This window comes from Rattus norvegicus, chromosome 1 (assembly GCF_036323735.1).
Source record: "Rattus norvegicus strain BN/NHsdMcwi chromosome 1, GRCr8, whole genome shotgun sequence".
Lineage (NCBI taxonomy): Eukaryota > Metazoa > Chordata > Mammalia > Rodentia > Muridae > Rattus > Rattus norvegicus.
The window spans coordinates 265,226,575-265,298,663 of NC_086019.1; the positions used below are offsets into that span (position 1 = coordinate 265,226,575).

The window sequence follows — 72,089 nt, forward strand, 5'->3', positions numbered from 1 at the left end:
AAGGAATGAGTTCCCTTCCAGTGTGGCGCAGCTCACGCTCAGTGGAAATCCACCAGGGGCTGGCAGCTCCAAGTGAGCCTGGCTCACACACCACACACGCTTGAAGCTCCAAGCTTCTGCTCACCCATTTTCAAACCTAACCCCTTTCCTGCTATAAGAGTGTCAAATATGGAGCCAGACAGCTCAGCCCTGAGGAGTTTAACTATGGCTGCCAGGACGTCAGGAAGCAGGAATCTGGTTCTTCCCTTATAGGGTCTTCTGCGCTGCTTCCCTGATACCTTGGTTCCCCTGTCCAGTCCCACCCTTTCATACCAACCTGAGAATGCTGATCCTTTTATCTGATGTCTAGCTTAGCTGGCTCCTGGAGGTAGAGCTGGAGGCTGCAGCTCTCCTCTATGTTCTCCCCAAATGGGATAAAGACCGAAGTGTGATGGTGACAGCCAAACCCGATAAAGAGACAAGAGACACACTGTGTGTAATCTGATAAAGAGGTGTGAGACACACTGTGTGTGCCTGATAGAGACATGTGAGACACCGTGTGTATAGAGGAGGGTGTTGTGAGACACAGTGTCTGTGTGTGTCTGTGCATGTGGGGGGGGTGGTCCTGTGTGCGAACATATGCATGTGTACAAGTGTGCAGGTGTGCATATTGGGTATGGTTCTCTGCCACACTCTGCCTTTCTTGACCTAGGGTTGCTCACTGAACCTGAAGTTCACTCATTTAGCCAGACCAGCTGACCAGTGGGTGAGCTTCAGGAACTTGCCTGTCTTCCCACCCAACCCTCAGCAATACGGTTAGGAGAGCGCCCGCCGTGCCTGGGTTTTCACACAGGTGCTACGGGTCTGAGCCGAGTTCTCCCAAGCTTTCTCAACAAGCACTCTACTGGCTGAACCATCTCTCTAACACCGAAGAGGCAGCTCTTGCAGATGTCTCCAGTTCTGGAAGCCTCCTGAGCTCCCAGGCACTGTCCTGACTATTCCTCAGTGGGATCCTGGGGACTGCGGTCTTCACCCCTGTGTCCAGAGCCTGTGCTAAGGCAGACAGGCTGGAGCCATTCTGTTCAAAACAAGCTGGGCCTTGTGGCCCCCTTTGCATTCAAACACAGCATCTTTACAAAGTAATGGGTCAGGTTGCAAATTGGGTGCTTTTTCCCTACCTCTCTCCTCTCCCATTCTCCTCCTTGCTAATTGGCAGAAAACTAATGAACAGGGCGCTGTCTGAGCAGATGTTCCTAGTGGAAAAAAAAAGGCAGAATTGGAGTTTTTCTTGCTTTTAAAAAAAATCCATTTTGAACACATCAAGAAGACAGTAGCATGTGGGAAGTCAGGAATGGAGAGTCAGTCGCAATCGAGATCGCAAAGCACACAGAGGAGTCGGGGCGCAGGCTTGTGTGCAAAACGCACGTGTGTTTTCTTTTGTCTTCATTTACTTGCATCTCTCTTCCCCTCTTCTTCCCCTCATATTTGGCTGTAGCTCATAATTAGCAGCTAGGCCTCTGGGACCTAATTAACCAATTCAATTAACAAGAAAAGCACACAAGTCACCCTGACATTTGTCAGCCATTAGTAGGGATGTCAGACTGGCAGTTTTCAGCCACCACATTAATGGTGATTAGCTCATTTGTGGTTTGCTCGCTCTTTCTCTCTCTCCTCTCTCTCTCTGCTGTCCTCCTGGAAGGAAGCCTCTAAGCCATACTGCCCAGAGACGAGGGGTCAGCAAGTGACCCTTCATGGGTCACTAGGAAACTCTGACCAGATATCCCAGTGGGCTGCAGGCTCTATTCCAACTTTGGCTGAAACGTGCCTCTGCTTCTCCTAAGGTCCCGTGAGAAGTCACGTTGGGTGGTGGGAAAAGCTGGTCTGTGCGTCCAGGGGTGGACATCCGTGAAGGTTTCTGCCTTAGGGAAGGGATCTTTTAAATGTCATTGCTGTTAGGATTAGGGCCTGCTGGTTCCCAGATTCACTTCCTTCAGAGTTGCCCCAGACTGGGTAGCAGCAGGCAGCATCTTGGAGGAGATTCACTCTAGCACCTTCTATGGTACAGAGAGCTGTTTATAAAGTGCCACACATATCATTGCCTCTGACCTGCCTTAATTGAACTCCACCTCTTCAGAAGCCTTGATTTACTAAGCAAGCGTTCCAAAATGGATGATGATGATGGTGATGATGATGGTGATGGTGTGTGTATGGGTTTGCGGGTAATGGTGGTGGTGGTGATCCTGGTGGTGGTGGTTGTGACTAGGGGTGGTGGTGGTGATTCTCAGCTGCCTGTGTTAACAGATGCTGTCGAGATGACCAAGCCATGAAGCATTAGATTCCTGGTGATATGCCTCCCAGCACAGTTCCTTCTCTTTCTCTGAGTTCTAACAACAGTGCCATCTATGCAGAGGGGAATATCCTTCTCATGGGAGGTCCTACGGGGGCAGAGACAGCTGAGGCCTGCTCCCAACACCTCCAACTCCCTCTGATCCTTCTCTATCATTCACTTAGACACTTATGGAGTTAGCCTTCTTGTCTGCAAGATGGTGGCCCCATGATTCCAGCCATCACGACTGCATTCCAATAAGGAAAAGGTGGGGAGGAGTAAGAAAATGTCAAGTGCTTGTCTTCCTTTTTACTTAGGTCAAAGAGCCAATGGTGTTCCAGAAACTCTGCCCAACAGACAACCACTGCTGATTGACCAGAACTATACTGCAGGGGATGCTGGGAAACTGACTCTTCCTGATTGTGTCCAAGCCCCGGGAATAGCGTCAGTGCAGCAGATACTCAGACAGGTGCTATCTTTCCCAAATCACACTGCTGGGCAGGGACCGCACAAGGACCGGCCTCGGGTGTGCTACACTCAAAGAATGTTTTTGTCTTGTTTTCTTCCCTTCCAGCCCCACCGTGCACTAGCTGTGAGTTCTGCAGTGCTTACTCTGAAGCCTGCGGCAGGCATCCCATTCACCAACATCCCCTCACCCCCCCCTCCAAAACAATCCAGCTGAAAACCCCAAAAGACACTCTTGGCTTCCAGCTTGCTTGGTTCCCAGCTGTATCCTAAGGGGACGGAGGTGAGTCTCACTTCCCCACTTCCCTGAGTCACCCAAATAGGCTTCCAGAAAACCCTTGCTTGCCACCCTCTCTGCCCCTTCCTGCAGCACCCTACCCAGGCTTACACACAAAGTTGACCCATTCCCGCTGGAGACACCCTGGGCTGTGCAATTAGACTAGAGGAGGAAGCAGACCCCCTTTCCAAAGGTGACTCCTACCATTTGGATATCAGACTCCATTAATTGCAGGCCCCTATTAATTCATCACCACAAAACAGCCCAGATCACTCGCCTGGGGCATAACCTTTCTCCACGGAGGGAGGCGGACATTCTTTACAGGTAATCTGCAGGGCCAACAGCAAATACCTCGAATGGAGACTATTCATGGATGAACGCTATAGCAGGCCCTTATTGTTACGCCCATTGTTCCCTCACAAAGAGCAACGGGCAGGTGAAATCTATTTTAGCTGAGAAGGCTCGACAGAAATCCTTGCTACCGAGCGTTTGATACTGATTATAGAGTCGCATCAGGGATCAGCGCTGAAAGGAGAAAGACATTTTTATTTCTGAACTTTAGAGGAGACAGTGCGTCCTGTGCTCCGACTCCCCAGGACTTGGGCCTCTAAGTGGGGAGTGAGAATTTTTGTTGTGTTGTGTTGTGTTGTATTTTGTTTTGCTTTTAATGATGTTCAATGGAAATGGGTTTTAGGGGTGGCTGAGGGGTAGAAAGCCAGGGAGAAACATAAAAAGATATTACAATGTCACATGCCGGCAACATATGTTACTCTGAGATCATTCCATTTGCAAACACGTTTCCAGGATACAGAGGCTGTGGGCTGTGAATGGTAATGAGGGTGTTGGCAACTCAAGAGTTAGTGGTGCTAAGTGACACCATTTGGTGCCCTGGAAGAGGATCTTGGCTCTGCTTTGGGTCAGCCTCTGTGCCATGAGCTCCCTCCTCTAACAGGTGCCCCTCCGGGTGGTTTCTTCAGACACTTCTGCCACGCCTAACTGCATGAGGGATACAGAGAGTCAGACTGGTGACTCAGCAGTTAGGCAGAAAACACACCAATGGTATGATTCTTGTATAGTTCAGTGACAGAGGCAGAAGCGGCGAGGGAATGTGGCCGGCCCTGCTGATGAGTGCGGAGACTGGAAGACAACACATAGCTCTTCCTCCGCTGAGGTATTTCTAGTAGGAAGCAGTGACGTTTTAGCTTAGGTTAGGGTGGCCTGTAAGTATGGTGGGAATCACTGATTCTGCCAGATTAAAGATCATTATCTACATTCTTTGCTCAAATTAAGCAAGCTTTACTTTCTGTCAGACAGGGCTATCTCTCTATAGCTGGATTTGAAGAAGAAAAAAAAAACATTGAACACAGAAAAGAGTAGGGTTTACACTGTCCATGAAACTACAAAACCGTTTTTTTTGGGGGGGACAGGGGAAACAAGACTGTTTGAGGGGGGGTTGTTGGGTTTCCAGAAGAATTTTGATTATGTAGGATCTTGGCTGAACATTTCAAAATTACTTGACAGAGCATCTTATCGTGGTGCATTCAAGCTGTGAGTCAAAGTCCATAGATAGGGTGGAGAGCATCTCAAATCCCAGAAACAAGGTCACAGCACGGCCAACTTGAATTTCGCAGCCAGCGGAAGTGAACTTGTTCGGATTTTAAAACAAAATGACTCCCATTCTTAAGATGGAGTCAGGTTGGTCCATCACAGGATACAAAATACTTAGCAACCAGTCTGCATGGGTACCAGGCAGGCAAAGGCACGGAGCAGAGGGAACGGGCAGCAGCCATGAGTTCTGCCAGAGGGGCTGAGATGACTCAATGGGAATGTTTTAGACTTGAGTGAAAGCATCCATGCATGTGCCGGACCAGGACAAAGAGCCACCAATAGTCACCCATCCACTGACCTGTATGGCAAGAAACCGATTTGGGAAAGCGGGAGATTCCGTTGGTCGTTTGAAAGAATTCACTCCGTAAGCATCTACAAAGGTGCATGGACATAAAACCCAAGCAGAGAAGAAAAGCAGAGGCCATTCATTCTGGGCTTGCTGAAGCAGGACATCGGTCACCAACCTTTCTACTGGGCAAAGACTCAAAGGCAGGCAAGAGAATGTGGAGGAATTCCTGTAGAGGAAGTGAATTTGGGGTGTCTCCTGACTAGAAACTATGAACTTTTACAGTCATTTGTCCTTTCATGACCCATCACCATGCTGCTAAAACCTCAAGGACAGAGGTATTCCTACAGGAAAGTTTTGCTGGCCACGTCACCAGGAAGGCATCTTTGAGAGCTACCAGCTCCCTAGCTCCCAGTGGCTCCCCAGAAGGACCCATAGGAGCCCAGAGAGCACCTTCCAGGCACCAAGCAGCCCTGTTTCATGTCAGCCCTAAGAAAGTAAGCAAACAAACAAACAAACAAGTTATGGGCAGGTTAGCTGGAAGGGGTGGTCAGCGGATTAAACTCCCATCGTCAGTTTTCTCTGATTGTCTTAATCTGTAAGTAGTGAGATTATAAAAAGCAGTTACTAATTTAGTTCTGGTCTCCTGGACCGTCATTTTAGAAGCTACTGTTCCGTTTCCTGGATGTTGTCACCAGAGATGGCAGTTGGGGCTGAGTTACTGTGACTTAGAGCAGACATAGAAACCCAAGGACAGAGCCGAGTAATTTCCTGAATATTAGAAATCATTATTTTTGCAGGACTCCAGCCTCCTGGATTAGTCATTTGTAGATAGGAATCTGTGCAGCTCACAGGTCCAAGTCCTATGTTACATGTGTGTTGTGTCCGTTGGTAGATTCAGCCTCCAGGGTGAGAAGCTTTAAGTTGGGGCTTGACACACTCAGCCCCGGGCTTGTCTCCGGTTGGATCCTGCCCCTCCTCCTTTGTTATTCTTCACCTGGGAGAAAGCGGAGATGATTCTGTAGATTGTTCTGATGTGCTTTCTTCAGAAGCCCTCCCTCTCATTGGGAATCTATGTCAGCCAGTCTCATCTGCAGTGTCACTTCCTACACAAACGAAGGGAGCAGAGGAATGAATGAACACACAGAGAAGCCGGGGCCAGGTGGACTAGGCTGTCTGATTGAGAGGCCACAGCAACCCTGAAGTTCAAACGCATCTGTGTTTATTGAACACCGGTGAACAGGGAGGTGACACATACAGCAAACTCAAGGAAGGAGGCAGGGTTTATGACATACAGCTGACTTGGGGGAGGGGGCTTAGCTATGCTTGCTAGGAGTGGTAGGGGAGAAGTCTTCAGATCATAAATATCCAGGGGACAAAGCTACAGTGAACATTTTCTGGACACACTATCGACACCCTCACATGGACCAGCGGAAGAAGGCCTTGCCATCCCTCTGAGCCTTAACCGGCAAAGGTTTTGCCATTCCACTTGGGTCTAAGGCACTGACGACCTTAAATGACCATGCCCCTGTTGAGAGCACACATGCACTAAGGAGTTTCATTTACTTGAGGCTTTTCCTGCCTCAAGTAAATAATAGAGATAGGCAAAGATAATAGAGACCACACCAAAGGTCTCTGAAACATAAAGTTGATACAGGCTACTTCATACAGGAAACATCATGCCACCTAATTTGTCACCTACGAAAACATGAAGGGTCCCCATGGGTACCACTCTCTTCTTGTGTTCTGACTTTCCATATAGTCAAATAGGCACTTGGAGTGGGCAGATTTCATTTTTTTCTTGGTTTCTGCACCTCTTGGCTCTACTCTCAGGGCTAATATTCCCACCTTGTGGTGAAGGGTGTGTGCTCAGTTCTATGCATGCTGTCACATAGCTAGATTCAAGTTACCAACCCCACAGTCAAGACACAGAGCACTCTATTGCCACAGGGACCTTACCTACTGTCTTTACTCTCCATCTCAATGACTGGTAATGACTAATGTGTTTTGCTTCCCATAGAAGATAGATAGATAGATAGATAGATAGATAGATAGATAGATAGATAGACAGATGATAGATAATTGATAGACGTTAGATAGAGATGATAGGTAAATAGGTAATTGATAATGAATAGATGAAAGATAGATAGATAGATAGATAGATAGATAGATAGATAGATAGATAGATGATAGACAGAGACTGATGGATAGAAGACATAGATAGATAGATAGATAGATAGATAGATAGATAGATAGATATGATAGGAAAATAGATACTTAATAGATGAATAGATAATAGGTAGATAGATAATTGGTAAATGGATAGATGATAGATAGACAGACAGATGATAGATAATTGATAGATGGTAGAGATGGTAGGTAAATAGATAATTGATAGATGAATAGATGATAGATAGATAGATAGATAGATAGATAGATAGATAGATAGATAGATAATTGGTAGATGGATAGATGATTGATAGATGATAGACAGACAGGTAGATGACAGACAGAGGATAGGTAGATGATAGATGATTGATAGATGTTAGATGATAGAGACTTATGATAGAAGATAGATAGATGATTGATAGATGGATAGAAGGTAGGGGTTTTTTTTTCATGTCTAGAATGCAATTTAAAAGGAACCATATCATAGGTAACTCTCTGAGACTGGCTGTGGCACCTACCAGTTGTCCCAAGCAACTCATCTGCATTGCTTTGCCTGTCCGTAGGTCACCCCTCTGCTGAGTAAAATTCCATAACATAAATGAACCGCAATTGCTTTCTTAACATGTTGAAGAACACTTGGAGTGTCTGTAAGTTTGGGGTGCTGGGGTACTGTGGATGTTTGTGTGTGGTTTTCTGTGTGCAGCTGTGTTTTCTGTGAAGGATGCAGTCACAGGGCAGAATGGGGGTTACATATTTAGTCTTAGGGAAACTGCTCAGCTAATTTCTAGACTGGTGGTACTACTCCTGCCAGCAGAGAGGGAATGATGCAGTTTTTCCTGCTCTTCTCCAGCCTGTAGAGATGAACATGACACGTGTTACTCATGTCTTCTCATGTGCCTGTTAGCTGTCTGCTGTGCTTTTCTGTGTGAAACATCTGCTCATAGATTTTACCCATTCTTTCCTCTACTGGGATCACATGGGATTTTTGGTGATGGTGGGACTGAAAGATGCTTATAAAATACATTCTACAGATCATCATCCTTCATCAGATATGTATCTGGGGCATATTCTCTCTCTCTCTCTCTCTCTCTCTCTCTCTCTCTCTCTCTCTCACACACACACACACACACACACACACACACACACACACACACACGAGCTCTGTGTAACTGCTTCAAACCCTACTCCCCATTTGTTATTTTTCTGTTGCTGTGATAAAACACCATAGTCAGAGGCATCAAGAGGCGGAGAGAGTTTATTTTGGCTTGCATTTACATCGGAGCATCGTGGAACCCATAGCAGCAAGTGGCATGTATGGTGGCAGGAACAGGAAGATGGGAGATCACGTTTGTGACAAGCAGGAAGCAGAGGGTAAACAGGGTAAAGGTTTAAACTCTCAAATCCCTACATGCCCTCAAGACACCAATGCCCCCAACAGACAAGGCCTCCCGACAACCTCTCAAGCAGCACTGCCCACTGGAGACTAAGAGTTCCGATACCTAAAGCACCACTCTGCTTAAATTCCTCCACCTTAAACGTCCCAATCTGGGGAGCAGGGGATGACAATCTTTTGTTTGGAGAAAAAACACCAACGACCTATTTACGAATTTAACCAGGACATGAATGATTCGACATGGTCAAATATGGAGGCCAGCTTGTCTTCTCCAGCAGCAGCAGCAGCAACTTAGACAAGCTCTTTGGAAACAGCTTTCTAAACTTTCATTCCCTTTCCCTGGATCTGCTTCCCGCACCATACATGGATGAGCTGCTCAGTTCCTTCATCCACTTAAATGGCCAGGTGAACCCGCACCATGCAGGAGAAACCGTCTGAATTCCAGATCGCCAAGATCTAGAATGCAAACTGAGTTCTGCTTGCTACCACCGAGGGTGAAATTAGGAGGCAGACCTCATTAACCTGACTGTCAGGAAGGAGACACCAAAAGAAAGACATTCACAGACACACCCTAAAGTACTAGATACAGTCTTAGTATCCAGCCTTGTGCATGTTTATAGAATGAATCTAGTGTGTCAGGGGCTGTAGCTGCTACTCGAATAGAAAGACGGACAAAGCAAGCCTGTCCCACACCCATGGGAGTGAGCTCCTCAGTAGCCGCTATCCACTTTCCCAGCTGTAACCACCACGTCCCCTTTCTCCTTGTCTCTGGCTCCCATTTTCCACAGCTGGAGGATGCTCTTGACAAAACCTTGCAGTTGTCACTCCAGCACAGAGAAGCTGACTTTGGATACGACACAATTCTCAATCGTTGGATGCCTGAATCTGTGTCCTCTGATAAGCAACAGAACCACTCCTCTCCATCAGGTGCGGAACTCAGCTTCCTGGGCTCAGGGAGAACCCTGCTTGTGCCTAGTGCCTCTGCCCGCTCATCCATGATCTTCCTGGGGATCTGGAAGGGGGTGGGGGTGTAGACAGAAACAAGAGTCTGGGTCAACTTCAGGAATGAACGGTTTTCCCACTGCTGTTTATTATATGTTTATCCGGCTGCTAAAGAGGGCACTCGGGCAGAACTTCAACAAACAGCCTCTTGGACCTCCTTGCCTGACTTCTTCTTCTTCTTCTTCTTCTTCTTCTTCTTCTTCTTCTTCTTCTTCTTCTTCTTCTTCTTCTTCTTCTTCTTCTTCTTCTTCTTCTTCTTCTTCTTCTCCTTCTCCTTCTCCTTCTCCTTCTCCTTCTCCTTCTCCTTCTCCTTCTCCTTCTCCTTCTCCTTCTCCTTCTCCTTCTCCTTCTCCTCCTCCTTCTCCTCATCCTCCTCCTTCTTCTTTCTTCATCTTTATTAACTTGAGTATTTCTTATTTACATTTCGATTGTTATTCCCCTTCCCGGTTTCCGGGCCAACATCCCCCTAACCCCTCCCCCTCCCCTTCCTTATGGGTGTTCCCCTCCCCATCCTCCCCCCATTACCGCCCTCCCCCCAACAATCCTGTTCACTGGGGGTTCAGTCTTGGCAGGACCAGACCCCACTGCCTACCTGCAGAGCCTCCTGGAGCGCTTCCCCATGCTAATGACATCTCAGTACCTTAACCTTCATCATCCAATGACCACTGCCCATCCTGGAGACCCTCACCTGCTTCCCCCAAACTATATAACCCTTGGTTCACCCTAAATAAAGAATAGAGTGTGTGTGTACAAGCCCACCCCGACTAAAGAAATAAGCACACACTAAGATCATCTTGAAAAGCTGTTTCATTGAAGGTCCTGGGAGAAGGCCTTCTCCTCCCCCACCCTCTCAACCCAGGCATTCACTTCCAGCCAGACTGGGATCCTGCAGAACTCCATCGGTTCTGGGCTCGATTCATCCTTCCAGCCTGGTACACAGCAGCAGCTAGACACCCTGAGAGGGAGGAAACAGAACCATAGGTGGACCTCAAAACACACAGCACAGCACACCGTGTTCCCAGCCTGAACCCGGATCTTGGGAAAATAGTCTCAGACAGACCCGAAAGCCTCAGCAGAACACAAGCTGGCACTGAAGGCAAAGGAGACACTTCCTCTCCCCCTCCCCCTCCCCTCCTCCAACCCTCCCTCTCCCAACCCTCCCCCAAACCTCCCCCTCCCTTCCCCCTCCCTACCCCTCCCAGTCCTCCCAGTAGCGGCCACTGCCAATGACATCATGCCGAGGTCCTGAGGAAGAAGTTAAAGAGTTAGGTCACTCCAGGGCAGGGACTCCACCCTCTATTTATTTATCCTCGTTTTCAGTTACACTTTTCACTGTCTAGCACAGATTGAGCGTGCAATAAACAGCCTGTGAGTGGATGAACAGATCAACTGTTTTGTTTGTTTGACGGTGTCTTCACGTATTTTCTTCTGCTGACTGAGTTCTGCCAACAGGCGTTCTGACTGGGTACCTGAGACTGAGTCACTTGTCAGTCATGAAAAGGGTTATTAAGCTCACAGTCCTGGGGGCTGGAAACACAGGACCACGTGGAACAATGGCTTTCTTTTTAACAGCACAAGGTGTGTTTGTTTTATTATATGTGGGTGCATGATTTGCCTGTGTGTATGTATGGGTACCACATGCATGCTAGTGCCCTGCAAGGTGAGAAGAGGGTGTTGGATCCCCTGGAAATGAAGTCAAAGGTGGTTGCGAGACACTATTTGAGGCACAAACTTCTTACCTTACGGTGTAGGTCTAGTGACAGAGAAACTGAAGGGGAGGTGGGCAAGAGAGTGGAAGATGAAGACGGGGACTAAGAGGAAGCTGTTGTGTAGTAACTAACCTTCCCTTGTAATAATTGCACTAATCTCCTCACTGGGGCAGAATTCCCATGATCCACCGCCCCTCAGTGACCCTACCACCTCTCACCTTCATTAGAGTGGCGATTAAACCCCAACATGAGTTTTGGCAGAGATGCCCCCTCCCCAAACCACAGCACCTGGAACAAGTCTACCACAGTTCAGACAAACTCACAGAGCCCAAATGGCCGAACACGATGCCCTTCGTCACTTGGAGTTTTCCTCCAAGGTCTCATTAAGTTACTGTTTAAGATTATCAGCTTATCCATTTAAAACGTTGAGTGTCCGTTAGGGCATCTGGGACTTTGGGGGCATGCACACCGTGGAATAAATAAGCCTGTTGCCAAGGGACACAGAGGCTGTTCCAAGTCTGGCCTCAGGTCCCATCCCTCTCCCACCCTCCCCCCTCCCACCCCAACCCACACTGTCCCAAAGCATTTGTCCTTAATGGTCAATTCGAGAGTATTTCAGGGGAAATTTAACGCATATGGTTTTGATTCGTTTACACTTAACTCATCAAAACACTGGGTTTTTCCTCCCCCTCTGGTAGTTGGTTGACGTTTGGGAAACATTTTCAGATGTGATAAAAGCTTTTTTAAATGATCAGGAAAGAGCCTGTAACGGAGTTAGAGAAACAAGGCAGGCTCTACTTGGAAGGAAGCTGAGGGCCAGGTTAGAGAGGGGAACGGAAACCTCAGTAGGGAAGACCCAGTTGTGGATGCCGCGAACCAGGCCTACTCCTGAGAGGAGATTTCTACTTCTGCTGCCCTGAGTAAAACTCCGCACCAGGTCCAGCTGCCTGACTTGGGTCACCTGGTTCCTCTGAATTCACTACTTGTCTGTGGTTGCAGTAGGGAGACCCTCAAATACAGTGACCGGGCATCTTTGATCTTTGATATATGAAACCGAAGACCAGAGATGAAAAAACCTTGCCTGAACTCCCATGCACTTGACATAGAGCCCAAAGTCAGGTCTCCTGTAGACACACCCGTGTGCTGAGCTGTAACCGACCTCTCTCTGCCTTAACTGCTTCTCAGAGTCACCATGTTCAGGGTCAAATGACAATCAGATGCCTTCCTGTGGAATGTGATGGTTGGCGTGTTCCAAATCTTCTCCGAGTTGGCTGACACTGTGATCTGAGTCACATGGCTAGGTTCAGATCTCAGCCCTGAGTCTGACCAGTGGGTTGGTCTTGGGCAAGTCAGTAACTACCACTGTAGAGGTCACTCGACATGGGCATGGTCTTCCCCCATTCATCAGTCCTCTCTTGAATGGTTTTGGCCAATGTCCCCGTCCAGCATTCCTTCAGTGATCTAGAGCTGGGCGCTGGTCAGATCATGAACACTCAGAGAGGGAAGTGTGGACTCCTAGCCCGTTCAACTACATGGACGAGTCCTTTAGTCAGAAGTGAAAGGAAGGGACTATAGGGTGAAAGTTGGTATTCAGAGCCAAATACACGCTCTGAGACCCTAGTTATGACTTCAAATGCAAGTTTCAATCTACATTTAGCTCTAACGATTAAGGCATCTAAACCTAATAGCAATGACGGGCACCAGGTGTGAAGATCAACATTATTTACATATTTTATTATTTATTTATTCTTTTATTTAATCTTCACAACAACGGTCCCTCAGTAACACCACGGGTAACTGAGATTTAAGCGGTAAAGGTTGCAGGAGTAGATTATGTAAACAGCGCCCTCTGGTGTTGGGAGGCTGCATAGCTGTAATTGAAACTAGACAGCTCTCATCGGACATGTGATAAATTCAAAGAACCTCTTTGCTCTTTAATTGCTACCAGTATCCCACACACCATCTCAGAAGACAGACACGGAGGCTCAGATGATAAATGATGGCGGCTCCCGGAGTCCCTGACGTCACCCTAACAAGACCCTTTGCAACAGAGTTTCGTGAATTTGGGCTTCAGTTGCACATCCTAGATGCAGATTCCATAATGGGAGCGCTTTACACTGTTTCCCCAGGAGACTCTGGCTCGAAAGTTGCCAAAAGAATGTTTATTTACAAGTAAGTGAGTGAGCTATCCAAGGCCCACACCAAGAAGGGTTCTCTTAACAAAACTGCCTGTTAAGCCACAGTGGGCAACTGGTGCCACTGTTTGAAGTTAGAAGCACAGGGCTTCGGGCCTTGATGCCAGGCAGGTGATGGAGCCCTCAGAGCCCAGACTAAGGTGGCCAGTGAGGCTTCCTAAAGCACCCCAGAGTTCTTTAGCCTCATGCAACATCTGGCCAAAAGACATTTTCTTCGAAAACTAAAGTCAATCCAATCCAAGGTCCAAGTGGCCACTGAGCTGATGTTGTTGAGAGAGCTGTCCACAGACCATGGATATCCAGCCCTTCAAGCAGATGTTCTGGTTAGGACTCTTAATGCTTCTTAACGCAGGGAGGACAGGTCAGGCCAAGGCAGCCCTGCGCCCTGCGGGCTGGCCCCCTTTCGCATTGGGAAGATTCAGAAATGCTGCCATCTTGTGGCACCTCCAGGCCACAGCAAGGTGGTCCCAGCTCTATCATTTAGCAAACCAACCCCAGAACCCAGTCTCTCTCTCTCTCTCTCTCTCTCTCTCTCTCTCTCTCTCTCTCTCTCTCTCTCTCTCTCTCATTTTCCTCTCCCATCTTTTCCCAACTGGACGCCAGCAGAGTGGAGGAAAATCTGTGCGGATACAGTTTTGAATCTTTTAAATTTCTTTCCTGAAAAGAACACAAGAGAGCCCTTTTAATTCTTAGGAATCTTCTGACATGCGCTCTGCCGACCTCCGAAAGGAGAGTTCCTTACATCTAGGGCAACATCTTGGACCCAGCTCAGGGAGCAGGCAGTAGGACCCAAACGTGCCCACAGATCAGCTTGTCCTGGTGAGGACTTGATTCTCTTAAGATTTCCAGATTGGGCATGAGAAGTCCTCTCAGCTTCTAAAAGATTTCATCACAAACTGGATAATACCAGACTAAAACATTGATCTGAGCTGGTAAGACCTGTTGGTTAGGGAGCCCAGCATGTGGTCCCCTGGGTTTCTAGATAGAGTTGGCACTTGATATGTTCAAGGAGACTGCATCACGACCACAGAACATCGGGATGCTCATCATTCCTCAGCCTCCAGGGGTGTCTGCAGCATTCTAAATCAACAAAGCCTAGACTCGTGCTTTGTTGGTGTGGTTCAGGGATGCACACTTGCACTGCAATCACAGAGCCATGAGCAGGTCTGCCCACCCATTCCTGCTCTGCCCACGGAGGCTGCCTTGGGTAAAACCATCAAGCTGTGGAAATTGAACTTGTCGACCCCCGCCCCCTGCCCCTCAGTTCTCCTGAAAGTTATAGATCCATGGGGACCAGGTCTCTGAAGGAAGGGGTTGGGAAACAGGATGATAACTTATTACAGAAACGGAAAATTGGAAAGCTGGAGGTCATTGTGTCATCTGTAAGCCCAGCATGAATGTTGCTGGAGCAAGAGGACTGGCACCAGTCTGAAGCCAGCCTGGGTTACAGACCGAGACTGTTTCAAAAAGTGAGTGTGAACTTATGTGAATATTACTTAAGGGAAAGAATAGGAGGGAGAAAGAGGGAGGGAGGGAGGGAAGGAGGGAGAGAGGGAGGGAGGGAAAGAAAAGGAAAAAGAAACCCAGTTTGATCCCTGTGGAGTACTGCTGCACACTGAACTGAATGTGATCATTTGAACTTAGGACAAGGGACAGTTCACCCAAACGCTTGCTAGTCTACCCAGTAAAACAATCCGATTGAATCTGACCACAGTCATGTAACTAACACAAAAGAGACTCTGGGAATAAGGAAGAAGAGGTATCAGACTGCTAGCTCGGTTTCCACCTCGGGGTCAAAGGCAGGGTCCAAGTACCCTCCTGCATTAGGCATACTCCCAGAAGGGTGAAACAGAAGCTAGATACAAAACCAGAAAACTCTTCTAAAACAGCACCAGGACTGCTGGACCCATAGCTCAAAAAGGGAGAAACTAAAATGGCAGCCCCTTCGCAAGTGTCAGCGCAGGGTCCACAGCCCAGCTGGGCTGGAGCTTCATGCAGTTAGTTCTGGAGTTTAGATAGGCTGTCTGTTTCTCCCATCCCCGTATCCCCAGGAAGAACACTGCATATAGAGCTTTCAGGAAAGCAGGCTGCCGGTTACAGATCATCCTTACGGAAGACAGAACGAAGCAGCTAGCACAAGAGGACAGGCTTGGTGAGAACGAGCGCCCTTAGCCAGACATGGCTCCGCCCATCCCAGAATGTTCCGGTTCAGCCTCATGGTTAGATTTGACCAATGGCTTTGCGCAGAAATGACCTGTGTGCCTTTCACACGAGAAGGTAGACTTCTGAATCTCTCTCTCTCTCGGCTGTTTGAAATCCAGACTACTTGATATGATGGTAGCTCCGGGAGCCTCCTTGGCTCCATAACTACCATGATTCCTGCTGGCGATATGGGATGGACTTAGGGTAAGTCCACAAAAAAAAATGAATGAGAGCCTATGTTTATTAGGGTGTGTTCCCGCACCGGGAAGCTGTAGTTAGCACGGCTTAGTCTCTCAGCCGGTACACCGGACTTGGTTCAGATGAGCGACTCTGGTTATCAAAGAAGGTATGACTTTGAAACAGTCTCTTCTGGTCTCTCGACTTCCTTTGACACTGTGCTCCAGGGGGGTGGAGCTTGCTAAGAGTCAGTAATGTGTGAGTGGTGCTCACAGAAACACTCAGAGAAAGGTCCAAAGATGCTTTCCTGCCCCTTCGGTAACTGAAGGAAAGAGGCTGAGGATGCAGGGTCCCTAAACTCCATCTATGGAGAAGCTTGGCCCCTCCCTGTCTCTGAGTGCCTGTCAGTCCACTGAACCCGCCCCGCTCCACACCCAGCTCGTTCATTGGCTCACACAGGTTTGTAGTTTTGTCTCGGGAAGCGAAACAAACTTCATCAAAAAAGCCAAGTTCCATTGCTTTTATTTTACTTTTTTGTGAACCAAAAACTTAGTTACATGTCTTAAAACAAACTCTGGGCTTTCCTACAGCGTTTGGATTCACCCAAGGACTCCAAGTCTACAGTGGCAACCTTGTACAGAGAAAAATGATATTCTCCACGGTGACCCTGATATGCGGTTAAAAAAAAACTTAGATTTTTACAAACACACATATACATACACACATATAGATATACATCTCTGCATACAGAATTTGAATTTGTCAACATTGAGGAAAAATTATCCCTGTTCATAGTACTAAGCCATACTAGTATAGAAACATTTTCCCCATCTGTATGGAGACAACTCTATTAAATATGAGTGGGCTTATCTATGTAGATTGAATTAAAGAAACTGTAAAATATTGTCTGCATAATAGGAATTCAGAAAATGAAGGAAAAATTGGTACACACGAATGTCTATTTATAGCTATAGGTGACATCACCTACTGACAGATGACATCACCTACTGATAGATGACATCACCTGGGTCAACAATTTCAAGTTTCAAATGAGAAAAAAATAGGCTCAATGAATGACTCAAGTCAATGGCACAGCCAGGATAGTCAGAGGAAGAATCCAGACAACCCTCCCCCCATTTCCCAAGTCTCCTGATGTTCTTTGATTTGTTTTTGTTTTTGTACAAGGTCTTACACGCCCCAAGCTGGCCTCCAACTTGCTGTGGAACCAGAGATGACCTTGAACTTCTTGATCCTCCTGCCTCTACCTTCCGAGTGCATGTTAGGCAAACACTCTACTGGAAAAACTACATCTCAGCCCCAATCGATCTTCTCTGGATGAGCTAATAGTTTGTAAGGTCTTAAAATGGCTGAGTAGGGACATCTGGGATAAAGGAAGGGAGTCTGTGAGTTTAAAGTTTTCTAGAAAACCTGGCTTGGAAATTCCCACCTGCACAGGAAGACTGAGGCAGGGGAATCATGAATCTGAGGCCCGTATGGTTTGTATAGTGAGTTGCAAGCTAGCCTGGGGTACACAGTGGGTCCTTATTTCAAATAAATCAACCAATCAAAATACTCAAAGCAGAGAGCCTTGCATGAACTTTCGACTGGGGCTTCTGAGATGGACTAAGAGTTCTTTCAGCTGCCAAGCTTGGGCTCAGTGTGCACAGTTAGCAAGAACAGTGCAGGTTGTTTCATAAGGGGGCCTGGAATAAGGGCCATTGTCCTCTGGGGTATGGGAGAGAAGAGACCTGCACAGGGGCCTACAACATGTTCATTAAACTGACCTTACCAGTCTGGGTGGGCTGGCAGCTAGAACGGTCAAAACTAAATGCAAACCCACTCTACAGATTGACACACTAAGGAGAGACTTATGCAGGTCCAGTATGCCTTGGTACCAAACACTGAAGAGGTGGTGATTTAAACTTCCGGGGTCAAAAAATGGGCCCACCTGACCTCAGGCCAAGATGCTAGTAGGCCTGGGCCTTTCAGAGCGAAGAGTACATTCCCTGGTCTCTTGACTTCTTTTGAGGTCACGTGTGTTCCTGGCTCCTGAATCCATCTTCAAAGCCAAGGCATGGCGTGCCAGTGACAACCCTTCTGAGCCATTTTCGTGGGACCTAAGCACAGTCGCCAGGCCATCACAGCTCATCCCCATCTCTGGGTCCTTAACCTTCTGTCTCAATAGATGGTACGGTTACAAGTTCTGTTGATTCAGCACGGACATCTTGTGGGGCCGCTAGGTTAAAGCTCTGTCCTAGGTGGCAGGCTATAGTGTACGTGCGTCCTGCTTCCCTCTTCTCCTCCCCCAACTCCCTCGAAAGCAGGTGGCGACTTCACCCCGGGCTACATCTGCTTCCAAACCGCTTCCATAGTTCTCACCCAAAGCCACCATTTGATTCAGAAATTACATGCAGGACTAATTGTTGCTGGAGGCTACTTGTGAAATGGGGATCTCTCGTAGCACCAAAAGCCAGCATATGACTTGAGGTAGGAAATGAATTGCTGTAGGAGCAGATAAGAAAATACACAGAACCCAGTGCACTCTTAACCTGGATTCCCCAGCGATAATATCTCATAAGACTGTAATACGGCTTCTTAACTAGGATATCGACATTGATATAATACCTTGATTTTATTCATAATTGCCCAGTTTTACTTGTGTGTATTCCTGTGTGTGTGTGTGTGTGTGTGTGTGTGTGTGTGTGTGTCCCAAGCACATGTGCATGCGAGTGTAGATCAATGCGATTTTATCTTGTGTTTAGGGTTGGGTATTTACCACTGTACTCTAGAGACTGAGAAATTCTGTAGTCATAAAGATCTCTCATGAAAACTTAGGTTTTTTTTTAATGGGGGAGCTATAAATAATACCTTACCTAATGAAAACAGGAGATATTAAAGAATGCAGCAGCCCCCTTTACCCACAGGGAGTGTTTCAACACCCACAATGGATACTTGCAACCACAAGTAGCATAAAATCCCATGCATAAGAACCCCTGAATCTGTGCAGCCATCCCTGGGGTGCAGTAAATGGCTTGTGGCCATTGGTTCTAGGGATCACTTGCTAACCCAAGCTCGGTGTTTTCTGGTGGATCACTTTGTCAGCAGTGTTTCCTGTCTAAGGCTTCCACTCCCGAACATAATGCCTTCTCCACTTTTCTCTAAGCACTATGCACTTGCAATCTGGGGTATGTTGGGTTTCTATGTAGATGGAAGAGTCCTTCTTCCAAACCTCAGCACAAGGTATTTCTATAGTGATACATTTTTATGATCATATCTCTTGATCCCCAAAAGACTGAGATTATGGTAGACCTCACAACCAAGTTAAGAGAATGCTTCAATAGCATTTAGGACTATACACTCAGCTGCTATCCTACAGTGTGCTTGCCCGTTTAACCTGCCTAATTTAAGGGAACAATATAACAAACCTTACTGTGCCTTGGACTTCCTATCCAACCAGCTTTTACAGCCCAAGCTAAATACATAGCTATAATCTTAGGTTATGCACCCGGGGCTATGTACCCGGAGTAATGCATGTGTGGGTTACCACTATCATTTACTGAAAGCAGCGAACAGGTTGGGGTAAACCTGCTTGATAACATCTGTTTGTAGTACTGTGTGTTTCTAGGCCAGCTGGGTCAGTAATGACTTCTTTCTGCCCTTGGGAAACTGTAAAGGCATCCTGCAAAGAAATGCCATGTCCTGTTTTCTGTGCAGTTCAATAAAATCAGAGCAAAGCCCTTTGTTAGGATAGACAGACACACGAAGACAGACAGACAGACAGAAACAGGCACAGGCACATACACATACATATACACATACACATACACACAGAGATGGGGGAGGGGAAAGAGGGAAAAGGAGAGGAAGAGGGAGAGGGGGAGGGGGAGGGGGAGGGAGACAGGGAGGAGAGAGGGAGAGAGAGAGGGGAAGGGGGAGGGGAGAGGGAGGGGTATTCAGGCACACACAGACACAAGTGTAGATTCAATCATCAGACACAGAAACAACTATGAGGCCTCAGGTACAACACACATGACAGATCACAGCTGGACCTCCTGCTGTGGATACACAGACAGAAAGCACAGGGAGAGAAATCAAGAATCTGATACCTTTTGGTGCCCTCTCCGGTGATCTTTAATGTGTTGACCAACACATTTTTTCCTGGTCCTTATTCAGTCAAGAACTTCCCTACATTCCCTTGGAGGAAGCTCTACCACCACTGGGCTTTCACTGTGGGGCTGTTGTTAAATAGACTAAGGGTGACTTAACTCCAGCACTGTGCTAGGGTGACAACTGATTTAATAACAAGGTACCTGTTAAGTGGCCAACAGAGAGGTGGCACAGGCTCAGTGGCTGTGGACATCGAGTGAGTGAGGTAACAGATACAGGGACTGAGCAACCCTCTACCGTAAGCCCTAATGCTGGAACGCCTTAGAAACCAGTTCTATCCCAGGAACAGATAATCACAACCTAAAGCCAATTTCAGAGATCAGAAAGAGGAAAAGCAGCCTAACACATTTTACTGCCAGAATATGAGTCATACGTGTATGAGTACAGAAAGATAAAATGACCTAGAAAGACTTCAGCCAACCGAGTCTAACATGCAAAAACCCAGAATGAGAAGGCCGCCTGTGTTTCACAAAGCAAAGATGGCTTACCCGTGTAGAGCCTAGCAGTATCATAACTCAGCACGCTGAGGGCCTAGAGGAGAAAACCTGTGCGCCTATCAGTGCATTGGTTGCTTTAAATAAAACTCGGTGTTTAATTAATACTTTTAAGTCAGAAGAAAAGATTCTTTTTAAAAGTTCCTTTAGCTTGATACATGCTAAATAGCAAATGCTCATGGAAAAATTAAACTTGAAAACACTCAGATGATTCCACTGACATGGGCCAACTTGACAAAGGTACAAACTGTGCTTTCTAAGATAATCGGATCCCAACTACAACCCAAGGAAAAGAACAGCTCGCCGATACTTAAAGAACAAGAATAAAATGTATCCCTAGTTAGAGAGGCTAATGATCACCTCCACTGGGAAACCAACAAAACCCACTGCACACTTAGATGTTAGCAATGTCACCATATCCCATAGTAATACATGCCTCAGACGAAATTTCATTTCTGACCGCTACTGCGGCCACATTGGTGTTGTTTTGACCAGACTCCATACCTTAAGACAAAAGAATAAAACAAGATACAATATACAAAGAAAATGTTTTTCAATGGGCAGCAGGCAGTGGACCACTATGATCCCGGAAAAAGTAGCGACAAAACGAGCCTGAAGGGACATTCCGAAATACAACATAAAGAGGAGTGGTCAGCTCATGGCTGCACTGCGGGGGCGGGGGGAGGTTAAGGAGACATATGAGAAGAGCTTGTGTATACTTTTGTTGACTACTGAACTGTGCTTATAGAGGACAAAAGTCCAAGAGACCATGCAGACAGCTCTGAAGACCAGTGAAGCCTCTAACTTCCAGGTGGTCTCAGGACTGAGAGAGACACCTGAGTCCTAACCAATAGGCAGACTGTGTGCATCTAGCCCTAAACTACTAAACTAGCCCAGAGGAAAGCTGACACTAAGCCCATCCTAATAAAAGACGAGGCTTAAAAGAATCAACCGACATTCAAGACAAACCCACAGCTGCAAGACCAGCAAAACCCAGAACTCAACATAAAATTCTCAAAGCATAGAATTCAATTAGCAACTTGTATAAATATACAGAGGCAGGAAAACATCATTTGTGGCTGGGGATGGGGTGCAGGAGAAAACACCGAAGAAACAAATAGCAGAAAGGTTTAAGGCCATAAAAGAAAGTATTGATACAAAGATGAGAGATAAGCAGGAGCCAGAAAGACGACTCGGCTTAAGGCATTTGCTGCTCTTGCAGAGGACAAGAGTTTGGTTCCTCATAACTTTGGTTCCAGGGGATCCCGTGACCTCTTCTGGGCTCCACAAGTGCTCACACTCACATGCCCATACCCGTACACACACACACACACACACACACACACACACACACACTCAGTTATAAACAATAAAATGGTGGGCCTGGCTGCATATGTCTTCAATCCCAGAACTCAGGAGGCAGAGGCAGGTAAATCTCTGGGGATTCGAACCCAGCCTGGTCTACATAGTTGAGTCCTGGGCTGTCAAGGGTTATGTATTGAGGCCGTATCTCAACAAGATATAATATTTTTAAAAATATAAGCGAGACGCTAATTCCCTGTAGAATGCAGGGGAAACCAGTGTTTTAAGGAAGGTTTATGGACATCAGAACTCTTTTTTAGAACATCACATTTTAAGAAACTAGAAAGTATGAAAAAATAAGGTTAAAACTTAGCAGAAGGATGAGCCCACTCAAAACAAAAAAAAAAAAAATATGGGAGACTGAAAAAGGAAAAAGAGAAAAATGGATAAAATGAAAGCTGCTTTCTTAAAATATAAATAAAAGCAATATACTTTAAAACAAATTGATCAAGAAGAGAGTTGACATAGAAAAATAGTAATAAAACAATAGGACTCTATTACAGACCCTATGGATGTTAAAGTGCAAATAAGGGAATATATTATATATATATACATATATATGTATATATATATATATATATATATATATATGCTGGTTAATGTAACAACCTATATATAAATTCATTTGACCTTAAAAAAAGAAGTCTAACATATTCTCAGAAAGTCCCAGTTCCAATGGCTTCACTGGCAATCACTAAATATTTAGGGAAGAAAAAGTGTTAGTCTCCAATTCTTTCAGAAAACCTAAGAGACAAGAATTCTCAACTCTCGTGATGGATGGGAAGTACTTAACCATTAAGATGAAACAGAGATATTATAAGAAAAAATGTATATGGACAAAATCCACATTTAAACATGCTGTCATCCTTACAAAAGTATTAGTAAATCTCATCCACAGACACAAGCCACGTGACCAGATGATCTTCTCTCAGGAACGCAAGGATGACTTAGCCTTCAAAATCAGTTACTAGAACTCATCTCATTAAGGAACTAAAAGAAATTTCTTATGATATTTCCATTCAGGAAATTGTCTCAGAGTGATAATGGTCTTCTACAAAATACTCTATGGTTTAAAAAATGGTAATAAAAATTTTACAATTCTTAAAGATTGAAAACAAGTTACGAGCTCTCAATGGATCTGTTCAGTGTTATCCTAGAGGCCCTATGTCAAGCAAAAAGATATAAAACAAAAAATAAATAAAAGGCCTTGGGTAGGTGGGAAATGTAGAAATCAGACAAAGTGGTGAGAAGGAACATTGTAGATAGATGAAAAAGCTACGTTTTAATTGTGTCAGATGTTAAGTAGACATACACAGAGAGAGAAAGCCTAACAATTAAAATGAGTTTTATCTTACTGTTTATAAAATTTTCTTCAATAAAGTTGTCATTTAAAAAATGAAAAGATTCTTGGGAGAAAAGACTTTATAATATCATCAGCGACAACTTACTAGAAAATATACAAGCACTCAGCTATGAAAAGCCTGCCCCGGGGCTGGGGATTTAGCACAGTGGTAGAGCGCTTACCTAGGAAGCGCAAGGCCCTGGGTTCGGTCCCCAGCTCCGGAAAAAAAGAACCAAAAAAAAAAAAAGAAAGAAAGAAAGAAAGAAAAGCCTGCCCCACCTCCATCATGGTGAGTATCTAGGAATTAACTGAGAGATGCACGGGATTCCATCAGAAATAATACATAAATAAAATGAGACCCAAATAAACAGAGTCATAGAACATCTTTAGAAACATATTGACATCCAATCTCTCAGTATTAGTTCTTGAAATTATATTCAAAACCAGTAAAATTTTATTTAAATGGATGCTAATAAAAAATAAGTCTATACAGATAGCGACCGCATTTTTAAAAAAGAAAAAAATAAGAAAGCAAAGAAAGAAAACACTGCCCTGATATTTAGAATTTCTACTGGATGTGGCCGTGTAGATAAGGGGACACCATGTGGAGACAGGTAGAAAACTGGAATGAAAAAGACACTTAGAAGTTTCCTGTCGTGACTGACCCATGATGAGGAGGCCCCGGGATCAGCAAAGGCACTCGAGGGTGGGCTATGAAGAACATGCTGGAAACCGGCCGCTCTGACAACGATGAACGCAGTTGTGGCTCTAATTCAAAACGCACTTTAAAACGGCTCTTAAAAAGTCCTAACTGTGAAAGAAAAACGTTAGGTAGCCAATAGAAGAATATGTAAAAATAGCATAATTTCGACCCTATTCAGGACACCTAAAACATAAACCGTGGGACAAAAACAAATATAGTAAATATGGTAAATTTGATTACACTGAAATTTAAAAAATACCTGTTCAAACATGGCCATGGGAGCCAGAGCAAACGAGCGCTGATTGGGAGCACTGTCCCGCTCTCGATAACAAGATAGTTACGAGCTCTCAACAACGGGGTGAACAAGAGAGAAATCCGATGGGGAGAGAGAACACTCCCAGAAGGTGAACCCCGACGGGCCGTGAGTGTGGGACATGTGAGGACCCATGGTTCATCTAAAAGATGTGAATGAAAACGGCAGTGGAAAGTCTAGAGTCAGAAAGGAACGAGCAGGCGCTGATGAGGAGGCGGGCAGCTGGTTCTCTGGGCCAGAGATGCTGGTGCTGAGCTCCGGGGTGGTAGCTGGGTCCTTGAGACAGAACCTGCAGCCGCCGTTTCCTGTGAGTGGGCTCTCAGAAGGCAGCCCTGCAGGAGAGACCCTGGTGGACCTCGGGGTCCAGACGAGATGAGAGCGTGCAGAACGAATGCATCATGTGTCCTCTTGGTACTGCGCAGATGGGAGATGTACAGGTCGGTCGCAGGACATTAGGGTCCCAAACACCAGTCTTCTGAGGACAGGAAGCAGCCGAGCCTTTAGCATGCTCTGGGTGCATCTGCGGGCCCTCCCTGCCTCGGAATGCCGGTGCGTGTGCTGTGGACTGGCCACGGCTCTTATTCTATCTCGGGGCCAAGTTACATGACCAACCATTCGGAAGCGTCTGCAGGGATCCCTTGAGGTGTGACCTACTTATTTTTTGCCAGGAGTTCTCGACCCTTCATCATCCCTGAGGTCTCTGAAAGACTCTCATTGAACCCCAAAGACAAAGAACAAGGTTCCACATCCAGTCCCAGCCTTCCTCCCAGGCCTCATCTGGTCCCTTTAGGAGCCCAGGGCCTTAAGCAGAGACCTGAGGGCCCAACGTGTAACCTGGGCTTTGTAAGCTCAAAGCCTAGTCATACCTTTCACACCATCACTCCAAAAAGGATCTAGGGGTCTACAGAGCATATTTGTGGCCAAACACATCAGGGGACAAAATAGCTTTGCCTGTGAGAAGAGAAACTGGCATTGCCTAACGTCACCCCATCTGGCTGATCCGTGACTGGGAATGGGTGACTAGAAATGAAAAGGTCTCCGCAGGCGGTCCCATCAGTCATTTATACCTCAGTAAGGACAAGATCCACAGGCTTCCCTGAGGTGGGGTGTGAGAGCTCTTGAGTGTTCTGCCGGGAAAGATTCAGACTTCTGAGGCAGAAGGTGACACAGGAAGAAGCCATGGGGTCGCCAAAGGTCACACTCACTCCTGACAGGCTCTGGCTTGGACTGCCCAAAGCTTGCAGAGCCCCCAGAATCCAGGGCCACCCCTGCTCGGCTGGTGTCTCCCCTGCCCATTCTTTCCCCTACGTTTTCAGTCTCTAGAAGCCTCCTCCCCTCACTGTCTCTGTTACTTCTGGGTTTGTTCCCATGTTTTCTCTCATCCTTCATTTTACTCATCTGCCTTTTCTCTCTTCGTCCTTCTCCTCACGGTTGCCTTCCTCCCCCTCTTCCCCTTCCTTCCCTTCTTTTCTCTCCTCCCCCCTTCTCCTTCTCCCTCCTCCCCTCCTCCCCTCCTCCCCTCCTCCCCTCCTCCTCTCCTCCCCTCCTCCCCCACCTCTCCCCCTTTTCATTTCTCCCTCTCCTCCCCTTCCTTCTTCCTTTGTACATTTTGAGACAAGGTCTTGCTGTGTGGCCCTTGCTAGTCCGACACTCCCATATTGGCCTCGAGTTTACAGCAATCCTGCCTCAGCCTCCCAAATGCTAAGATTTACGTGTGTGGGCACCAAACTCTGTGCTCTCTTGTCTCTTACGTATGTGTTCTGTTCCCCTCTCATGCTCTTTCCTCCGGCCTTTTTTTTTTTTTTTTTTTTTTTTTTGTCTCCTGCATCCCCTTTGATTCCTCTTTTTTAATTTTTTAGAGTCTATTTTTAAAAATATGTTTATATGGTGCATGGGTTTGTGTGAGCAGATGCCAACAGAAGCCAGAAGAAGACATTGGATCCTCTAGAGCCAGAGTCACAGGAGGTTATAAGCTGCCCAAGGTGGATACCAGGAACCTAAGCCATGTTCCCGGAAAGAGCATCAAGCGCTCTTAACTGATAAGCATCTCTCCAGCACTCTGTCCACTCTAAAAACCAATCTGTGATTTCAGAAACACAGTGTTTCTCATGTCATTTCATCTGGACCATATCAGTAGAAAGAGTGTGTGTGTGCACATGTGCATGGGTGCATATGGGTGTGTATGCATGTGTGTGCATGCATGTGTGTGCGCACATGTGTGTGCATGGGTGTGGGTGTATATTGTTGGGGGCAATCTAGGGCCTTGAACATGCTAGGCAAACTCTCATCATGGAGCTTCATCCTAACCCTTTTAAAACATTTGGTTTTGCTGGGTCATCTTTGACATGATCTCGAAGCTCTGCCTGGTTTTGACCTTCTCGTGGAACTGAGGATGCCCTCATCCTCCAGATGTTCCTGCTTATACCGGCCAAGGGCTGGAGTGCACCACCACACTAGGCCTTTGTTTCATTTTGAGACAGACTCTTACTACATACAGTAGCTGGCTTCGAACTCTGTTCTCAGTCATTCCTTGAAGTTGCAGTCTCCCTCTCAACCTCCTGGGTGTGCATCACAGACCCACACCACCAGGCCTAGCTAGCACTTCATAGTAAGTACACTTTGGGGTAGACTTTTTCTTTCTTCTCCCATACTTGGTTCTCTTCTCTGTGAAGACCTCCGCCCTCCCTCCTCTTCCCAGCTTCCTCTCTCCTGCCCTTCTCTCCCTTACCCTTCCTCTTTCTCCTCCCTTCTTTCTCCCCCTTCTCCCTCACCCTCGTCATTTCGGCCACTCAAACATCTCAATCTTACCATGTCTGCAGATCCGTGCTGGTCTGATATTTTATACTAGGTGTCTCTGCTTCAGCCATTCCCCTGAAAAATTAAACCCATCTGCCCTGAACTGAAAACAGCCTCCCCCACTACGGGGGACAATAAATATTGATGACTTGAGGCATGATTGGCTTTTATGGCGTTTGATGACAACTGGTATCAGTTACAGAACTTAATCATTTAATAAAGAAAATAAAGAGCCTAGCAGGGATGTTGCATGTCAACAGACATTATTAAGTGTCAAAAGAAATCCTTGTCTTCCCCAAGCCTGGGATCTGAACAATATGGGGCTGTGGCTGGGGAAGGGATTCAGGGAATGGGCTAGGGTGGGGTGGGGGCTGGTCAGCTTTATGCGAAGTTCGGACAGTGTCTCTTTTTGTATTCACCATAACGAGTGCCAGTTGAAGTTTCCCCAACCCTGCTGCAGTCCCTGCTACAAAGCCTTCCTCTGACAAACTCCTCTTCTCTGTGGCTCCAACAGCCTCAGCCTGTTTGGCATCATTCATCTTCACCAGGAGATGCCTCTTAGTTGGGTATGGGGCACGGGAGCTGGGAGGCCGATGTAAGGACGCTGGCGCCCCTTCTTTATTTTTGTCACCAATACAAAATGAGAGGTGTCTGACCCTGAGGTTTAAAGTGAATAAGCGAGAGCCCAGGGCACTGCCATTTATTCTTGGATGAGTTAAATATAAAACAGTGTTATTAAAGGGTGGCTGCCAGCATTTATATTTAGAGTTTATTCAGTCATAAAAGGAAGAGTGGAAACCATTTACTGAGGATTTAAGTGTATTTATATGGTTTCTGGAACTAGACTCGGACTCCCTAAGATAATTCCAGAGACTCATTTGGGTATTTTTAGAAGGATCATAAATTCTTGTGGTCTTGAGGGTGGCTTGGTGAAGCAAGCCCCTAAAGGCTGTCGTAATTACAAAGGGTAACCTGGTTTCTTCAAGCTGTCGACTGACCTGTCTCCCACCCGCCTGCAGCTTTAGCTGTGGGAGAGTCGGCCTCCTTTTTAAATCCAAGGAAGGTGATGGAGAAAGAGGCCATGACTGGAAAGATAACGTGGGCACTCAGGCATTGAGGAAACAGTTACCCCTAAAGCTCCCACAGGGTCCTCCCGCAGGCCACAGAAGGAGTTCGAAGGCAAAGGGGACAGCCAAGTATTGCCTCCATTCACTGGCTGGGAGATGGCAATGGTACCTGTCACCGCTGACGTTCATGGGAAGAACACATACAGTGTGTCTGCAGTTAGGTAATCACGGATACTGTGTGCTTTCATTCTGGTACATACCAACACACACACACACACACACACACACACACACACACACACACACACACACACATACACGTATGTGCCAGGAAGGCTGTGGGCTTAGAGAAGTAGTGGGAAAAAGACGTTTCTGACCCTGGCAATAGCAGTGGGCAGTTCTGAGATGGCACCACATCAGGCTTCAGCAAAGGTGAGCACGGGAAGATGAGGGGCAGAGGTTGCAGAGAGGGTGTGTGTGCCAGAGCAAAGGAATCCACAAACTGCCCTAGATTTGAAGGACGGCCAGCACTGACCCCCAGGAGTTTACAGTTGTCCTTCATTTGTTAGAGTCAGCCAAGGCCAATGGAGACGGAGGAACGGGGCTGGAGGGGAGGAAGGAGCTTGGAATGAGGGGAGTGGAGGGTTATCAGGCTACATTAATGTGCAGCTACATGATGAGAGTGAGAGGCTGTGGAGGAAAACACAACCTCTCCAGGCCTTTATAGATATGTCTGGGTTTCATTTAGTTATTTTGCTTTTCTTTGTTTATTTGCTTGCTTGCTTAGGGCTGACATGAAACAGGGCTGCTTGGTGCCTGGAAGGTGTTGTCTGAGCTCCGATGAGCCCTTCTGGGGAGCCACTGGGAGCTAGGGAGCTGGCAGCTCTCAAAGATGCCTTCCTGGTGACGTGGCCAGCAAATCTTTCCTGCAGCCAAACCAGAAATACCTCTGTCCCTGAGGTTTGAGCAGCATGGTGATGGGTCTTGAAAGGACAAATGACTGTAAAAGTTCACTCCATCAGGGCGTGTCTCTGTATGTGTGTGTGTATCTGTGTCTGTGTGTTTGTCTGTGTGTGTCTCTGTGTGTCTCTCTGTGTATGTATAGGTGTCTCTATCTCTGTGTATGTGTCTCTGTATGTGTCTGCATGTGTGTCTGTGTGTCTTTATGCCTGTGTGTCTACATGTGTGTGTGTTTGTGTGTGTGTATGTCTCTGTGTGTGTCTATATGTCTGTGTGTGTGTCTGTGTGTGTATCTATGTGTGTATTTGTGTGTGTGTAAGTGCCTATGTGTGTCTACATATGTCTATGTGTGTGTCCATGTATGTCTGTGTGTGTCTGTGTGTTTGTGTGTGTCTGTCTATATGTGTCTGTGTGTGTACCTGTATGTGTGTGTATGTGTGTCCAATGTTACTAAAAGCAAGTCCAGCTAGGTGAAGGGATGGGGATAAGGAAGGACTCTTCCTCACTGACCACCATTACGTTAAGAAACAGGCCCACTACCTCCAGTTTCCTTCGTTTTGGATTGTGCTCCTGTAAGTGAGGTAGCCTCCATATGTTGGGGTGGATTTTTTGTTGCTGTTGTTGTTACTCTTGTTGTTGCTATTTTGTTTTCTTGTATTATACATACATAATTTTTTAAGGTATAGACGAGCAGCTCCTAGAAAAGAAAAAAAGAAGAAAAAGAAAGAAAAAACCCACCACAACTCCTGGTTGTCAGAATCGGAATGCATATCAGTTATGCTGGGAGACAATGAAAACATCAAAAAGCGCATACAGACCATAAAAAATTCAAGTCCTCTGAAGCAATGTGGGACACGCTTGGTTGTGCTCCTCATTTGCATGCCAGTACCCACAATGCTCTGCAAGCTCCCAGATATTTCTGAGCAGCCCTGGCGTCTGAGCTCTAGGGAACAAAGCGAGAGGATCCAGTGTGCTTGTGGGGAGGCACTTCTGTGTCTGCGCTCGAGCAGTGGGGCCGGCGTGGGCACCGGAACTTCTCCCTCTGTGGTGATTAGCAGCAGACAACCCTTGAGGGCTCAATCACAGGCCGAGGAGCAGCTCCTGGCTTTTTGTTTTGTTGCGCTGTTGTTCTGGCCTTACTCTCATTGCCATTCCCGAGATGGCTGTTCTGTGGCGGCGCACAGAGAGCAGAGGACACCAGCCTTCAGAAGGGCTACCTGGGTTGCTGTGGCTGCTAGCCTGGAACTGAGGACTGTGTGTAAGGTGTTCCTTCTGTGGCATGGCCACACGGGATTCGGTGCTTGGCGACCCTGTGGCCTGTTGCTAGCGGGATGCTGTTTCTCTCATCCTTGTGTCAGGGTTCAGCTTTCCTGCTCACACGGTCGGTCATTTTCCCCTCCGGAATTAGTTCTTCACAGAGCCCAGCAGAGCTATAGTCTACATCTAAGGGGACAAAACCCAGAGGAGGTTTGGAGCTCGAACACAGAGCTGCAGTTAGAGTAGAATTCAGCTCTTCCACAGACCCCTAGCACCCGACCTCACCCACTGTGCAGACGGCCCATACCGCACTGCTTGAAGCTACCCTGAATGCCCCAGAGTGGCTGAGAACCGTTCGCTATTCTTGTGGTTTTAACAGTCTCAACCATTCTAGAGCATTAGCAAACACATTAAAAATATATAATAATAATCTTTGCGTCTGCAACCTTGAAGGTTCAGGTCTGGGTTTGTGCTTTGCTTTTCTGGTCTCGCTTTTCCCAGTGCCTGCCGAGGAGTTCATAGGCCAGATTAAATTTGCAGTAAGAAAACAGGGTGAGGCAAGTAACTGACCATATCCGTGGGCTGGTAGCCTACCTCTTGGAACACGGAGCTTCGGGGGAAAGATGAAAAGATCTCCTTTCCCCACACTCAGGAGCAGCTGGTCTACCCTGGAAACTCCAGCCAGCCCGCCCGTCAGCCCATCTGTTTGCTTTGTAGAAAGTGTCCAATCCCTTACCAACATCTTCACCGTGTACTTTTTTGTGTGGCACTTTTTTGAACCCAGGCCCTCGCACCTGCTGACAATCACAACTGAGCCTTATCACACCCCCAACCCCTATTTAAAAGTCTCTGTAGGTTTATTTTTAAAACAAGGTATCATCAAGTTTCGCAGGCCTTCAACTTGCAGTCCCCCTGCCTCAGTGACTCAAGTACTTAGAATTAAAGGACTGCTAAAGGACCAGGCCCAGCTATAGGCCAACACGAGGTTTCTGTGTGTTTCGTTGCAGCCTTCAGCTAGGGTTGTGGGGACAGTGCTACTTCTGGGTCTGCAGTAGCAGTTCCATCGGTCCCAGAAGCACGGGTCTTCCTTAGGGCACCCTGGAGCAAGTGTGCCCCTGCCTAGCATTTGGAGGGCACGCACACTCCTGACTGATCTCACAGGTTGAATCCCTGAATGGTTCTATTTGCTGCCTGGAACTCCAGCACCGGGACGACCCAAGTTCTTAGTCATGACAGCTCATCCTGGTGGGGACAGAGAAGGAGCAGCACCAAGGTCCTTGCTCCAATATCTCCAGGTTTTCTAGCTCAATCCCAAAGTTAACAAATGCAACTTTGCCTGCTCTAGCCTGAAGTGCCCTCCACCCTACCCCCGGAACCCACACCCGACCCCCACCCCGGCTTCCCATCTCCTTCCATCTCCTCCTGGTATGTGTGTTTCTTTCCTGTTCGATACCGAAAGGAATCTAGAGCGAGGGGGTGGTGGATGTGTGGGATTTAAAGGTTCCTCCCCAGGTTTGTTGTGTCTAATTCGAGATGCAAGTGGTTTGGGGATATCAACAACTCCCCACTTGTGGTTCAACAGCCTTTACTGTTGAACTTGGGTGGTGGCGAAAGCCCATTTCCCCAAATAAAGTCTAATACATTTACACACGTAGCCCACATGTGTTGCTCCATTTCAGCCTGTCTTGCCACACCTGAGAAACCACGGAGGGAGTGTCTTGGGGGGCAGGGGGACAGGCAGGTAAACCCAAACTTCAAATGTAAAACTCAGCAGAAGAAAAAACGCCAGCCACATCAGGTGGTGGAGATGCCCGGGTGAGAGCTTGGTTTGGAATTGTCTTCCCTTATGACCCCCAGGAACAAATAATGGTGCCATTAAACCAAGGGATGGGAGTGAGAACTGGGAAATTAGAAAAATAAGGAGGAAAAAATAAAGAAGGAAAGAGGTCGCTTTTTAAAACGACCCTCTTACCTCTAAAATAGAACTGGATTCCTTAGCTGGCACGGCACCCTGAAGAAGGGGGAGGGGGGCTTACTTGTTGCCATGGTTACACTAGTGTATTAGCTTCTCTTCCCACTGCTGAGACAGAACACCTGGCACCATCCCCCACCAAAAAATAAATAGATAGATAGATAGATAGATAGATAGATAGATAGATAGATAGATAGACAGATAGATAAATAAATAACTTAAAGAAGGGAAGGTTTAGTGTGACTCCCAGTGACGGGCAGTCTGTCAGGACAGGGAAGTCAGAGCAGAGGGGGCCTGAGGCTACACACACAGTCAGGAAGCAGAGAGCAACAGGCACTGATGCTCAGCTGTTTCTCACCTTGTGTTCAGTCCAGGAAGGGGCTCTCCCCGTTAGGGTAGGCCTTCTGTTTAGAAGCACCGAAGCACCTTCACCGGCACAACACAGTTGTGTTCCCACGGAGATTCTAAACTTCCAAATCCCCAGTGATGATTCTGCATCACTAACAGGTTGTAACAATGTCACCACTGGTAGTTTATCAAGGGCAACACAGTTAAGGGCCTTTCCGCACCAATGTCTTTCTTCATAGTTACTCTGTAAAGTTAATATGCTACTCTCCTGTCAAAAAAAGGGACAATTCTGCACGAGCTGGCGCAAAGCCAGACAGGTGGTGAGGGATGAACAGTGTGGGGCACTGCCTGTTAGGCTCTTCCTCAGGAATCTCCATGCTGGGCTTGACCTTGGGGTGCACTCAAATCCTAGGGGTCTAGGGCTTGACTCAGCTAAGGAAGCCAAGCCTAATACCACATGGCCAGGGTAGACAGCAGAGAATGTGCTAAGAGAAAGAATCCACTTGAACCTCTATTTCACAAAGGTGGGAAAGACACAGACATTGTCAGAAACCCAGAGTTGAGGCTGATGACTTCTTAAGTTGATGCTTAGATGTGGCCATTGCTGAATTAGATGAGGGAGGCAGGAGGCCATGCCTGTGGACACCCAGCACCTAGGCCTGAGCCCAGGACCCTGTGAGCTCAGCTTTCCTGCTTCCCAGCTGGACCCAAGAAGTGGGTCGGGGAGGCAGAAAGGTACAGCCGTGGTTGGTGGTTCAGGGTTTTAGAGATTCTTGGAAGGATGTGTGCAAATGATAAAGAGAGAGTGTCTTAGTTAGAGTTTTACTGCTGTGAACAGACACCATGACCAAGACAACTCTTATAAGAACAGCATTTAATTGGCGCTGGCTTTTAGGTTCAGAGGTTCAGTTCATTATCATCAAGGCGGGAACATGGCAGCATCCAGGAAGGCTTGGTGCAGGAGGAGCTGAGAGTTCTACATCTTCAACTGAAGGCTGCTAGCAGAGCACTGGCTTCCAGGCAGCTAGGATGAGGGTCTTAAAGCCCACATCCACAGTGACACACCTACTGCAACAGGGCTACACCTACTCCAACAAGGCCACACCTACTTCAACAAGGCCACACCTCCAAATCGTGCCACTCCCTGGGCCGAGCATTTTCAAACCACCACAGGAAGTGTATATTGCATCTGTTGAGACTTGCTGCAAGAGGAGGACCTGTAGACAAAGCTTCGATTGTAGAGCATGTAGCACAGGGTCTACAGGTTAAGGATCTCATAGCAGCAGGACAGTTCTGAGCTCACTCTGCATGACCATTCCCTGTCTTTCTGCTCTTTGATCTTAAGGGCAAGAATGAGCCCTAGGATTGCTATATGGAGACAGAACAGCTGCTGGAACCCATGCTTCACACCTACATTCTTTCTTTTTCTTTTTTAAGATTCATTTATTTATTTTATGTGAGCACACTGTCGCTGTCTTCAGACATACCGGAAAAGGGCATCAGAAACCATCACAGATGGTTGCAAGCCACCACGTGGTTGTTGGGAATTGAACTGGGGACCTCTGGAAGAGCAGTCAGTGCTCTTAACCCCTGAGCCATCTCTCCAGCCCCACATTAAGCGGAAGCTGCAGTACAGGGAGAAGGGAGCATCTTACCAGAAGGCTCATTTGACTTCTACATATCTCACCATCCATTTCTAGTTAGAAAGGAGACTGGGAAAGAGATCCAATTTCCCAGGCATGGTCTCAGTTTTCAAAGAATCTTGCTTCTGTTAGTGAAGAGAAAGAAGAGGGTGGCTAACACGGCACCGAGCTCCCAGGTCTTCCATACAGAACACAAGAGGCAACGGAGTTCGCCGTGGCAACACCTGCCTGGCTTCACTCCCACCCCAAGAGACGCTCAGCTCTGGGACAGTCTTTCTTGTGACCTGACGATGTCACATGTACGATGATTCTGTGGCGTGCAGAAGCATCTAGGGCACCTAATTAGCTCTTTATTCTGATCCTGCTGTCAAGGGCTTGGCTAATTGCACTGGCTTCTCCTTCCTGATTCTCAGCTGTTTAAAGTGCCTCTCAGACACTCAGCCTCTGGTTGGTAATGAAGCCTCTGGTGCAAGAGGGATCCTGACAGGTTTGTGGTCAGGGCCCCTTGGCAGCGGCTGTCAGAGTTGCTGGGTCAGTCAGGCAGGTAGGGGAGTGGATGGGTTGGGGAAACCTCAGCCATTACTCAACAGAAAATTATCGCCTCTCCAATGACTCAGGCTCTTACAGACTTAATGACTTCGACAAGGCAAAGTACAACACAGCAAATACAAAGTAACAAAATACAAAGTAACAAAATACAAAGTAACAAAATGCAAAGTAACAAAATACAAAGTAACAAAATGCAAAGTAACAAAATACGAATGACTTCTTGCTTTAAAAAAAAAAAAAAAGTGGACAAAAATCCAAACTACCGTGTAAGTCAGGGGCAGATTTCCACTCCAGTGTTTGCTCAGCTTTCTTTGCCTTTTCCTGCCAAAGCCAAAGCCAAAAGATGCTATCAGCTCTCCCAACACGTAGCCCAGTAGCTAGCCAGGTGCTCTCAGATAAAGGGAGCTCTGTCACAGGGCTTAATGGGGGACCCCACATGCTTCAGGTCTCTGTACCTTGGGCTTGGAAAGTCAGGTCTCAGAAGTGGAGAGGCAGGATTGCAAAGTGAACTGCCATAGCAGGATGGGGAATGGTGCTCATTGAGATTGTGAAGTGGACCCCTCCAGGGAGGGGGCTCCTCCCACTCATTTCTTGAAGAATCATTGAAGGTGTAGGGTCACCTCTTGGTGCAACCACCAGGTGCTTCTGAGCGTGACGAGGACCAGCCTTAAAAGGGAGGGTGGGGTAGAGCGCTTACCTAGGAAGCGCAAGGCCCTGGGTTCAGTCCCCAGCTCCGGAAAAAAGAAAAAAAAAAGGGAGGGTGGCCACTGAGAACCCCCAATCTCAGCAACAGGGCACTCTGCTCTGCAGATCTACCCATCTGTACTCAGTCATAGCGGCTGCGTTCACAAACACCTTCCCCTCCGTTCCCTGGAAAGGCAATGCTAAAACACAGAACTATGTCTCTCCTGACTCTGTTCCTCACTTTGACCAAACAGGAGCAGTACTCTGCAGTGTTTGTTTCATGGTTACAGAGCAAACGTCGCCTCATTTCTTTCTGAAACCGTGTAAGGGCTGGCTTCTCCCTCCTCTTTCTCCTCTCCTCTCCTGCTTCCTTGCTACATGGCTTCTTTCCTTCTTTCTTTTCCCTACCCCTTTTTTATAAAACAGGGTCTAATGTAGCACTAGGTAGCCAAGGAGGATCTTGGCCTTCTGATCCCACTGCCCGCTGTTGTTGTGCCACCATGCTTGGTCCATGCAGCAGGAATGAGACCCAGGGTGCACTCTCAATCCTTCCTTCAGCATTAACCCCTACCAAGCAGGAAGAAAAGAGAGGGAGAAAGGAAGCCAAGCACCTTCCTCATGCAAACATAACCCATGGCAGGTCCGTTTCACCTCTACTGATGCCCCTTTGATAAAACTTCGCTGACTACAGCTTCATGTGGAAGAGGCTGGGACATCATCTCTGATGGGTCACATGTCGGGGACCGATGCTTCTAGATAATCAGTGTTAGTATTTCCAGTCACCAAGAAGACAATCTCTGAACCACTGGTAATTACGTAGAAATCCTGAACGCATAGTAAGTAACTCTTAAGCCATCTCAATGATCTTCATGTTTGAGTGCTACTATGCATATCTAACAAAACCAGTTTAACAGGTAAAAACCACTTTTATTCAGAAAATTTATGAATAACTACAGTCTACAATGACTAAATAAATTCGAAACATACAAGTTGTCTTAGTCAGGGCTTCTATTGCTGTCATGAAACACCATGATTAAAAAGCAAGTTGGGGAAGAAAGGGTTTCTTTGGCTCAGACCTCCCATTGTTGACATCAGGACAGGAACTCAGTACAAGAACCTGGAGGCAGGAACTGATGCAGAGGCCATGGAGGAGTGCAGCTTATTGGCTTGCTCCCATGGCTTGCTCAGCCCGCTTTCTTATAGAACCCAGGACCACCAGCCCAGGGGTGGTATCACTCACCATGGGCTGGGCCCTCCCTCACCAATCACTGATAAAGAAAATGGGTTACAGCCTGATCTTATGGAGTCATTGTCTTTACTGAGGCTCCCTCCTCTCAGATAACTCTAGTTTGTGTCAAGTTGACAGACAAAACTAGCCAGCACACAAGCGAATCTCACTGGGCAATATTCAAGTAAAATGATTCTCATAGCCTCTAGCCAATAGATACAAAGAATCACACCACGATTACTAATCTGTGGCTGACTCTGCTTCCAAAAATTAGTATTTCTGAGAATACCAATAACAGGATTTGAAAAACGCATGCATGTGTATGAACTAAATATTATTTTCTTTCCAACTGTGACTATCAATTAGCAGCAGTTGGGGTTGCAAAGACTCGGAGAACAGGATGATAACCACTAGCACCCCAACTGATGATCCGGCCAGGACCAGGTCTCACATGTGTCTCCTAGTCTGCTTCCAGCTCTGTCTCCCTCACCCTGTCCACCCTGCTACCTCTTGCACCTTCTTTGGCCCTACTGCATATGAGTCAGTGAAACACCCACGCTGGTGGCTGCTATTACTGGCTTTTCTGCTGCCATTACAATAAACACCGTGACCAAAGCAACCTGAGAAGGAACGGTTTTATTTTAGCATTCAGGGAATAGTGTGTCATTGAGAAAGTCACGCAGGAACTCAAACAAGAACCAGGGAGGAGGGCAGCTTGCTGGCTTACAGTCAACTAACTTTCTTACACAGCTCAGGTCCACCTGCCCAAGGAAGGTGTTACTCACAATGGGCCAGGCTCTCTCTCATCAACCATCCACCAAGACAATCCTTCAGAGAATACAACTAGTCCTGCAGAGACTTGTGTGTGTGTGTGTGTGTGTGTGTGTGTGTGTGTGAGAGAGAGAGAGAGAGAGAGAGAGAGAGAGAGAGAGAGAGAGAGAGAAAGATCCCCTTCTCCTTTGAGACAGGAGGGCGGGGGGGGGGACTTTCATGAGAGATGCTGGGAGGAAAGGAAAAGCTGATATTGGGTTGTAAAGTGAATTAAAAAGAAAAGACTATCCCTCAAAGCTAAAGTCCCACCATGTAACCCAAGCTGCCCTATAACTCAATGTGCAACACAGGCTGGCCTCAAACTCTCAGAAATCTCTTAACTCAGCTTCCCAAGTGCTGGAATTATAGGGATAAAGCTCTAAGTTCCAGACTCAAATTCTTTTTTTCTGTGTTATATATCTGTTTTAATTCTGTTAATTCTTTAAAAAAAAAAACAAACAGAAGAAGCTTATATAGTAAGAGCAGTCAACGTGAAGTCAACACTCTTACCAGATTTTTTAAGTGTGTAATATAGTTATTTACTTTTTGGTGACTGAACCCTCGCACACACTAGGCAAATGCTCTACCACTGAGCCTCTCCAAGCTGTTCGCCTCTCACAGCAGAACCTTTTCCCCCATTTTCCCACTCCCCCTCTCCCAGATCTGAAAACCACAGTGCCACCCTTTGCTTCTGTGAGCGTGGATACTCCTGTAGGTTCTTCAGAGAACATATGTCTTTTGTAAGCTTGTCAGTTTGCTCCTCCAAAAGGGGACTCTGCAGACACGAATTCTCTGTAGCCTAAGATCCCTTGGTGGCTGCAGATGGTTGGGACAGTTCAAGGTATCGCCATCTCCAGGACCTAGCAGAATAGATTTCCACCATTTTGCTGTCACAGAAAATCCTTGGGGCAAGTCAAGATGAAGTCATAGGGCCTTGTCTCTGGTAGGATAAAGGAATCTGTTATTATTTTCAAGGTTCCCAGAATCCTACGCTCGAACAAATATCTGGCTAGCTCTGGGCCAGTTTCTTTGCCTTTCCTTAATCCTCCCATGATTCTGAAACTCACTCTCCAAGCTCTTAAGCCCCACGGTTGCCTGGCTTACTCCCCCCCTCCCACAATGCCCCACGCACATACTTTTAAATGTTCACTTGCTACATTAGCTGGAAGGCAGGAGGCACCGAATGTGTGCTCATACCCCAAGCAATGGCTGCGCTCCAAGAAGGAAATGATTTCCCATCGGTCAGCTGGCCGGGGAAGCTGGACCTTCTGCACTCAGCTCATGAGCCCAGGAGAGTGTTGGTACGGGAGGGTGTCTGTGTTTCCAAGTCAGCGCCCAAGGCTCAGCGGTAGGCAGAGGAGCCATTGATTTTTTTCCTGCAATAATAACTCAGATGTGTTTGCTCAGTACCTTTCAGAGGCAGAGCTTTGTCTGATTATGTTTTTTGTTTTGGTTTTGGTTCTTCTATTTGTTCTGAGAGGGAAAAGCTACACAAACGAAAGCAAAGCCTTCAGTGTTTCTGTTCAGTGGCTCCTGGGGTCGAGTCGTTCCGTCCTTCAGTCAGATACATTGATTTTCTTTTTTCAGCCCATATTTAATGAGTGCCTACTGTGTGTTGCTGTGGGCAGTGGGGTCTGTGGGAGAAGTGTAAGGCTTGGGGATGTGTGAGAGGGCAGCCCGGTTTCTGAAGTCCACAGTCCTCCCCAAAGGGTCTCCGAGTCCTCACCTCAGTCCTACGTTAGCAAACCAATCCTGGACCACAGAAAGGAATGTTCCGCCAACCATGATTGCCCTCTGGCCTGGTGCCTCAGTTTCTCTTCACTTCTGCTCGATTCCCCGGGAGCTAGTCTTCTTGTTTAGAGTGATGGCCTGGCAACCCGGTGCTGAAAGCTTTGTGCTTGCTGGCCCAGTCTATCTGCTCACAGCCATAGCAGGTAAAAACTGTAACACCTAATGCTTGTCTTGGGGAGGTAGGGGAAGCAGCTATTCCCCTCTGAGAGGGCACAGACCAACTGAAGAAAGTATCCTTTCCCAGCCCAGTGTGGTGAAACAAGGATTTTTATCCCAGTTACTCCTGGGAGCGTGGCGATTCGAATGCAGCTGCACCCTTACAAAGTGATGAAAGATGGATCGCAAAAGCCACAAGGCCGAGGTCTGAACCCCAGTTTTCCTCCTCTTACATACTCTAGCACCCACCCTGCAAAGGTCACATGTCATTGAGGCAGACTTACATACATGTATTTGGGGTCGGGCAAGTGGAATCTCAGATGACCCCTCTTACAAGGGGAAGGACAGTCTCACACGGACAATCATGGACCCTCTAATTTTAAGACAGCAATCAATACTCGTCTTATCTAGACACCGGAGCTCTGGTATAGTCACACATGACAGATAAGAACGTGGAGAACCTAGAGATCATTTATCTAGGCTTTGAAGCAAGGTAGTTAGTACTCCAACCCAACACCATGGTTTCAGCAATAGGATTAACCCTGACCTTAAACAGGATCTCAGCTCCAGTCCCCCATCCTGGTCATTCAAAATAAAATATCCTTTCATCACAGTGCATTTATATGAAAAAGACAGGCTTAAGAAAGACAGAATCCCTAAATCACAATTAAAAGATTACATCTTAAAATATATCCCTGTCTCGGCAGTACCCATAACACCTAGAACTATAAAAGATCCATAACTTGGGCCTTGCTCCTAAAACACTGACCCAGAATCTCCAGGGTTTGACTCAGGGAAGTGTTTCAATTCTATGTCCAGTGGGGCAGAGATTCACTTCAAGTTCATGTTGAACATGTTTCATCAGAATTAAATTCTCCGATGCTGCACCAGACATTCGGGAACATAACAGAATCTTTTTATTTTATTTTATTTTATTTTATTTTATTTTTTTTATTAACTTGAGTATTTCTTATATACATTTCAAGTGTTATTCCCTTTCCCGGTTTCCGGGCAAACATCCCCCTCCCCCCTCCCCTTCCTTATGGGTATTCCCCTCCCAACCCTCCCCCCATTGCCGCCCTCCCCCCATAGTCTAGTTCACTGGGGGTTCAGTCTTAGCAGGACCCAGGGCTTCCCCTTCCACTGGTGCTCTTACTAGGATATTCATTGCTACCTATGGGGTCAGAGTCCAGGGTCAGTCCATGTATAGTATTTAGGTAGTGGCTTAGTCCCTGGAAGCTCTGGTTGCTTGACATTGTTGTACTTTTGGGGTCTCGAGCCCCTTCAAGCTCTTCCAGTTCTTTCTCTGATTCCTTCAACGGGGGACCTATTCTCAGTTCAGTGGTTTGCTGCTGGCATTCGCCTCTGTATTTGCTGTATTCTGGCTGTGTCTCTCAGGAGCGATCTACATCCGGCTCCTGTCGGTCTGCACTTCTTTGCTTCATCCATCTTGTCCAATTGGGTGGCTGTATATGTATGGGCCACCTGTGGGGCAGGCTCTGAATGGGTGTTCCTTCAGTCTCTGTTTTAATCTTTGCCTCTCCCTTCCCAGCCAAGGGTATTCTTTTTCCTCATTTAAAGAAGGAGTGAAGCATTCACATTTTGATCATCCGTCTTGAGTTTCGTTTGTTCTAGGGATCTAGGGTAATTCAAGCATTTGGGCTAATAGCCACTTATCAATGAGTGCATACCATGTATGTCTTTCTGTGATTGGGTTAGCTCACTCAGGATGATATTTTCCAGTTCCAACCATTTGCCTACGAATTTCATAAACTCGTTGTTTTTGATAGCTGAGTAATATTCCATTGTGTAGATGTACCACATTTTCTGTATCCATTCCTCTGTTGAAGGGCATCTGGGTTCTTTCCATTTTCTGGCTATTATAAATAAGGCTGCGATGAACATAGTGGAGCACGTGTCTCTTTTATATATAACAGAATCTTTAACCTTCCCTCAGGGATCTGTGCAGACTCCCATGAAGCAAAGCTTTAAGCAACTGTCTCTCACCTGCCCCCGGTCCTGGACTTGGGCACCACTAGAGTCTGGACATATCACCAAGTATTGTATTAATAAAAGGCTGAAGAATTAAAGCATTTCCATTTATCAGAAATGATTTAGAGACTGGGTTTGAGGGAAGTCAAGGAACACGTCTCTAGGATGCTTCCCTCTTTTAACTGTGTGGAAAGTACTCTAAGACTAACTTTGTCAACGGTAACCATGCCAACAAACCCACTATCCTGGACGCAGTCCTACTTCTGGCCCTCTAAGAATAGTTCATGCTATATTATGAGAGACTCTGGTACAATCACTCTTTGTTTAAATACCATCTTTCATCCCTAAGTCTCAAGGCTCAATTAGAGAGAGAACTGTCAAGAGAATTACCCAACCTGGAAGTCCTTCTCCCAGTGGGTGGATAACAGAAGCAGAGGCCCGGCAGACACCAGAGCCACTGTCTGACTATTGAAGATGTCATCAACGTTGAGGAGTTGACCTAGACGACATCACTGTAGGCTGCCTATTTCCATGACTTGATTTAGGAAAAAGAAAAGGAATAGGTATTTTTGGTTCTCTTCCTGGTATCCTGAGAACTTTGCATCTCATCAAGAGATTCTTGATACCTGCAGATCCCAGACATGTTTGAGTAGTGTCCCCAAATTACTCTGCAATAGATCTGGTTCCACGTTCATCAGAGAACCCCAAATGTGAGGCACGCATGAAGGTTGGGCACAGGGGAAGGCAGAGGCCACCTGTATATACCCTTCTGTATGGCGGGTGACTTCTTTCCCTCTTATTTTCAAGAAAAAAAATTGTCATTTTATTTTCTTTTTAAGAAGAATATATTCTTATTATAGGAATTTAACCAAAATAGAAGTGCAAGAAGTGAAGAAACTTTTATCATCCAACCAGAGGCACTATTAACAATTGGGTGTGTGTTCTTCCAGTTTTGGTTTGTCTTGCTTTGCTTTTCCTATGAAGTATAGAAAACAGAATTAATATGACTCGGTACAGGGCTTGGGATGTGGCTCAACTGTAAGAGAAATTATCTAACACACAAGAAGCCCTGGATTCCATCCCCAGGACCACATAAACCAGGTGTGGTGGCCCAGACCAACCTTCCCAGCACAGGAAGTGAGGACTAGAGGTTTGGAAATTCAAGGTGACACCACCCATCTGCAAAGCGAGTTTGAGACCAGCCAGGAAGACTCTGGATCCAGCACAAAGGCTGCTAATAAATGTGACTGAAGAAAATGATAGGCAATGTGGTGTTCGTGGGGGCTATCGGAGCTCATGGAACCCACCCTTAGATACACTGTGGTACACAACACTGCTTCCTGTGTCACCTGTCTGAGCTTGTCCTCTGGCCATGCCTGGATGTACCAGTGGTTGTGGCCCCAAGCAGTCTTTTACCAACAGGGACACAAGTTGGTAGATAATATCTCAGATCCCATGCATTTCAGAGTGTCCTGACAATCTTCAAAAGGTTGTGTTACCTTGAGTATTGCCTCATTAGCATATTCAGCATTCCTCATTAGCATATTCAGCATTACCTCATTAGTGTATTCGTCATTTTGCTTTTCATTCACCCTCCTCATGTTCTCCAGTCTCTCACCTATTTCCTTGGATCACCTCCCTGAGAAACTGTCTGCACCAAATCCTCCTTTCAGTCTCCTTCCAGAGGACCCCAGCCAAATCATTCCCTCTGGTGGGTCTTAAGAGACCCAGGGTTCGCATTGATGGGCAAGGAACTTCCACCCAGATGTTTCTCTGGACTCCTTTACCAGCCTTTGATTTGACTCTTGGAATCTGAACCCTGAACCAAACACTTAGGATGAGGGAAAAGAAGCCGTGGCCCGACCCGCTGGGTCAGCTCTGCGGAATCCTTAAGCAGCTGCATTTGAGTTTGTTCTTTTGTTGTTCTCTCCTCTGTTGTTTGCTTTGCTGGTTTTCTTCTGTGCTCCTGGACAGCGGCCAGTGCTTCAGGAATTTTTTTTTTCTTTTGTCTCTACAAATGGAGAGAGAGCAGGGACTGAACACCACAGCAGAGAAAAGAACCTGGGAGGTCAGGCAAGCGAGAAACACTGCTTTGGAATATTGCAGCCCTGGGTCTTCTTAACAACCAGAGCTTGGTACTTTCAAAAAAATGAAAAGGGACAGACTGCGGTGGGAACAGGTTTTTGTCATTATGAGACCCTGTGAGCCGAGAGGGCCGTGTACATTTGTGTTACAAAACAGAGCTGTGTTGGGGGGAGTGTCCTGGTGGCCTAGAAAGCACACATCTCAGGGGAATTCCAGGAATGAAGCTTTCTCCTGGCTCCACGATGAGGTGGTGGCTGCACACACAAAAAAGGGCTGAGAATAATTTCCTGAAAGCGAAAGATAGGGGACAGCACTTATTGCCTGAGCATACCCAGAAAGCAGGGGCTTGGCCAGGTCACAGGGACTTGAACACCCCCACTTTGTGGAAAGAACCCCAGCCAACCCAGTTCTGCTGTCCACCACCTCCCCTGCAACACATCCCCAGTGCTCTTTTCAGAATTGCATACTGGTCTCTACCTTCTGATCTAAAACCACAAGAAGCTCCTGGCCTTCTTGGCTCTGGTTTCAGCAGAGAGTTGCCTCGTGGGTTGATCAGGGACTCAGAAGAACAGAATATTCATCAAGGTGGTATTTTGAAATAGCCAGGAATACTTATACATTACTATTGCTGCTTAAATAAATAAAAGTAGATCAATTTTAGTAGCGATGAGCTCAGTGGCCTTGGTTTTAAATTCTTCAAGCCCCTCCCCGCCCCAAGCCTTGTCTGCCTTGCAAGATGAGAGTCTGCAGATACCCACAGGTTCCAGGGAGGGAGCAAATGAAACACGCCACCTGAGAGCACTTTGCTCATAGCCAGCAGCTAGCCCCTTCTGTACGTAAGACTCCTTGGCTCTGTGTGAGAACAGAAGGCGCAAAGCTAGGCCAACTGCACATGTGGAATGTCCCCCATGGGCTCATGTGTTTAACACGGCATCTCCAGCAGGTGGTGCTGTTATGGAAGTTCATGGAACTTTCAGGAGAGAGAGCCTTGCTGGAGGAAGTGAGTCTCTAGGAGGTGGGGTTTGATAATTTACAGCTCAGTCTATTTCCTGTCTACTTTCTGGTCCATCAAGATGTGAGTGAAGGACTCTAGCTGTACACTCCTAACACTGTGGAGCCCCTGCCTCTGTATCCTCCACCGGGGACTGTATCCCTTTGAACTGTAAGCCAGAATAAATCCCACTCCCCACCCCCCAACTTAAGTCACTTTTTGTTGGGTATTTTGGATGCACAACAAGAGAGGCATCTGGTTTGGAGGGTAAACTTAGGGTCCAGAGTCACCTGCACCTGGTGTACGGGCTCTCAAGTCTCCTGATCAACTTTCGGGTGACCTTGAAGGAAGGGTTGTTTCCTCCGCCTCTAGCGCAGGGCTCCCACCACAGGGGAAACATGCTTACCCTGGGTCCCCCAGGGTGGGTTGTGAAGGTTAATGAGTTGGAATTTGTGAAGTGCTTTGAGATCGGGGATGAAAGGCGACTATGAAGTCAAAAGCATTTGGCTGATTATTAAATTGCCTTGCCTGAGGTCAGACGGCGCGCAGGACGAGGGGAGCCAGAAGGCGAAGACACTTTTTCTTCATTCCCCTGCCAGAATAACTAAGACAGTAACCTGTGCTTGTTACAATAGGCTGTCCCTGGGTGGGCGATGTCCGCAGGTCTCACATCCTGTCTCCTTTATAACTCTGGTTAGACCAACTCTGCCCACCAGAATGCCAAACAGTTTTCCCAATCTTGGGGAGACCTCTGGTTCACAGGGCTGTAAGGAGCTCAAGGAAGCTGGGGGGGTGGGGGTGGGGGCACAGACACTCAACGTGACCTTCACAGTGTGCTTAGAAACAAGAGGCAGTCATTATAAGCCAACTAGGTGCCAAGTGAAGGGGGAGCTCAGCTCTGGCTGAATTTGGGGGAGCTGAGTTCCCCCTCCTCTGGGTCTTTCCTGTACCCTGTTTTCTGGCAGAGGGGACATTTGTTTTACACACATCACTTGCATTCTTTTGTTTCCTTTCCCCCCACTTCAGCTGCTGTAAAGATGGCTCATTGCAATTCAGACACCTGCCACTTTGGAATGTCAGTGTGGCTGTTGCCAAGCTGATTAGTTAAGATGAAGAAAAAAAAAATACAGCACCATATAAATAAAAAATTACAGACTGTCACATTGTTTCAAAAGAGCCCACCTTGCCACACTAGATCTCAGCAAAGTGGCCTCCCTTCTGTTCCCAGCTAAAGGGAACACTTATAATGTCTTGTTTTTAGTGATTAAGTGGTTAATGATTTAATGAACTAAAAGGGGAAAAAAAAAACCTCATTTGTTGCTTCCCTTGGACTTGGGGAAAAAAAAAAACCTCAAAGAGCTGATTTTCTGTGTACCTCAGTCCAATATTGCTACCTGCTGGGATACGAACACAGTCTCTAAATAAATTGCTAGTGGCCTTAGGCGGACGGAAGAGCCTTGCTTTGATCCTGCTGGAACGGATGAAGTCAAATGTTCAATCAATCAATCACATTCAGAACTTGCAGCTACTATCGGGTTGACAACAGCCTATTATTTATTTCTAAAATCATATATTTCATTATTGTAAAACACACAGGCTCTCGCGAGGGGAAGAGACTAAATTATTGATAAGCTGTATAGATGACGGAGTTTGTTGTTTCTGACACGCTTGTCACTAACTATTGTCAAGAGGAATTTACTAAGGTGCAGAGTCAAGAAAGTTGGCCAGGAACGTGTGTCACGCTAAAGCAGAGATGGGAAGAGGAAACTCTAATGGTCTCTCTCTCTCTCTCTCTCTCTCTCTCTCTCTCTCATTGAATTCTTGTAGGCAAAAGGCAGCTGAAGGCAGAACAGGTTTCTATCGTAAAGCCAGACTCTAAAAAGAGCCTCCATTTGATTGCTACGACCCAGGAGATTTGGTTCTCAAAACAGCCATGTGTTTGGGAAATGAATTTTTGCTGGTGTCTGTACATTCCTGGAAATAACAATTGTGGCTCTCTAGAACTCCCTCGTGGAGCTGGGCCAGGCATATTTATTCAATATTGTGCATTGGGGTGAGGGAGTGTGCAACCAGGGCAGCTGAGGAGTTGGGCTCCAAGGAGGCCAGCTATGGGCTCCCCTTGCTTTTGAGGATGGGAAAAGAAGGGAGAAATCTGTTTTACTGTCATGATCCCTGAGCTATAGGACACTGACAATGTCTGTGTGTGTTTACATGTGTGTATGTGTGCCTACATGTGTGTGTCCACCTGTGTGTATGTGTGTGTACACATGTGTGTGCTTGTGTGTACATGTGTGTATGTGGGTGTACATGTGTACTGTGTGCGGGCGGGCCGGTGGGTGTGCATGCTGTGTTCTCTCTTCCACCCTTTGGGTTCTGCTTAGGTTCTAAGGCTTGATGGCCAGTGTCTATATCATCCAGCCACTCACCGGCCATGCAAATGCAGAAACACTTTTGTAATGGCTCTGGAGAAGGAAGAAAGTGTAGGAAACTTTTGATCAACCTGCTCCCCCAAATAGTGAGGTCCCAAACTCAGGGGCTCATACCGTCTATGCAGGAATGCTATGCTGGCCTTAATCTTTAACTCTAAACAATTCCCTTTTGTTTTCTATTTTCTGTTTTCTGCATCACTGAATGATAGAGCCCTACAAGCCAAGGTCCTGAAGCTGTGTGCACATCTCCCCTACTCTCACCTGAACAGCACGGTTTGAACTATGGATTATTCCAGATTGTGATCCAGCTCCCATTTATACCTTGGAGAAAACATTGTTCCAGAGAGATGCTAAAAGAAAGAGCCTCCCCAACTGAGAGGAAGGAGATGTTTTAAACAGCTCAGGTCTTCATTCCCACAGATCAGCCTTATTAGAACAAACACTGGGACACTTGAACAAAACAGATGTGGAACTGAGATTCCTCACACCTGGCCCTGCCCATCTGGTACCCCCAGGACAAGACTACAAAGAACATGAAATCAGCACTCTTTGAGAGGTCTGTGTGAGGTTCAGTTTGAAAGAGTCATCCTCCAACCACAATGTGGTCTCCCAGTTGCAGGGATGGAATGGAGCTGCGTTCCATGTGCGCCCTGGAAGCCAAGATTCTCAAGGTCAAAGTACCCTTTGGGATCCATCTACTCACTTCTTCGGTTCTGACTCCATAGACAAGAAAACAGAGGAATTCTAATCAGATAGCCACTTAGGGGCAGATTCAGGGAGAACCAGGTGGCAACCTCCAACCTCTTCCCTGGGGCAAAGCAGGAAGTGTTATCAGAGTTGAAACCAGAAGACAGGTGTCTGGTTGCTCTGCCTCCCAGTGATGCTAACTTCAATCCCAGCATGCATTGGTTTGGTTCTAAGGCAATAAATCCCAACTGTGACTCAATCAGTAAACTCTCTGAAGCACATCTGTGTGCACAGGGCAGACTGTGACCGGGGTTAGAGGCTTAGGATTTGTAGGAAACTTCTGGATCAAGAGCTGGAAGCTCTAACCTGAAGCTTTTTACTAATGTTCCCTTTGTGCACTCGATGTGGCGGCTGCTGGGACACCTAGGGTTCTGCTGTGAGCTCCAGTCAGTAATGGTGTCCTCTGAACCAGATCTCTACTCAGTCGCACACTGAGCTCCGCCCCTGTTCTCCCTGGGAGCTTATGACCCAGTCAGTGTCAGAAAATTCTGCTGGGTTGGTTTAGAGTCCCTTATCCTAGTTTTCTCGGCTCCCTTCAGCAAGAGGCTTCTCCTATAAGCTGAGCAAGAACCTTCTGGCTAACTTTCTAGCCATCAATCCTGGTCTACCTTGTCCCTTAAACACCTAAACCTTCCTCTCGGGTGTTCATCCCCAGTCGCTGCTTTTGAAATGGCTCTTGGTTTAAAACTAAGATTCTTAGCCAGGCAGTGGTGGCGCATGCCTTTAGTCCCAGCATCTGGGAAGTAGAAGCAGGCAGATCTCTGAGTTCAAGGCTAGCCTGGTCTACGGAGCAAGTTCCAAGACAGCCAGAGCTACACAGAGAAAACCTGTTTCAGGAAAAAAGGAAATTAAAACAAGACAACAACAAAAAATAAATGAACCAGCAAACAAAACCCTGAGGTACCTACCTACCTAGCTATCTCGATATTTCTAACCACTCCTCTATCCATGGTTCTCTCTAATTACGTAGGCATGCTTCCAGTCAACTGCCAGCCCCAAACCCTTGTATAAAACCGTATTTGATGACACTTTCTTTTAATTTTATTTTAAACGTTTTGCAGTCTGGTTGACTTACATGGGTGTGGACATGGCCCAAACCATTCCTTATCATCTTATGACCCAGTCGAACTAACTCTTCAGCAGGGACAATGGGACCTGGCCTCTTGGCGAGGGTGTGAGATCCCTGTGGTTTTTCTGTCTGTTAAATGTGGGTTTTGGCTCCTTTGCTCTCAACCAACCAAAGCCATGTCCGCAAGAATTTACATCCATTGTGTGAATGAGGAGAGGAGACAACAGGAGCTTACAATGCACATAGGCCTGGGTCACTGGTTATACCTAGGGGTACGGTTTACTGCAGGTGACAGAGCCTACTGTGCCGTGGGATTGTACTGTTAATCACCTGCAGAGGACAACCTACACAAACACCTGTGGGTCTTCAAAAAAGAGTGGGAGAAAGGGATGGGCTGGGACTCATTACTCACTGGCCATCCAGCAACAACTTGTTCGTTGTTGCAAGGAAGATACAGCCCCCTTATGGGTAGCTGCAGAGACAGAAAGCATCCACCCTTCATCTTTCTCATCTTCTGTTTCCGGGTTGCAAGATACACTTAGCCCTAACAGCGCACTGGCCTAACCGCTCATTGGCAAAGTCCGCAAACGCTGCGGCCGTTTCCAGCGTGTGGCTCTTTTCTGTGATAGCTTGTTTGCTGTTCACGTCTGTGAGAGTTGTCTCCTGACAGTGGCCTGAAGGGCCCACAAGGGGTTGGAGGTGGGTGAGCAGGCAGATGGGCTTTGGCCCCTCACCCCATCCCCAGCGAGAGACAACTCTATTAAGTATAACTTTATTAATAGCCTGTCTCCCAGCCCTGACTCCCTGAGGAGCCTTCTGTGATTGGTCAGTTGCACAGTTATAATGGCCACTAATTATACCTGGAAGCCAAGGAGATCAGGCCTGCCTGACAAGGCCCTTGGTGATTTGGATTTGGATAAACATGAAGAGCTAAAACGACTTCACCTTTCCAAAGGGACAAAAGAATTTCTTGAATTTCTTGAAAAAAAAATGAGCAATTTAGGAAAACAGTTAAAAATGAGGATGAGAAATAACACGGAAATGCTCCCGGCTTTTTCCTGGTTGGGGGAGAGGATTGAAATTAACTCTATGTGGGCCTCTGTGGTGTCAGGTAAAAACCGTCCTCAACTTGTCCCGGAGGGTGCTGGGGATTCTTAGACTTTACAGTGACTCCCCACACGTGGCTCTTTCCTTTATATCCCTAATAAGTACAGTGAACAAAAAGGGGGGGCATATCTTCTTCCTCCCTGTGACCCCTGATCCCAGACTGTGAAACTAGCTGCTGTCTTACAGCTCTTCCCTTAAGCATTTATCACACTAGCTTCTCCACAAGAGTTACAGAAGGAACCTTCTAGAAGGACAGCGCCAAGTAGAATTGATGACTCACACAGATGAGTTGATTCCAGGGCGGTGTGACCCTGTCAGGTCAACTGCCTTGTTCCCGACTCCTCTCTGTATCCCATGATCTGCAACTTGGTGCTGCACTGCACTTCAGACTGACCAATTCCTTCCCCAAGACCTCTTCTTCCCTCTGTCTCGGAAGTCTTCTTCTGTTCTTTCCCAGCTCCAGACACTTCCTCTGGGTCTTTCTCCAAGACACTTCCCTTCCCAAGCACCACCCCCAAACACCCTGAACTTCCTGTGTTACGTTTACTGGGATATGGTGCGTCACGTGGACTCCTCTATGCCCAGTGGTCTAAAACCCCAACCACATGAGTCTCCGTGTAAAAGAAGACAACAGCATCAGTCTATTTCAGCCATGCTTCCACGCGAGCACTCCCTCACAATGGGTGAACAAGAGGCCTCTTAGCAAACTGTGGACCAATGGCTTTAACCTTAATGAGCGCTCATGACTGAGTTCCTGGGAGGTGAACCCCAGTGACGAGCCTACTCTTGGTGTACAAAAGCAGAAACACAAGTCTGTTAGAGTCATTTCTAGACCAGTTTAGGTAGATCACCTCTCAGACTGCTTCAGAGGTCAGGACTGGGATGTAAGTCAGTTGGAAGGATGCTTAGCAAGCAAGCATTTTAAGCCCTTGGTTCAGTCATTGGCACTTCATGTAATGACAGGTGCACACCCACACTCCAGAAGTAAAGGCAAGAGGATCACAAGTTAAAAGTCATCCTTGGCTATAGCATGAGTTCCAGGCCAGCTTTGGATACATGAAGCCTTGCTTCAGAACAACAACAACAGCAAGAGGAGATGTGGATGACCCAGCCTCCTGCCCTCAGTAGCTGGCTAAGTGGAACCCTCAAAGCTCCCATGTCTATATTGTTCTCAATTTGATGTATTTCAGTGGAAATTTGTTGTAGACTTTTGGGCAAACATTGGTCATTTCTCTAGATTCTCCTTGCCCTGTCTGCTAGTTACATATTGCTGTAAGAAAACACCATGACCAAGGCAACTTATAGAAGGACGACTTTATGATTTTACAGTTCCAGAGGGATAAAAGTTCTTCGCAGTGGGAAGACATGGCAGGAGGCAGGCATGACATCTGAAGCCGGAAGCTGAGATCTCACATCCTCACCAGCAAGCATGAGGTTGGAGGCGGGGGACACAGACTGGAAGGAAGGGCAGGCTACTAGTTACCAAGCCTCCCTTCCTTCCATGACAAACCTCCCCTAGCAAGGCTGCACCACCTACAACTCCCCAAACAGCATCAACTTAGGGTCAAGTGTTCAAACACCTGAGCCTACAGAGTCATTTTCATCTAAACCACCCTGTCTAGGTAGTCATAGGAAAAGAAACTCGGTTCTGAGGTCCAAGTAGGCAAAGTGGACAGGATAGGACAACCTCAGTGCCTGAGGCTTTAGGGCACCTCACAACCAGGCCTCCAGGCTTCCAACCCAGGTTTGTGGAGCTGAGCGAGTTATCCCCTCAGGAAGTTTCTTCCCCGCCTGCCCTTACATTGTTCCCTGTGGATGGGGTATGTGTCCTTGCACCTTGAGTAACAGACTTGGCTAGGTGACTTGTTCTAGCTATGTAACAGAGACAGGAATGTGCCGGTTCTGAGCCTAAGAGAAGGATTGCTTTTAGTTTCTCTCTGTCCTTCTTTAGGTTCTGACAGTCATAGCTAGATGAGCATGTCTCAACGAGTAAATAAAAGGATACCTGAGCTGAAGCTACAACTCAAAGCACAGTTGCTCAGCCAACAGCCCTCCCTTCACAAGTAAGATGGATTTGCGATTGATCTCAACACTGTATCATTTGTTACTTGGCAACATTGTAGCAATAGTTGACCAGCACATCTCAGTCATTCTAGTGCCCCAGACTTTGCTGTAACAAAGTTGCAGTAGTGTAGAGCTACCCGAGAGAGACAAAGGAAGGTACAGCAGAGAGAATCTGGGTGCTGGAGGAGGTCCGGATGATGCATCGACACTGGAGTTGTCATTATGACAATGGATTGGCTTTGCTTGTCTTTGTCCTATATTTCAAAGAAAGTCTCTAAATTATTGATGACTGTGGTGAACTCAGTCGCTCCCTAATTAATGATGGAGCTTTTCTGGGATGAAGCAAAAAAGGAGTCCCTGGAGGAAACGCTTCCCTCATTGACTTTTATTTAATCATTGTCCTGTTTGAACAACAAGGCTTTGGGGTGTCCTTGCCATCAAACAGTAGGGTACCCTTCAGGGAAGGAGAGGGTGGGAGGAAGCAGATGACCTCACCTTTTGGGAAAATTAATCAAGGTTGCTACTCTTTTAGGAGTTTGGAAGATTCTCTTGGGCACCTGTGAGCAGGAGTAGTGTGGAGCTTGCGTCTAGAACAGATCCCAGTCTCCTTGACTTCCTCCAGAGAGTGTGGGCCATAGCAACACTGCTTTCCTTGAAACTGTGGAGTGAGGGTGGAGAGCCCACCGAATGCCAGCTGCTAATCCATTTCACACTTGGGATCTCATCTGCACCTCAGCAGCCTTGTGGGGAAATCCAATTACGACCTGCATTTTGCTCATGGGAAGTCAGGTTATCAACCCAGCCAGGACCCAGTGGGCTGTTGTAGACTCTGACAATCTGCTCCTTAGCCAGACTGTGAGCCTTTGTGTTCCAGAAGCTTCATTCTAATATACTTTTTAAGTTATTACCAATAGTCAATTGGCCAATCAATTAATTAAGCAAATAGATTAATTAAGCAGTGGTAGTCAGTGGTAAGCAGTTCACAAGAGTCAGTTCTCTCTCCTGCCTTGTGGGTCCAAGGAATCAAATCTTCAGCCTATTCCAACAGATCAGCCTTATAGCTTAGCTCTTGACCAAAAGGCTGCGCTCCAGCTCCTAGCTCCTGACCAATTGCTGAGAGCCCAACTGAGCATTTAAAGCAGACGTGGACATTGTCCGTACTCTCCAGGGTCAATGGCCACACTAAGGGAGGACCAGAGTAGGGTGGATCTCGACCCTTCCCGATGACTCTACTAAACTCCTCTTGAGGTCAGAAGGGCCACCAGCTTACATGGCAGGTGCCATGGGAAGTGCTGTGTTCATCTGTCCTTTTGCACTGGAAGGAATATTGACCTTGATATAACCCAGTAACCACTCCATGAGAATTCGTGTGGGGAGTTCATTTATTCTAATATCTAGCCAATGTGTGGAGATGAAACGTGGTTTTGCAAGCCTCACGCTGACTTCAGGGACTCAGAGACACATGGGGAGGCATCTCGGGCCAGGCTTGTGCGCTAGCCTACCTCTGACACGAGGTCATTCTTGCAGCTCGTCTCCCAGTTGCCTTGCATTCTTACCTGTCTTTAGCAGTGTTCGCTACATTGTATGTGTGAGAAAGCACACACATGAACTTGATCACCTGCTCCTCCAGCTCAGGGCTCATCTGTGATTGTTTAAGCATCTTCTATCCTCTGTTAGTCACATGCTCACACTGACAGTTTCCTCCAACCCCCACCCAACGTATCCTAAACTGGAGGCTTTCGAGAAAGTGAAACATTTGGTTTTGCATCTAACTACGGGGTAAACAGAGAGGCGGGGTGACTGATGGTGTCCTGGGCTTTTGCTATGGTCACTGCTACGTGGCATTCCCGTTGATCTTTCAGATTTAAGATTCCTGAGAGGATCTCAAGGTATCTAAATGGATCTCTTGTCTGCTGCCTCACGCCTGCCACTTATCCCCAAAGCATGGTTTAATCCAGAGTGGCAACCACAGGCCCATAAACCCCAAACAAAACTCCTGGGTCCTCAGACTGAGCATTAATCTTCTGTAAGCAGTGACCCTCCACCGCCTGATCCCTACTACCAAGGGCGTCCAGGGAGCCCTGTCTGCTACTGGCTAGAAGGATTCTGTTTATAGAAAGAAAATCAGTAAACATCACAGGGTCCTTTAGTAAGCTCTGACTTCATCTGGTTCTTCTTGCACCTCCTCCCTGAGATGGATTCTCAGCCTCCTCCTCAGATAGCCAGGAAAGAGTAGTCAAAGCCCTAGAGGAAGAATCTTTAGGTGAATCAGAGGGAAGGAATGGAGACGTATTCTCAGAGAGTACAGAACTCCAGAAGTCCCTTGAGATGGCTGAAAGGTGGAGGAAGAGGAACAAAACAAACATCTCTCAAGCACTTCAACATGGGAGCTATGTTGAACCATGAAGGCACAGTGTTAGGAGAAATCAGCATGTTCCCAAAGGCATGTGAGACATTGCCCTTGGTTTTGGTGCAAGAAAACCATGGAATTGGGTAACTGCTTCTGTCTAGAAGAGAATTCCTCTGCAGTTGGCAAATGGACCTCTGTGGATACTCACGGTTTGAGTCTCTTGCTTAGCCATTGTTCCTGTGACAGGATGGTTAATACATAGCTGGATGCTATACGCCATACATCTATTGAAAGCAGCAGCAATCAGTTAACTAGGGCATTGAGCATTGTAAACTCTTCCAAACAGACATAACTAATCAATCACTGGGAGCATCCAAAAGGAAGTCTACTTCTTTCCCTATTCCAAATAATATCTGTCCATCTTGGTAGCTGTTGTGATAATATATTCTAGTAAGCGTTTTTGATTCTCTTTCCACATCCTCTGATAAGTATTTAGAAATGGGCACGTTCCCTCAACTCTTCCTGAGGTAAGGTGGCCCTGGAATGCACCCATTGGAGTACTGGAGACACTTGGGAACCTTTCTTTTTCTGGATGACAGAAGCTAGAGCTAGTGACACCTCTCTCTCTCTCTCTCTCTCTCTCTCTCTCTCTCTCTCTCTCTCTCTCTCCTCTTTCCTCAGCTGTAGACATGATCTTCAAAGCAACACTGCTCACTGGTGAGCACTTCTTTTAGCCCCACCGGGAGATCCCTCAGCTTCAGATGACTTGCTGAAGAGTATCCCCATAGCTGAGACACTGTTAGTTGAATTTCTCTCACTTTTGTACATTGTTACTACATCAACCATAATAGACGGCAGGTGTTGTGATAAGCTTTAGCAATCAACTTGACTGAGTCACCTGAAAAGGAGGCCTGGATTGAGGAGTTGCCAAGATCAGGTTGGCCTGTGAGCATGTCTGTGTTGTGGGGTGTCAGGGTTGGGGTGTCAGGGTTGTCTTGACTGTTAATTGATGAAGACAGCCCCCAGTCCACTGACCAATGTTATTGACTGTGCCGGTGGTCCTGGGTATATAAGAGAGCTAAGAAACATGAATTAGCAAGCCGGCCAGCAAGCTGTGTTCTCGAATGTCTGCTTTAAGAGTTTCGACTTGGCTTGTGCTGGCTGTGACCTGGAAGTGTAGCAGGGTAAGATCTTTTCTTCCCATGCTGCTCTTAGACAGTGTTGTATCATAGGGACAGGATGAGACTAGAACCCTGGGGCTTTGTACAGACTTGATCATCAGACAAGCAATGTCGGGGAGACAAACTACTTTCACCATTCTGCATTTAGTTTTTTGGGGGAACAGGGTCTTTTGCTTTATCCCAGGATGGCCTGAACTGCCTCTGATTCCTGGGCGCTCGGTGGGCCGTTCACAGTGCCATACACCATCGCCAGTGTCGGATGCCAAACATCTGCACCCTTCTTAAGAGAAACTCCCTTCCCATGATGCAATTGCCCTCCATTTCCACCTCCTCCCAGCCCCCGGCAGACACTCATCTTCCTGTCTCTATGGATCTGACTTTTCTTGACCTTGCATATAAGTGGAATATGTGGCCTTTTGTCTGGGCTTTTTCACATAGCATAATATTTGCAAGGTGCAGCCATGCTGTAGCATTCACCAGCGCTACCGAGCTCTTTGAGGCCGAACGGTCTCTGTACAATGTTCCATGTCTGGCTTATCCATTTATCAGTTGGTGGGCATTTGGGTTGTTTCCGCTTTGGGGCTATGGTGAATAATGCCACTATAGGCACTTGGGTACAAGTTTTTTTCTGAACAGATGGTTCCAATGACCATGAGAATACACCTAGAAGTAGAATTGCTGGATTCTATAGAAATTCTATTTTTAACTTCTTGGGAAACTGCCAAGCCATTTTCCACAGTGGCTCCAACAATTTACATTTCCACAGCAATGCAGAAAACTTCCAGTGGCTTCTCATCCTCAGCGACATTATGGGCTTTTTGAGATAAGGAATCCTGTCTTACAGGCTGGCCTCAAGCTCTCACCTCAGCTTCCAGAGTGCTAGGATTAAGGCACAAGCCACCACACCTGGCTCTAGCCAGCTCTTACCATTGTCATGTATTTAACTTCTATATTGGCCATCCTACTGGGTGTAACACGCCTCCCTGCTGTGTGGGTGGCAATTTTCTCTAATGACTTGAAGTCGAGGTTTTGTTTGTTTGTTTGTTTGTTTGTTTGTTTTTAACTTACACATGTTTCTTGACCATTTTGGTATCTTCCTTGGAGAAACATCGATTCTAGTCTTTTGCCCGTTATTAATCTTTATGTTCTATGAGTTTTAAAAGTTTTTGTTGTGGATGTTGTGATCTGATTTGTCAGTATTTTGTCCCATCCTGTAGATTGTCCTCTCACTTCATTAATAACATCTGTTGACAAGCTCAACATTGTAGTGCACACCTGACTCTGGTATAGGACAGGCTTTTCGTGAGTTCTGCCAGCAACTCCAGCTCCCGGGGATCTGATGCCCTCTTCTGGCCTCTGAGGGTACTGCACTCATGTGCACATACACAAATACACAGACACAGTGAACCCATCCCTATGCTTTCTCTGTTTGAGCTCTTTCACAGAGTTGTTTGTTCCCTCCGAGTTACTTTTTTAAGCACTAAAAGACAGGGGCCCTGGCTAATGTATTTCTCTGGGTGTAAATTCACCTGTCTCAACCCCATTTGTTGAGAACACCACTCTTCTCTCCTCTAATGGTCTTGAAACTCTTGTCAGAGTCAAGTGTTCAGCATTGAATGGGCTTAATTTTGGCTTCTTAATTCCACTCCGTGCACAGCACTACGCCAGCACCACATGATTCCTGTTGGAAAGGTCGGTGCTTTCGGGTGTATGACTTTCTCCCACGATGATCACTTTCTAGAGTGACTTTGTGGGTCACACTGCAATCTCTTTAGTCTCTATAACAACATTGGTCTTAAGGGCCGCCATGCAGGGTGTTAAGAGTTACCTAGGTTCCTCCGGTCGGCCTTTCTAGCCGTGGTTTTCCAATTCATGCTTTCAACCTATTTGCCTCTTTGTATCTAAAATGAGTTTCTTGTAAACGGCATAGTTCTGTGCTGCCTTGTAAATGAATACTTTGAACCATTTGCTTTTAAAGTAACTCTTGATAAGGAAGATTCGAAAGAAATTACACTCATTGCACTGTGATATATATCACATATATGTGATATATAGACATATATATGTGCACATACACACACACACACACACACATCCTTTATAGGAATGATGAGATGCTGGCATAGTTACCCCTATGGATTTGAGATAGATAGATAGATAGATAGATAGATAGATAGATAGATAGATAGATGATAGATAGATAGATAGATATCAATAGATACATAAATAGAAACTGATAAATACATTATTGTTGTTGTTGCATATCAATTCTACCATTAGCACCTCCTTCAGGGATATATGTACACGTATTCCAGCACACATGTGTGCATATGGCTTGCATTAGTGTAGCAGTCGGAAGCCAACATCAGATGTCTCCACTATTGCCTCCCCCACACCCTTATCTTTCTGAAACTTGTCCTCTCACTGTGAGTGGAGGGAGCTTCGAGGACCCTCCTGTTTCTGTCTCTGCAGCTTTGGAAGCCCAGATGTGAAGCACTGTGCCCAGGTCTGCTCGTTTCTTTTAACATAGGTGCTGGAGTTCAAACCCTGACCCCCTCACTTGCACGGAGGGTGCTTTACTGCCTGAGCCTTTTCCCAGACCCTCTATTTTTGCTATTTTTTTCTTTCACTCAGATATGTTGTTAGATACACAGAATACATTTTTCACCCTTTTTTCTCCAGCTAAAGTATTTATATTTGGGTTTTTTGGGGGGGGTGTTTTTATTTGCACATTTTACTGCATTCCAGTGGCTTCCTTTGTTCTGATCTTTCTTGAGTCCTTTGTACATGGTTTCCTTTAGGTGTTTGAGCACACTTGAAACAATTTACTCAATATTTTTAATCCAGCTAACTGGAATGCTAACTAACCATTCTTAGTACTAGAACATAGCCCCCTGGAAATTGGAATTCTGGTCCTACACAGCAAAATGCCCCAAGGCAAGGCTCCTCCATTCCTCGGACATATTCCTCTCTCTTCCTCGGACATATTCCTCTCTCTCTCCTCTCCCGAGGTCTCCTTTCTTCTAAATCCATCTTTCACGAATAGATGTCCTGGCACTGTCTATTGCAGCATAAAGTTGAAACACTGGCAAACACAGGCTGGGTTTTGGGGAAACCAATCTGATGGTTGGATCAGAAATTTAAAAGGCAAGCAGGACAAAGAATGGCACCAATTCTAGGTAGGAGAGGAAGACAGAAATAGCAGTGACCCAAGAAAAGGCAGCGAGGGGCGTATCTGGACGAAGACTGGAGAGATGCAAAGGGTTCAAGATGAGTGGAGATCGGAGCAAGCCAGTGCGCTGGTGCCTGGAGGAGGGAGGCGCGGTACGAGGTGACTTTGGGAAAGGTCCAACACCAGGTTCTGCCATCTGGGGTCTTCTACAGGTGTGAACATTCTCCTAAAAGCAAAAGCAACTATAATAATCACCGTCCCAGTGCTGTGGGAGCGGGGAGCACCCCCGCTTATGCTCACAGCCTCCAACACAGCGGTGGCTTTCAGAGTGCGCGCTCCCCCACCCCCAGAGAACGCCCACCGATCGGGATAAGGAGGGTTGCCCATTCAGCAGCCAGAGAGCCACGGCTTCATTGCTGGTTTCGCCCCACTGCGGTGAGATTATAAAATGTCCTCCCTGCCCGCAGATGCCAAGAAAGAGTCAATTCACAGTATAGAAGATTAAATAAATATAAAGTGAATCGCGTGCTTTAAAGCTCAGGGATTAAATGGCTGAGCTGTATGCTGAAGTCGGAGGAGAAAAAAAAATCTCAGGTCATGTTTCCAGGTTTAAACAAACATCCTCTAACTCTTATTTGTTTGGATAACACTCTGGAACAAGAGAAGAAAGTCAAATGTTACATTTTCGGCATCAAAAACACATGTAAAGGAGTCCCTGCTAGCTCATGGTTGATGGGAACTGCCCTTTCAAAAGGGGCTCACCTGAATACCTTTGTGCTGCTGCGATCCCGTGTCCTTCTAGAGGGAGCAGACCAAGGACTGATGTGAAAGCATTTCCCACTCCTAATCAGCAAGAATGACTGCAACTCAACGCAGAAGGGAAGAGAGTGGTGGACGTGGCTGTTCTTTCGAGGAAGCACGTTCCGTCTGGTAATGGGCACAGAGGGAGCTTGTTCTGTGTGCTTGGACCCATTGGAAGAGAGAAGCTTAGAGGGAGAAGGAGGAGCTGGGGTGTCTCCTGGTGCTTCGAGAAGCTTCCCTGTGACTTCCTGAGGTAAAGGTAGCTAGCTCTTCAGATCCACTAACTATTGTGTTTGGTGGCCCAAAACCTGCAGGAAAGCCATTTGGAGTCAGGCACAGAAGAAGGGAGGAGAACATTCTAGATCCTGTATAGTGAATTATGTACACGACTCCATTTGATTTCCAGAATAATCTTCTGAGGAAAGCCTTTCTCCAAAGAATTACAGAGTCTGACATGTTTTAAAATTGAGACTTTTTTTTATTTATGGGATTGGTAAAGTTGCCCAGGTTAGCCTTAAACTTTCGATCCCTGCCTTGTCTTCTCATTTAATGTTTTTAAAGAACTCGCCTATCATAATTTAGACTGGCCTAGCCCAGAATTCACTGTATAGCTTAGGCTAGCTCAGGCTGGCCTCAGACTCTCAACTATCCTCCTGCTTCAAACTGTGAGGTGCCGAGACTACAGGTATGAGCCAAGCCTGGCTGAAATTATTTTTCCCCCTTTTAGATATATTAGAAAGGAATAATTTGAGACACAGACCGAGTCACATAGCACCCAGACCATCTGCAGTGGTACCCTTTGATCAGAAAGATTCGTGTTTTACATGAGATTTTATTTATGTTCACATTTGGTGGGACACACGAAAGTTAGCTTCGTGACCACTCAGGTCAGGCTCTCTGCTAGGTAGGTGTTAGTGGCGATCCTTGGGAGAGAGAGGCAAGGCTTTCTACCTGAAGAGCCTGTCAGATGTGAGAGGCAGGGAGCATCTGCGCAGTGAGGAAGCCGAGCTTGACTGTGCACCACCACACTCTGACTTTGAATGACATCTTCATATAATGCCATCTCTCTGGAACTTGAGTCCTTGCTGCCTCTCTTTGCCAGTCCCTGTGCTGGGGACTCAAATGCTGGAGCCCCTACCCCGTTGCAGAGATCTGCTTAGCTCCCTCTCGTCAGCTAACCCGCTTCTTCTTTTTTGGCTCTCAAGAAGGAGGATCAGCCCACGGGTAGACAAAAGGCAAAATATTAAAAATGGAGCCCCAGGAGACTTGTCTGCCTGGGATGCTGCGTGACTTGGGAACTGTCATTGGTTCCCAGTGGTTGGTGGGTCTAGAACAGTCCATATCCACTACAGTGAACATCTCTATAGTGGCAGGCAGGGTCCTCGTCTGGTGCTCAGATCACCCTGCCCCTGTAGGATACTCCCTGGGAGTCACCTGGGTCTGGAACAGGTTACTTCAGAGTTTTTTGTCCTACGCGAGTAATCCCGTGAGCCTCCTAAAAAGGCCAAGTCCGAACAGAACCCAGAGCCTTCCTCAAAAGCAGAGTGTCTTGGGTTGTCTCCGCCCTCTCTCCTCCTAAGTGCTGTTCAAGTGGAAGCAATGGACCCAAAACCATGAGGCTGAGGCAACGGAGAGACCCTGTGTATGCAGTAGGGCCAAAGCTGGGAGGCTGAGGTAATGGAGAGGCTGACTGTGTGCATGCAAAGGGGCAGGCACGGTCCTCACCAGCGAATCCCATTCTTCCCAGCGATAGAGGGCTACTGCCTTCCCTAAGTTTCCAACCGTGAGTGACAGGGGCTCCTGGATCCTTGCTCTGGGTCTGCAGAGAGCCGGCAGCCTTTGGCAGAGTTTGCTTTTGGCCTCTTTGGGCAGCGCGTGTCTGCCTTTCAAGCCATCGTAAAGGCCTCGCCATTCCAGGAACGGGCGAGTGCTGAGCTGAGGCTGGTTAGAGAACTCCATCCTGCCTCGGGAGAAAGAAAAGTTTTACTGCAGCAAAGAAGTTCCGCTGTGTACTTGGCTCCCTGCTGACCCAGCTAATGTTCGAACTTTCAAAGAACCAGGTAGGAGTCTGACAGGCTGCCGAGAACAGAGAGGAATCAAATCTTCCCTGAGAAGCTTGCAAGGTACTTTTTTCTGTTTCTGAAGGGACTTGGGTCCAAGTTTTTGCCTGGGGAGAAACTGCTCTGGAGAGCTTGCGGGCAGGAAGAGAGTGGGTCCTGGGGAGAGGGCCCCTGAGGGCAGAGGGGATTCCAACAGGGACCCTAGGCAAGACAGTATTTGGAATAATGAGCCCCGTATTCAATCACAGGTGGCTCCAAGCAGGAAACTGTGCTGAGGTGTTACTGTGCGTGTTTCTTACAGATACATGGCATTTCAGTGTGTGTGTGTGTGTGTGTGTGTGTGTGTGTGTGTGTGTGTGTGTGTGTACCTCATACTATACATAGTCCATGCTGACCTCAAACTCACAGTGATCCTCCTGCCTCAGCCTCTCAAGAGTTGGAGACAGAGTTGCACCAACATACTCAGCCGAGTGTCAATTTTTCTTTTTCTTACCCAGTGACACATAAAAGCGCCTGTGGGCACCTTAGATTGGTGGAACTGAGCGTTACTTCACCGTTGTGATTTGAATGTGAAACGTCCCGCATAAACACCTGTGTTTGAACAGACCCCAGCCGGTGGCGCCATTTGGGGAAGTTATGGAACAATTAGGCTGTGTGGTTTTACTGGACGAAATCCGTCTCTAGTGGTGGGCTTTGAGGTGTTATAGCTGGGTCCCACTTCCTGTTGTCTTTCTGTGTTCTGCTTTGGGACGCCAGGAGCACTGAGCATGCGCAGCCGCTTGGTGTTGTCCCTGTGCCCTCGGGATCCGTAAGGGATAAACCCTTTCTCTCTACCGTCGTTTACGTCAGAATATCTTATCACAGCAATGGAAGGATGTACTCACCTTGCAGATTGAGGACACTGAGGCTCTGAGAAACCAGTTAGGAGACCCATCCAGGGCCCCTTGGCCTCTCTCTGCATTTGAAATGATCCGTGCTTGCTTCCGGAGAGGCAGGAAGGGAGAAGACGTCCTTCAGGGCAGGGAGTGTCTGCTCTTCAGACAAGCCTGAGGAGATAAAGGCCACGTGGCATGATAGCATGCAGGCTGGTGAGCTGCAAGGTGGGGTAGGGAGGGGAAGGACCTAGGGCTGTGCTCCACATTGTCAATATAAGGGTCGTCCTCAGTCATTGCTCAGCTCCCAAACTTCAACTGATTTTAAGGCTCTGCCTCCGAGTTAGATGCAGTTTTTAAAATAAATTAGTGTACTAGTTGATAGATGGATCAATTTGTCAATCAATTGGCTGATCAATCTGTTGGCTGATTTGGGGGTTGTCATGGCGCCTGTGTGGAGGTAGGAAAAGAACCTACAGGAGTCGGTTTTCTCCTGCTGTGTGGACTCAGGTCATCAGCAAGCACCTTCGTCCACTTGGCTTCCTCCCTAGCCCAGATTCACTCTAATTCAGGGTAGCTGAATTGTCCACAGGAAGCAAGCGAGCAAACGCCATGAAGGAAACTTGCCCTGCAGATCAGACCAACCGTGACTGACTCTTCCACAGAAGCAGCTGGAGGTGGAAGAACTCCGAAGTTTGATGTTGAGCAAACACACGAAGACTGGATCGTGGCTTTTGTGAACGTGTGCATGTATGTGTGCTGGGGGATCCAAAGACTGAACTCTTTGTGTACCCAAGCTGGTCTTAAATCTTCTAGGTGGGGTTACAGCCCCGGCATCTTGCATGTTTTAGGAGGTCTGAGTCCCTTAAACTCCCTGAGCCTCAGTGTGTTCTGTTGCAAAATGGGAACAGTAAAGGCACCAGCCAGGAAGTGCAGTTGTAAACACTTCCTGTCTGGGAAAGGCCTGGCATGGCTTGTTCTCAGCAAATCAAACTTAGGGTTTTACTGTTGTCGCTCATGAGACCATAGACTTCATGCATTAGCTCCTCCTCCCTCTGCCTCCCCAAGACCCCTGGGTGGGGCCGTGCCTGCTCGCTAGCGCCCCCAGGTGTTCAGGATGGTAGTCCGTGCACATTGTTTTCTCCTGTGCCTTCAGGTCTCCCAGATCTTGGGCTAAAGGAGCAGGGTTGGGGAAGAGTAACAGACTTTCCAAGTAGTTTCTGGCCTCTGTTCCCCAGCTAGAGTGCCACAAACGGAGGGAAGGAGAGGACTGGACTCTCCCAGGAGCTTCCTAGGGGATCAACCCAAGTCCGTGTACCCTCGTGCACCGAACACTCCCCCAAGCCCACAGGACCCCAAGATTCTCAGGTGTGTGGGGTCCACAGCTCAGATCCTCAGTCAGGCCCTGATTCAGTGACTTGTGAGTTCATCGTAGTGGAAGAGGAGGGCACTATGAAAACCACTCTCTGATATAAAACTTAGGGTTGTCCCTCTCCAGTTCTGTTTATCTGGGATGACCTCCAATGCAAGGTCAAATGTCACCTTTTCCAAGATGCCCTCCTGGCTCTCAGACAAGGCCTCCCACACATCTTTTCACAAATGCACTAGAACTTTCCAATCTGTATATCCTACATGATCCACCCTCCTCCCCTCCCTGACAGCACAGAGCTATAATACAGTAGACGCTCACTAAAATACAGGCCGGACAAAGACATAGATGGCTAAATGCCTGTTCCCGCATTCTGCTGGAAGTTGTGAGGAAATTATCCATTAGATCTTTGCATCCGCCTGCTGTGGCACAAGTAGTCTGAGATTAATGACAGCAGCCACAATAAAAGAAACAACATCCCTCCCCGCTGGACTCCCCTTGCTTTTTGAGGCCTGGTTTAGGAGTTGGATTTGGTAGCCTTGTCTTTACTGCCCTCTTGTGGATAAACATTGCTACTGCATCCGGCAAAGTTAGAAATTTCGTTAACAGCAAAGATGCTGTTTTCACTCCCTGGAGTACTGTTTTTACCCCCTGGAGTGCTGTTTTTAGAACTCCCAGGGTCATTCGGAGCCAAGGCTCCACGTTCTATGTGCATCTGTGACCTTCATTCCACATGTGGCAGGGAAGGATATAAAAACGTATAGCGGTTTCTTCCCGCAGAGACTTTAGAATAATGGTGGCAGTCTCATCCAAACCAAGTGGCTCTGGGTCACACCGACCACCAGGATATTCGAAGAAAGGGACCAAGATTCATGGAGTCTTAACTGCCAAAGTTTGGAGCCAGACACTGGTCCCACCACACACTGTCTAGTTGACTCTAAAAGGCTGCTTTATCTCTGTGAATGTCGTCCCCCATCCCCAATATGGCTCAGCTGGACATCCTGCTATTCGGTTTTGACAGTGAGTGAGACCTTGAGATGAATGACAGGGCCAGGACTTCAGGGTGCTGCTGGCATCCAGTTAGCCATAACTTCAATAAGTCCTTAACCGTCTAGTGTAGATGGAAGGGAGTCAGGTCTCACCCCTCAGAGACAATAAAATAAGATGTTTGTTGATATGGTAGTCCGTGATAAGTTGAGACAAAGCACTGTTAGAGGCTACAGGAAGAAACAGACACCCATTGGCTCTAGACCAAAGTCTACTGCCATTTCTCCTCTTCTATCCACAGTAGACATCACCGATCAGTAGTCTGCCTTTCTTTACCCATGGCAGACATTACTCATCAATAACATCTTCTTCCCATAACTGCAGCAGACATCACTAATCGATAACTTCCTCCTACACTCTCGGATACATCGCTAATCACGACTCTTTCCCGAGGATCGTGTATCTATTTCGGGGTATACATCACAGGGGGCTCTAGGCACTTAAAACAGCTGAGCGGAGTGGGGAAATGTCAGACAATGGAAACTCTCTTTCCAGGTCATGGCACCTGGGTAGATTAAAGCTGCACTGGGGGAGGAGGAAGGCATTTTAGCCAGAGGCAGTGGAGTAAGATGAAGCGTGAGGGAAAAGACAGATCTAAGAGGAAGAAGAAGTGAATTAAAGATGGGCTGGGTTATAGAACCCTTGACAGCTGGCATCGGCGGAGTCAGAGACAACAGGGAACCTCACGCAGGGCAGGTAAGGGTGTGGTCACTCTCCAGACTGGGGGGGGGGGGGGAGAGATGCTTGATCTCTGTGACAGCCAGTACCAGGCCAGGCGAACTGGAAGGGAGACTGAATTGAGGCCACCATATGAGGGAGGGAGACCTGCTTCCTCTTGGATCCTCAGACTTGAACAGGAAGGTGGCCATTCATGAGGTTTCTTTGTGTCTGCATCCCACCTGCTGAAGGGCAGGGGCATCCCCACCAGAAAACAGGCTGGGGGTGGGGGGAGCAGGAGATGCCTTGTTTCTAGCTCCTGGCCTTTGGGACACCCAGTTGTGACTGCCTGTGGCAGCTGGCAAGGAGTTTGGAGCCACAGAGAGGAAAGATAGGAGGCAGTTAATGCCTCCTGAGTCCAGCCTCATTTTCTCTCATAGCAGCCTAAGTAGGAAGAGAAAGCCAGAGACAGGAAACAGCTGAACTGGGTGAAGGTCAGGCCTTAATTAAGAGCCGTTCCCTGCAATCTGCTTATTCGAAAAGACACTGCGTATCTGGGTCAAGTGTCCTTTTCACATCCTCGCCCCCAAAAAAAACGAGGAGGAAAAAGAACTTTTTTGGTACTGGGGTTTGAAGAGTCTCATACACAGGACCCCTAACGTCCCTGTTGCTAAGAAAGAACGTACACATTTAACTGAAATGCTCAAGCAATCAGAAGCAGGGTCAAAGTGAGAACCCCTTTATTCCAAGACTGTTTCCTAATGGGTAACAAGGTCCCCCGAACTTGAAGGTCAAACAGACTTGGATTTGAACCTCAGCTCTACCACTTCCTAGCTGAGTGACCCTGGACAAGATACTTAGCCTTCCTGAACCCTGACTCCCTCATCCACAGGAGATAATAGAGTATCTAGTTCATAGGGCTGGGGTGGCAACCAAACGAAGCAATGCATATGCAAGCTTAGTGCAGGACTTGACACGCAATTGAATGGATTAGAGTCATCTTTTTATCCAATCACTGGCCTGCTTTAGGAAACAATTTGAAACGCCCAGTGTGCCTTTTCATGGCTGACATGGTTCCTTGCATCTGCCAGGGACACAGAGAAGCACAATTCTGTGAGCCGACAGGCCAAGTGCCTTTCATCTCTGTCCCCTATGCCATCCAGGAAGCACACAAAGTGGAAAAGGACCTAGGGAAGCCCCAGATGGCATAGCTCATAGCCCCCTGGGAGGATCAGTAGGCTCTGTCTTCTGCTCTCCATTCCTCGGGCTGCAGTTAGAAGAGGGGCAGTTTGCCAAGGGAGGGTGAGGGTAACATTCACAGAGCAAGCCTTGTATCCGGAAAGGTGCTACACTCTGGTACCCAATCCACAACACTTCACACACACACACACACACACACACACACACACACACACACACACACACACACATGGTCACTGAGGGCCAGAGACCTTAGCCAACTTGCCCAAGGTATTTTTTTAATGTCCGTGTGAGGGTGTCAGGTGTGAGCTCCCATGTAGGTGCTGTGAATTGAACCTAGGTCCTCTGGAGGAGCAGTCGGTGTTCTTAACTACTGAGCCATCTCTCCAGCCCTTGGCCAAGGTCTTATACTTAGTAAGTAGTAAGTTGCAAAGAACGATTTGAGTAAGGGCTGCTGGGCTTCAAAGACCACAGTTTCCTCAGGTGAGCTGCTCTCTCTGGAATGAAAGCAGAGTCAACTATAACATAGGGCATTAATCATCTTCCCTTCGGAAATTACCAGTCTATACCTTCCAATAGGATAAACAGCACATCTGTTACAATGTTTTCCTTGCCCCAGCTCCGGAGCAACTGTAACAGACTCATCCATTCCTTACCCTCTTCCACCTGTTCTACAGCAAGACAAAGGAGGGCAGGCAAGAGTAGAGGGGGAGGGCAGGCAAGAGTGGAGGAACTCCCTCTGCCCCCCCCCCGACCCTCCCACCCCACCCCGCCTCCCCGCCACTAGCATAAAGACTGAGAACTTCTTATAGAACCTTAGCAGAGATCTCAGGTAGAAACAGTAGACAGGGGAGAGGAAACTGACCTTGGGCCCCGGGGGATCTTTTGAAGTAGGGTGCACAGACCATGGATGCTCTGCTGAGCCTGGGCCACTCTGAGTCTAGTCCAGGCACAGGACAATGACAGAAGGAAATGTGAGCACGCCCATCCACAGGCTTGCCCTTTCATCCTGCCGCCTGTGTTTGCAGAGTGTTTTCTGTGAGCCGAGGACTCGGAACCAAAAGAGACAGCTTTCAGAGGACACCTGGGGACAGGAGCCTCTGGGCACCCAGCGGAGGTCGTCCCAGCCCATCACTGCTTGGAAAGTCAGAGACCCATGGTTCTTTATCATGAATGCCTGTGTCATCAGGGCCAAACAGTTAACTAAAGCATGGAGGGAAAGATTTAGACTCTCAGCTTCTGAGGGCTTTCAGCCCATCCTGGCGGGGAAGGAGGTTGGAAGGGAGGGAGCGTTCTGTCTGAAGCAGTAGGTCCATGAGGTGGAACAGCTGTCCACACAGTGGCTGATCTTGAAGTAGAAAATGCAGGCCAGAACCAGGGGCCGGATAACTTTCAAAGGCCCGCCCCTTGTGCCTCTTTCTGGACCAGTCAGGCCCCACCTCTTAACAGGCCTACATTCTTCCAAACAGTACTGTGCATCGGGAGCTGAATTTTCTGAGCACAAGCCTGTGGAGATGTTTCAAGTCCAAACCACCACAGCCCTCTTTAGTACAGACTCCACTGGGAAGGCACTGGCAAAGTGACTGTATCTAGGCCTTGGGAGAAGGCCGCAGGTGTGAAGACCTGCTCTGAGTGGGTCACCTGTGGACCCAGGACTCAGACAGTCTTCTTCCTTACCCTTCCTGAGGAAGCCGTATGCTGTCTGTAGCTCAGATAAGCTGAAGGTTTGGAGAGCTGCCTTCCTTTCCTCCTATCTTTTCAAACAGCATCAGGTCGTGGGGACAAGGGCCCCCGGAGCCCACCTCTTTGAGGGCCAGGCGAAATATTACAAAGGTCACACACACAGATTTGAAGCCAGATTCATCTTGGTTCCAATCACGGCTCTGCCCCGTGGGCAAGTGTCTTAATCTCTCTGGGCTTCAGCTTCCCCACCTGAGCACAGTGGAGGATTAGAGGACCTTCCTCACAGGAACATGGTGACAGCGATGACTTCAAGGCTCTGAGCGTAGCGCCCAGCCCGAGACAAACGGTAGCTGTTACCACAGTGGTATCAAAAGTGTTTTTCATCACGTTGCTGTCCTTTGAAAATCAGAGTGAATTTAGAGGCAGAGGACTTGGCTTAGAATCTGGTCCTGCCTCACCTCCCTGTTCTTTATGTCCATCTGTAAGCCCCGGGCCGCTCTTTCCTGGTCACTGAGAAAAAATGTCTACCCTACTGTGTTGTGAGAATCAAATACCATGAAGGACGGGCAAGGGTTTCGAACATCCAGAGCGGTATAAATGAAGATCAGGAGCCCAGTGTCCCAGCCTCCCTTTATCTCTCTGGGATAAGCACTGCCTGGTACTCAGTGCTCCCTGGCTAGCCCCCTCACAAACACTGCCTGGTACTCAGTGCTCCCTGGCTAACCCCCTCACCTCCCTTACCTCCCAGAATCCCTTTGGCCTTAGTATCCCCACCCTGTCCAGATCTCTTTTGACTCTTCCTGTCTCCGAGGAAATCCTAAGTCTCCCAAGATCAGCCGGCACCTCGTACATTCAGTGTATAATCCAAGTCCCATTCGCTGCCCCAAGCTGTCTCTGCATGTGCAGCTTGAGGAAGAAGAGCTAGAGGCTAAGGTGTGACTTTGCCCCAGTAATTTGAACCAACTTGGTCCAGCTCCAAGCTAAGTGCTTAGTCTCACGCAGATCTGGGTCAGTGGCCTCCTCTCTGCCACATCCTTTCTAAGGGAACTGATGTCTCTGTCTTATTCTCCATTCGTGCCTACAGGAGAAGAAACAACATGACACAGGAATTCATGACTCACACCACCCAATGCCTCTTAGGCCTTAATGGAGTGCTGAGGGGTGAACAGAGACTGTTGTGGTCACAATCCCAATTTCCCAGCATTCCCCCACCCTGGGAAAGGGGCCACCCATGGAGCCCACACCCTACCCTGATTTCTCCCTGAAGCCAGTCCCAATGTGTCTTGCTGTTCCCGTGTAGGCCAGGCAAAGGCTCAGGCCCTGACTTCTCTTCACCGTACTTCTGTCTGCTACCCTGGTGACAAGGGTCCACTCCTCTGGGACACAAGAGTAGTAAAGTCTTCAGCGGTGTCTCTCATCCTTCCTTCTGTGTCAGCCCTTGGCACTCCCATGCTTGCAGATGCCTTTTGAGGCAGACCAGGCAGAGGCCTGTCCCAAGAGGTCTACACTCAGGGGAAATGCAACACCACATGCACGTGGCAGCCAATGGCTGGAATGACGGGATGGGAAGGCCGTGGAGTTGGATAGTCAGAAGATGGCCCTAAAAGGGATGGACAGGGACATGGATGGGAGCAGGTTACTAACTGGAAACTAACACAAGCTGCTGCTGCATGACTAAAAAGCCCCCGCCGCGGCCGCTGGCACAGGAGAGCACTCCGAAAGGCTGTACCCCAAGTCTCCCACACAACCTGCAGGCAGCTCCACTGAGAAGTCTCCTGTGCCAAGCCAGTGTTTACTGATTCTATAACTCATCCCAGCAGGGGGCCGCTGGGAGGACCCGTATTTTCCCCTGTGTGGGATCCCGACTGCTCCCTCCTGGGTAGAACAGCTCATCTAAACAACGCACCTGAATGTGTGGGTTCCAGGACAAAAGAAACCTAAGGAACACCCCAAACCTGGGGAATGGGAAACCTCGCAAGAATACACAGTGGGAAAGCGAGCATGGCAGGCATAGATCTAGGAGGTTACAAAAAGCCAAGGCCTGGAGCATGCGCTATCGATGACTGGCAGGCGCATGCGCTATCTGTGGCTGGCAGGTGCATGCACTGTCCGTGACTGGCAGGAGGCAGTAACTCTCTGGAGCATCGGTAGATGAACGGAAAACCGAATCCAGCCTTTATCTTTCTGGTGATCCTCGGGTGGGGACAGCTTAGCCTAGCTCCCTAGCTAGGATATTCAGTAGTGCCCTGGCTTATTTCTGGTCACCGGGAACCGAGTTGTTGGAGGAACAGAATGAACAGAAGTTGGAGACACCGCTATGAATTCTCATGGGCACAAGGACAGTCCTACAGGGAGAGAAACTCCCAGGAAGTGCCTTCAGGAACCGTGGTAAAGACCCAAGGTTTGACAAAATTCTCTCAAGAAGATCTATTTGGTTCTTAAAAGCGGCAGCCATGCCCCTCAGATACTAAGTCTCCAGAGTAAATAGACCCTGCATGACTATTTCCTTTCCTGTCTCAAGGACTTCCTGCAGGCCACTTCCTGCCGGTTGGTGCCTCCTGGGTGCCTAAGCTGAGGATGATGGATTTTCTTTCCTCTGACAAGCCCTGTGTGTGTGCGTGTGTGCATGTGTGTGTGTATGTGTGTGTGTGTGTGTGTGTGTGTGTGTGTGTGTGTAGCCTCTGGCACTGTGTATGTATCCTACATCCTGACTCCTGATTTATTAGCTCTAATCCCTGTCTAGGGGGATGGTAAGTCTTCCCTGTAGCAATTCTGGGAGGAGGACTGGCCCATTATTATTTTATCAGGACACCGCTGTGTATTCTGTGGTCCCTGAGTAGATGTCACATACTCCTCAGATGATTTAGAGTGTAGACAGCCTGGGGCCTTGCTGTCCCCTAAACTGGGGGCAGGGGGCTCCATAGATTCTTGTGAGTGAGTCCCAGAACCTGTCTTGATTTCTGTGCCTCTTCTCCCTGCTTCATGCCAAGCCTGGCCTTCCACATAAGTGAGACTGCAAACGCCGGAGAGGAGGCGCCCTCTTTTCCCAACAACATGAGCGAACGTCTGGGAAGCTGCTGCCTGCGGCCACACTTTATATCCTCAAAGCCTGTGTCTCCGGTCTCCCTCCAAAATCAACACTAGTAGAGGAGTCAGGAGCCCCTTCAAATAATGCCTGCTTCTTCAATAGCTCAGCTTGGCAAATGTGCTCCCCACCTCATGAGAGAGCAGGCATAGGACTGCCAAGTCCTCAGCCTACACTGCCCTCAAGATAGTCTCCATCACCTGCCTTCTCCACCCTGTCCCCGTGCACAATGACTCTAATGTGAGTAGTATAGTTCCAATGGCAGTGGATGCTGAGTCCTCAAGCACAGATATAAATTGCTCATCTCACCAGGGGACACCCTGTCCCTAGTCTTTCTGTCTCCTCCTATCACACAGAGGCTACAATCATTTGGGAGTGACCCACAGATCTTCCTTGTCTTGGTTTGTCAACAAACTCACGCTCTACCCATGGTTGCCCTCTGTCACTGCCCATCGCTTTTCTAGATCCTGCTGAAATAGCCAAATAAGAAGGCTGTTGGGTCAGAGCCTTGAGATTAAATCCTGATACTATACCTCATGACCGATGGCTCTTGGGCAGGCTCCTCCTCTCTCTGAACCTCCTCTTTTCTATCTAGAAATTTCTCTTCTTGGGGTGTAAGCAGGAAATGAAACAAGGCAGCAAAAGCTGTTCTTGGGCTGCAGGAGGTGGTGAGGACGCCACTCTGTCAGTTGCAAGTG

The 72,089-nt window shown here is 47.4% G+C and overlaps 1 long non-coding RNA gene across 3 annotated transcripts; it reads left to right on the plus strand.

Annotated features, from left to right (window-relative positions):
- Positions 1-14,481: 14,481 nt before the first annotated feature.
- On the plus strand, positions 14,482-47,877 carry LOC120100063 (uncharacterized). Of its 3 annotated transcripts, none has more exons than XR_010063307.1 (3): positions 14,503-14,878; positions 15,461-15,815; positions 47,137-47,877. It is a non-coding gene; the product is annotated as an uncharacterized LOC120100063 (long non-coding RNA). The 3 variants fall into 3 exon arrangements; XR_005499760.2 differs by having other exon boundaries at positions 15,461-15,561; XR_005499761.2 differs by lacking the exon at positions 47,137-47,877 and having other exon boundaries at positions 14,482-14,878; positions 15,461-15,971.
- Positions 47,878-72,089: the final 24,212 nt, after the last annotated feature.